Source organism: Ahaetulla prasina, chromosome 2 (assembly GCF_028640845.1).
Source record: "Ahaetulla prasina isolate Xishuangbanna chromosome 2, ASM2864084v1, whole genome shotgun sequence".
Classification (NCBI taxonomy): Eukaryota; Metazoa; Chordata; class Lepidosauria; order Squamata; family Colubridae; genus Ahaetulla; species Ahaetulla prasina.
In genome coordinates, this window is record NC_080540.1 from 269,653,184 (window position 1) to 269,725,272 (window position 72,089).

Genomic DNA, 72,089 nt, shown 5'->3' on the forward strand with positions numbered 1-72,089 from the left:
TGGGAAAAACACTGATTTAAAACATGTTTAGTATAGTATTAAATCACCACCAATCCAGAAGCCATAATAGTTATAGTCACACTTAACCACTTCACAAAATATTGTTTTGTTTTACAGAATGAGAATTATCAAGCCCCTTGGCATGTTTATCTAGCTCAATACATCTAACATTCATAGCTATTCCTTTCAAAAGCTGTTATCTAAGCTTGTCCATCTTGAAAACTTCAGCACTAAGTAGCAAAAAACCTTAAATTGTCAAAATGTCTTATTTTACCAACCAAAAAAAAAAAAGGGGGGGGAGTACAAGATACAAGCTTCTTTATGTGCTTCATAGAAAGTGTTTATATTGGAACTAAGATTTCTGCACAAATTCTAATACACAATATACAAAATGTACACTGGTAGAAAAATGTGTATCGTGCTGAAAATCCAAACAACTTGGCAACTCCATAAACCTCAAAGCCAAAACCTCTCATGACACACTTTAAAACAAAAACCAAAACCCAGCATCTCTATGTCAAGAGGAGTTATTTTTAAAAAAATCAATCAACTGAGCTATTATTGAGAAGCCTGAGAGCTTGTACAGCTAGGAGCCGACCAATACTGAAAAGAGTAAAATGAACACTTTCACGTATTTTCAAATTAATATTTTTACTAGCATATACTCAAACTGAAAACTGAATATGCTTCAAGCCAAAAACTGAATCTGTCCAACTGCAAATACTTTGAAAATGATACCTGTAAATTCTTATGACAGTCTAATCTACAATTACTTTGAAGAAGTACACTTTACTATGCATTAGGAGCTTTATTCACTGGCAAAATAATTGGGAGTACTTCAACACTGATTGAAGATTCAGGTTTAGTTAGGATTGTATAATCTTTAACGTGGGTATATAGTATCCATAGAAAAGTTGAAGGGTATTTTAAACTAAGCACAAATAATATCAAGTATTTTATATTTCTGTTAAAACAGGCTTGTAAATTTACTACAAAAAAACAGTAAAAGGGTTTGGGGAAAAAAAACTATAATTATATATACCTATCCCTGATAAACTTGAAAAAGCATCTAGGTGTGCAATTACCGTAACCATTTAGGGATGAAGAAAATGCCTAACACTTCACAAATTATGTGTTACTGTACACGAGGGATTACAAATAACCACTTGAGGCAGCTTAACAATGCAATTGTTAAGGTGGCATCTGTTAGGACTTTCAACATCTCCAAAATAATTGGTTTATAGTTACTGTCCCCACTTTAACTTCTGGTGTCTTATGATTATTGTTTAGCAAAAGTAGACATTTACTTCCATATCAATTCAGTTCCTTTTATGTAGTAGTTAAACAACAAAATAAGTAACAGACTATAAAAAACTGGGAATGATTCCAGTATTTAAATACATGTGTATCCTAAAGTGGTATGTAATTTTACAGCTTTTTCTGTGAAGAAACGAACACAATGAAAATGGCAATCATTCCCACTTAGGTTGACCACAATTCTGTTCAAATTAGTTTTCCTTTTTTCTTAGGTGGGCCTTTGTATCCTTTAGCCTTTCTTCGTAAGGTCCGCCTGTCTACTACGGGCACCTCAATTTCTGCTTCTTCTGAACTGCTGTCAGCAGCTCTCTCAGACACTGGCTCAGCTGACTCTTCAGACTGTTCATCCATTTGGTTCTTTTGTCCCTCAGAATGTTGGTGGTAAGAGATGTCCTCCAATTCAACCATCATCAGAGCCCCCTGACCCAGAGCAATGGGGGCTTCTGGGGAGTCAGATCCGCCCTCTTCGCTTTGCTCTTCCAAGGAAGAGGTTGTGTTGGGAGAGACATTTTCAGAAATGGCCTCTTCTGGAGCTTCACCTGCTACTGAGTTTGAAAGACCATTATTAGAAGATTCTTTTTCTGCTGCTGAAACAGGATCGGCATTTCCTCTTTTCCTTGGTGTAACCTGCTCCTCTTCTGCTGGCAGCTCAGATTCTGCCAAATTCTCAACCTAAGGAAGAAAGAAAACACCATTGTAAGTCAAATATATATAGAACACTACAAAACTCCTAAGAAATGCAATATCATAGATGTTGCTTTTAATCCAAAGAATACTTCTTTACTTCATTCATTTTCAAATGGAATTGTTAAATGTAAACTGAAATACAAACACTGTTTCATTTGTTAAAGCAAAACATTTTCCAAATGAATTTCCATTCAACATACTGCAACATTTAAAATGAGTACTTAAGAAGAAAAGCCGATGAAATAACTACAAGAAAAGTGAAGAGAGATAAGGAAAACGGTGATAAAGATAACTGGGAGATCATACTGCAACCTAAATAAGAACTTAAAATTCAAAGTATTGGAAGAAGAAAATAAAATCCATTGCTTGGTATTAAAAGCTATTAAATTAGGGGCCAAATGTAAAATAGTCTGAAAACATTGTTTTAACATTCCCTCACCTTATCTGAAATATTGTCATCACTGTCCTCAGTGGATTTTCCTGAAGAATCAAGGATTAATGGGACAAGTAAAGTTAAAGTTGCTTCTTCTGAACTGTCAGATTGTAACTTTGACTCGCCATCCAGAACTTCATTTGTTGTTGATCCTTCAGTCACTATTGATACCTTGATAGCATTTTCCATTATCTCTCCATTAATGGGTTCTATATCGGTTTCCTAAAAAAAACAAAAACAAAAAACAAAAAGAACCCCCCCCCAAAAAAAACCACATGAGCACATCAAAGTGATGCATCCATATAGAATCAACCAGAAGAATTTAGACACAACCGGACATTCAAACTGTAGTATTGAAGACTTCTCTGAATATTTATTTCTTGAATGAACTCTCTTATTTTTCCTTAACCGGGAAGAACCAGTAGCAATCCACCACTGACTAAAGAAAGAGTAAAGGTAAAGGTAAAGGTTCCCCTCGCACATATGTGCTAGTCATCTAGACAGCGCTGTCCAAAGACGTCTCCGTGGTCATGTGGCCGGCATTTTTAAGAGGGACTTTACTGCTGATTGGTGTATCTGTTTAACCACTGTCCAAAAAGGATGTCAACAAAGAAAGATCACACTTGGCAAAACTGAGTATTATTATTTGTATCTTCCTTCCAACTTTCTTTGCAGGTCAGTCCCCTTTCCCCCCTCTCCATCCTGTATATCTTTATATTCCTAGTTGCTAAACTTTATGGCAAGGAATGTCACTTTTTAAAAATGGTGTGTGATCTTATGGAAGACAACTGTCACAGAGGCAGGATTAAAAATGCTAGTAATAAATAATGCATATTTTAAAGATATCATCTTACCTCTCTATCATCTTGCTTCTCTGATGGAATACACTCCTGGAGTGTTTCTTGGACTGATTGTTTTGAATTCTCCATTAACTTTTCTTGCTCGCTGTCCATTACTTTTTCTTCCATCTCAGCTATCAATTCTTCTGAATGTTCAGATATCTGAGTAATCGGATCCAATCTATGCAACAGGAAAAAGAACAAATATATATATATATATAAGTTGCCAATAGCAACTTGCACACAACTTGATTTTTAGGACTGTATTAAATTATATACATTATTTACTGGCAAAGAACAATTGTTGGCACCTTCAAATCTGCTGGGTTATTCAAGCATGGAGGAAAAATAGTGGGAACAAATTATTTGGAGACCAGGAAATCCAAGCACGCTATTTTGTAACACAACACTGACAATACCTGCCTAGTGTCTTACATCCTCAACTTGGGATGGATTATGACTTACAGTCATCACAGATGAAATATCTAGTCTAATATTTAAACTCTTTTTGTTTCTTCCAAATCCTGAGCTTTTGTAACCTCTTTCCTGGTGAAGAGTTATAGAGAATTTGAAAACTTGCAAGACTGGTTTTAACTACTTTGATTGAACTTGATAAAAGGTATTGCCCTGCTACTGATGCTAAATTTTATGCAGATTTACATTCATTTCCAGAATTTCACAGTTTTAACAGTAATATATATAATAATACTGTATATATTATTCAGTGTGAAATGACATACTGTCTTTCTGTACAAATATGTGCAAGACACATTCAGAGATTGTTCATTTGTAATTTTATTGAATCACATCCTGTACCTGTTTCCCGATGTTTGAGAAGTATTTACATCTTCAGTTTCAGAAACTCCAGGTTCTTGAATTCTTTTCCCCAACTTTGGACGTTTCAGATGATTGCTTCGTGATCGAGTAGGAATTGGTAAAGCAGTAAGTTCTGGAGAAGGAAAAAAACACCACAAAACTTAACTTTGTATACAAATAATACCAAGATACATGACAAATTCAAAATATTTAATTGCTTTAACAATGTGTTACTAATGCGTAGGAGGTATTTTTACCGCACTTAAAGATATTGATTGATTGATTGATTGATTGATTGATTGATTGATAGGATTTTTATACCGCCCTTCTCCCGAAGGACTCAGGGCGGTTTACAGCCAAAGATAAAAACATAAACAAACATTAAAAGCTTATTAAAAAATCAATTCTAAAAATTTGGCCAAATCAAATTAAAAACTAACATAAAACCATCATAAAACCCCAATTTAAAAGTTTCGTTAGACTAGCCCTGCCCGATGAAATAACAGAGTCTTGAGTTCGCGTTTGAATGTTCGGAGGTCGGGGAGTTGGCCCAACCCCGGAGGCAACTCATTCCAAAGGGCAGGGCCCCCCACAGACAAGGCCCTCCCCCTAGGATTCGCCAGTCGACATTGTTTAACTGACGGCACCCTGATGAGGCCCTCCTATGGGAGTGCACAGGTCGATGGGAGGCTGTTGGTGACAGTAGGCGGTCCCGTAAGTAACCCGGTCCTGTGCCATGGAGATATGATGTGCCAATTTTCAAGTATTTCAATCTGATGTCTGGAGGCTGTTTGGATCTGGATGGAGTGGAACAGATTTTAATTCAAAACTAAGTTGACGTGGCTGTTTGGCCCTCTGTGTCAGGAATGTTACCATCCTTGGTCTTGAATGGGACTGCACTTCCCATTCAAGACCGGTGCACAACTTTGGAGTCTTTCTGGACTTGTTAAAAAAACAAGTGGAAGCTGTGGCTGGGAGGACCTTTGCACAAGTAAAAATTGTGCGCCAGTTTTGCCCTTTCTTGATGGAGAGATTCTGGAAACTGTCACTCACATTTAGTCTCCTAACAATTGGATTATTGCAATACGCTGTACATGGGGCTGCCCTTGAAGATTACCCAGGACCTACAGATAGTTCAAAATACAGCAGCACAAGCAGAAACAGGAATTTTTTGATATGCCCATATGTCACCACTGCTACCCAAGCTTTATTGGCTGTCAGTTGGCTTCTGAGCACAATTCAAAGTGCTATTGTAGTTACTACCTATAAGGCCCTATATAACATAGGGCCTAGATATCTGAGGGACCTCTTGTCTCAAATTGTTTCTTCCTGCACAGATGGCACAGGTCCCCTCTATTAAATGTTATCATCATGTAGGATTGAAGAAGTGTGCCTCCTCTGTCATGGCCCCCGCCCTCTGGAACAGTATTCCCCTAAGGATAGTGCTTTCTCACCTAGGGTTCTGGAAAATTCTAAAAAGTTGCAGGCCTAGGTCGATGTGTCAATATATTATTCTATTTATCAGGCCCTCTTGTTTGATTTGGATTATTTATTAGGTTGTTTCAGCCTGGGCTGTGTATGGTTTGATGTTTTATCTGTTTTTATGGATTTTTTGTTTGTTTTATATACTGTTCAGAGTCCACTGAAGTCGGGGGACTAATCAATTTGAAAAAATAAATAATGAACACCTTTCTTTCTGGGAAATGGAGGTAAGAGTGAAAGTTCTGGACTGGAGCCCCTGAAACTTAATGGCAACAGCCCAGGGACCATAGCCTGAACTCTCTGTTTAACAGTAGGATATATTTAGGAAAAAAGTATATCCAGGTAATCACAGATTCCCAGAACACTGTCAGGATTTTATGTTGTGGATTTTTGCCGAGGAAGCACAACACTGATTTTTGCCAAGGAAGCACAACACTGAGGAATAAAACAAGTTTATTGCAACACAGTTTGGGGAAGCTAGGCAGGTCCTTATTCCTGTAACTGGGAGTATTTCTATTGTTAGGCAAAGTGGCCCTTGAAGAGGGCAGAACTGGGGAAGTTCTTTGTTAAAGGAATGTTTAACTGCTGATAAAGGATGGAATGTTGGGATTTCTGTAGTTTACAATTCTCTGCCAGGGCTGGGCTCTGCCCTTGGGCTGGGCTGGGCTGGGCTGGGCTGGAGCGGGTGGGAAGACTTCTATTATGTCTAGATGGGATTGCAGTGGCTGCAGTTATCTGGGACAGGGAGGTCAATTTGGGTTTAATGAGATTAAGAAAAGAAATGAGCTGGGTTTGACTTGATCATGTTCGAAAGATTGGGAGGGCAGTCTCTATTTTGTTGATTAGGTTTATTTTCCCCCCCATTATATTTTATGATTCATGTCCTGTGAATTTGACCGGCTTTATCATTTCTAGTAACATTTGTCTCTGAAGTCCACTGCATTTATGCAAAATGAAATCAGTTCTTATATTTCTGTTCCATCTTTGAACTGCAGATCTGTGCTACCTACTAACAGGATTTTACAGGAGACTAATTTTTAAGAAGCTATTTGGGATTTTATCAACAGTGTGGTCCCTACTTCATCCACCCGTATACGCATGTGGCTACCAAATATACAATTTTACATTTTATTTTTTCTTATTTTTAACACAGTTGATTTTTAAATTACATTTTGTTCCAACCCATTCAAAGGAGAGGGAGTACTGTTTTCTCTGACTACATGCTTCAAATGCGTAAGGGCCAAAAGGCAGACTTGCAGACTTGTTTTCACATCATCATCATCAATGTTCCCCAGAAGACAAGATGCAGGCTGTAAAAGTCTAACTACACAGGGCTGGAAGGAAGGGAAAAAGCCAGATAATAGAATCTCCCAAGGAGATGTGAGGGCAACCAAATAACCATCTATCAATAGTACTACACCAGGAAGGAAGTGTCACGAGAACTCTGGAGAGCAGAGACAACGTGGTCTCCTTTCATCTCATGCTCAACCACAGTCCAGCTGTCTCCAGCCTTAAAGCCATCACATGAACCTTACTATTGGTATAATTTTTTCCATCAATATTCTGAAGCTTTCTGCAGTTGTAGTATCAAAATAAATTGTGTTTCTGTGTGTGAGAGAGGGGTGGGGAGGGAGGGAGAGAGGGGAGGGAGGGAAGAAGGAGCGAGTGGGGAGGGAGCCCAAATTGTGGAGTTTGGAAGTAGGGAGAAGATAAATGAATATTTTAAAAAACACACACACACACAATTGAGGGCTCCTCTATTAATAAGCTTCCTTTTGAAGTACTTCTTCTAATCATATGCATTCATGAACAAAGTAAATAATAGAAGAAGAATCTTTTCCAAAAAAGATGCATAATGCATTTTTTTTTTACCTTCAGAGGTACCTTCGTATACATCGAAGCCATCTTTATTTGTATGGACATCAACCTAAAAACAGGAAGACTTCAGTTTATAAATCCATAACATAAAACCAAAACTCTTTAAAGTAAACCACCGCTAATAGATTTCTTCCATTCATTCAGCTACATGTCCATACTGATTTTTTTACTTAACAAAACATAAATATAAAAAGTTAAAATAAATACATAATTTAAAGAGAGAAGAAAAAGGGGGAAGAAACTGGAAATTTAACATATAGGCGAAACTCAAAAAATTAGAATATCGTGCAAAAGTTCATTTATTTCAGTAATGCAACTTAAAAGATGAAACTAATATATGAGATAGACTCATTACATGCAAAGTGAGACAGTTCATGCCTTGATTTGTCATAATTTTGAAGATTATGGTTTACAGCTCATGAAAATCCCAAATTCACAATCTCAGAAAATTAGAATATTACATGAAATCAATAAAACAAGGATTTTACATAGAACAATATCGGACCTCTGAAAAGTATAAGCATGCATCATATGTGAGGCATATGCCTCACTCCACTCCTTGTGGAAGTCCCCAATACTTTTGAATGGCCTTTTCCTGACAATCCTCTCCAGGCTGCGGTCATCCCTGCTGCTTGTGCACCTTTTTCTTCCACACTTTTCCCTTCCACATGACTTTTTATTAATGTGCTTTGATACAGCACTTTGGGAACATCCAACTTCTTTTGCAATTACCTTTTGAGGCTTTCCCTCCTTATGGAGGATGTCAATGATGGTTTTCTGCACAACTGTCAGGTCAGCAGTCTTTCCCATGATTGTGATTCCTACTGAACCAGACTGGGAGACCATTTAAAAGTTCAGGAACCCTTTGCAGGTGTTATGGCTTAATTAGCTGATTAGAGTGGGACACTTTGAGCCTAGAATATTGAACCTTTTCACAATATTCTAATTTTCTAAGATTGTGAATTTGGGGTTTTCATGAGCTGTAAACCATAATCATCAAAATTATGACAAATCAAGGCGTGAACTATCTCGCTTTGCATGTAATGAGTCTATCTCACATATTAGTTTCACCTAAAGTTGCATTACTGAAATAAATGAACTTTTGCACGATATTCTAATTTTTTGAGTTTCACCTGTATATGAGAGAACTGAAGAACTACAAAACGTTTAAACTATGTTTCACCAAAACCCTCATCTGTACAGTCTGAGATAATCTATTAGGAAAACATTGTTAATATAGCTAAATAAGGTTCAATCTCTTTTCCTCTATGGTTTTTATAGATTTGAATGGTGGGGAGAATTAAAGGTTTTGATCCCATTTTTACTGCCTAAAATTAAAAAAATCACACCGATAAAATTGCAATTTCCTGATGATTTTTGACAGTGGAATTTGGAGAAATGTCACACACTGCTGAAACTGAATTAAAGTCAGGATGCATCTGCAGTTGTCTTCTGCCTTTTTCTGCCTGCTTACCACAATGCTACACAATCTGAGGCCTTCTTTGCAGCCCATAAACAGAAGCAGCACTAAACATGACTGCTTCAAGTCCAATTCCAAATGTATACTTTATTTACACATGAATATTATAAACTCTGGGGAGCGGAAAAAGCAATGCAAGTAAAATTGGATATTGTAAGAAGTTTCCCATTTTTCTACTTCAGTAAAAACATTAAGGATTTTGAAAAGGGAAATTTAATAAAATCATATGTGTACATATAAAACACAGAGCAGGTATTAAATAATTCAAAAGAAGCTATTTTATACCTACACTTAAGTGTGTTTCACAGGGGTCAATTGCCAGTTCGTGCGATGGGCTGTTATCCGTGGAAGAGTGCAGAAACCGTTCCTCATTCTGGGAAGTGTTAGCTTCTATTTGCAAGGCTTCTTGTTCATAGGGGGAAAAATTAAAAATGTAACCATTATAAAATACTATCCCCCAATATGAACTGAAAACTTATTTATTTATACAAGCGGGACTGGCCTGATTTTTAAATTCTAAATTCTAAATTTTAAATTTTTAATGGTAATTTTATTGGGTATTTTATATGGTCAATTGGACGGTTTTAATTTCGGCCTTATTGAATAAGCTTTTTAATTGTTATTTTAATATGTATATTAACTGTTTTAAATGAAGGCTGTACACCGCCCTGAGTCCTTCGGGAGAAGGGCGGTATAAAAGTTTAATTAATAATAATAATAATAATAATAATAATAATAATAATAATAATAATAATAATAATAATAATAATAATAATAATATCTGTTGATAATAACATTCTTTTTTGCCTTTTTCTGCGGGCAGACCTAAGCTAACTAAAAGAGCAGGCTCTGTTCTCTTCTCCACTAGAACCATTACAGAACTCCCATTTGGACAACCATAGAAAGGTTTACACTAGTCCTTACAGCACAGAATTCTGAGCCCATCTGGAAGGCTGGAATGGGGCAACTCACTGTGGCCCTCTTCCCATGAGACAACTCACTACAGGACACCTCACCGTGAGTTCCCGTGGCAACAGTGAATTAGCCACAGCAGGTTGTCCTAGACCTGGAAGCTGGGACTTTGCTTTTTACAGCAACACAATAATCTTCGACCACCAAATCTGTTCTGGTTCCCTTACCCCAAGCAATCTTCTTTCAGTTCCACAGCTTGGTTTGTAAGGAAGTTTGTCTTTGTTGTTCTTAAACAACAGAAATCTTTCTAGAACCTCAGGAAAACACCCACAGGCTAGTAAAAATTCTCAGACTCTATTTTTTGTCCAACTGCATTATGTGTCAATATCTCCTACCTTTGAGTTTTAAACTTTCTCTCTGCAAAACAGTAGCTATAGGTGTTCGCTGGTGCCAGTGGCCTATGCCTTCAACTTCCCACAGAAGGTCACGATCCCCTGGATATCTTTCAAAGTACTTCTGGCAAGCTGAGCAAGATAAATAGAACTCATTCAGTAAACCATCCATCATACAGATGTGTTTTTATTTTATTTTACAAGCTTCCCACTCTCTCCCACAAAATATGGCAACACTTTTATTTTAGCATTTGCTTTAAAAGGGTGCATTAAAAACCTAACTGTGTCACAGACAGAAGCACAAGAGCACTCTGCAGATTGTAGAGAACAGGTACATGTAGTACATCTATCCAAGTTGAATACAACTGCTTTAAAAGCCACAGATAGCTCTTGGACTGCTAAACGTTTGTCTTGCATAATATGCCGATGAAAGCAGTGCTGAATATAGGCAATTCAATACCTAGGATGTTACAGCTCAGGGAATCCTTTAATAATGTTCTTAAAAGATTACAGGCCTTACCTAAATTTCTCAGATATTTGTGTCTTGTGTGTATAAGGATGGAATTGAAGCTAAAATAGCAAGAATGCAAAAAAAATATATGTTCTGATAACTGAGATTTTTTTTTTTAATTTACATTTATATCCCGCCCTTCTCTGAAGACTCAGGGCGGCTTACAGTGTATAAGGCAATAGTCTCATTCTATTTGTATATTTACAAAGTCAACTTATTGCCCCCCCAACAATCTGGGTCCTCATTTTACCTACCTTATAAAGGATGGAAGGCTGAGTCAACCTTGGGTCGGGCTTGAACCTGCAGTAACTGCAGGCTGCTGTGTTCTAATAACAGGCTTCTTACAGCCTGAGCTATCACTGCCCACGGAAAGGATATGCAATATCCTTTCAGAATATCAAACTCTATTCCTTTTTTTTGAATTTTATTTTTATTACGATTTTCTTTTTTCATAACAATTGTACATATTCAACAGAACCGTGACATTACTGTATATTTTGGATCTACCTTCCATAATTTCTATATACATTATAGACATCTAATCATCAATGGCCTTATATATATATTTTGTTTTCTATTTCTATTGGTTGTCCATGTGTACCTATTTTCCCAGACCGCATAGTATTCTGAATCTTCTTTTTCTTGTAAATCTATAATAAGCCTATCCATTTCTGCATAATCATATACTTTTTGGATAATCAGACTCTCTGGTGGAATGTTACTGAGTTTCCAATATTGCGCAAACGCAATCCGTGCAAAATCAAATATCTTGTTCTTTTATCAAGTTTTGTCTTAAACATTCCCAAGAGAAACGTTTCTGGGTTCAGTTCAATTTGGCATTTTGTTATATCCTGTAATCATCCCTGTATCTTGACCCAGTACTTTTTTGCTTCGGGGCACAACCACCAGACATGAAAGAAGGTACCTTGATGTTGATTACATTTCCAGCACTTTGGACTTAGATTTGGGTACATTTTGGCCAACCTAGCTCTATTCCTAAATTGCAAACAGTGAACATTCTGAAGTATCTTGCAGGTCTTACCAGTACGCATGAAAGATGTCAGAGGAAAACGTAAACCAAGAGCATCTTCTGTGAAAGAATCCACAAAATCTTCCAGCATCAGAAGGCCAAAGTCTTTGTTCTGATGTTTCTTCCTCACAAACATTGTGTCCAGAACAGGAAGCTGATAGCTCTGAGTAAGAAAAGCACTACAAATGCTCCCTGCAAACACAATAGCCAATTCTAATTAGCATTTCAGGAAAAGTTATTTTTACATACCTGAGACATTTTATTTCCCTAAAATAAGTTTTCAAATATACATACCAAGGGCTCTGGGCAACAATAATAAAATACAAAAAATCTATAAAAGCCTTAAACTTTAAAAGACTGATAAAAATACGTTTTTTAACTTTAATGACAATAATTGGCTCCATAATATTCGCCATGCAATCATCACCCAGCTCTAAAGCAGAGGTTTCCAACCTTGGCAACTTTAAGACTTGTGGACTTCAACTCCCAGCAAAGCTGGCTGTGGAACTCTGGAAGTTGAGAAGTCCAGAAGTCTTAAAGTTGCCACGGTTGGAGACCCCTGCTCTAAAGTCCATCACATTCTTTTAGATCATTGTAAGGGGATCTTTTGTCCTTTCCATTGGACCTGTCCTGATTATTGTGCATGTAATGCAAGCAAAATCCAGATAACAGTCTGTAGGCCTAATGAGCCTATTAATTTTTAACTGGCTCTTCACATTCTTCAAATTAGAATAAGCTAAAAGGTCAGGTTATGGATTATGAAATCATACAGTCTGGGTTTTTTTTATACCCAGGAACAAAATCTTAGTCTTCCCTAAACTTTGCAAAGAATCTGGGGGGTGGAGGGGAGGTGTTATCTTCTTATTGCTACCATAGCTACTCCAGACCAGGCATTATCAAACTGATGACATGAACACAGATGACAACCCTATATGCAATCAGGGTTGGCAAACTAGGAGCAAGCAGTATGAAAGTAACCTACTATGGAATTTGATCCTCACTGCTCCAGCCTGCAAGTAACAAAGGAGCAGGTTAGGCAAACCTGCTCTCTACTAATAGGAATGTACGATTCCAAAAATAGGCAAACCACCCTCTAACCCAGAGGTCTCCAAACTTGGCAACTTTAAGCCTGGAGGACTTCAACTCCCAGAATTCCCCAGCCAGCTCTCCAGGCTTAAAGTTGCCAAGGTTGGAGACCCCTGGTCTAACCTTTCTAAAAACTCTGCACAAAATTATTCAAGAAAGTCCAAATATCAGCAACCAAAACAAAAGAATCCCTTGCCATCTGGTTTTTACTCTCCCCCAAGGTTTGGCAAGTCATGGCAGAAGGGAGGGCCATCTGGCCAAATATCAAATTTCTAAGAGCTTTTCAAGGCCATATAATTTGTTGCACTTGGCAATTTCCTTGGAAATTAAGAGAGGGTGGGGAGGGGGAGGGGGAGGGAGAGAGAGAACAAGCAATCATTACTAATTCACCAGGTTCTTTAGACATTCATTACATGGCTTTTTTAAAACTATTGCAATTTTAAACTGAACAAAGGAGGATTGTTTTCTGCTTACAAGAAGAAAGAACAAAGGGAAGTTTGCTCTGAGGCCCTCAGTTAAAATAGATGTATTCTCCATGTGAGAATAGCAATAAAGGAACAAAGTCACTGGTGATCTGTCCTATCTTTTAGCAGTCTGTAAAGACAAGGAAATGAGCCGATAACTTTAAATAGGATTTAATTTAAGATGTCAAGAATTAGCAAGTTTGGTGACATCAATCTCACTCAACTGCATTTAAATCTGGATAAGTAGATTTGAGAGCTGAAGAGGTAACCCTGGCTTATTCTGTAAGAATTTAATTTCCTTCTTTAATTTCCTTTTTTCATTGATTTCCAACTTTGAGTGTCCATATTTGGCATTGAGAATTGAAATAAACTTATATTCTCACAATGTTCATAATGCTACCAGCGTATCTCAGTCTGAACCAACATGATTAATCACAGATACAGTGCTGACAAGCTTGCCATCCATGCTGAGACTGCTCTGAAGATGTAGAATCATGAATGGAAGCCCAAAATCTTCCATAATCTTCTGTCAGATTGTATGACAAATGCTATATCAATGCACAGCTGCAGTAAAAGCTTGGGTTGGAGCCAATAAAATGAAAGTCATCTAGATAGGTGTAAACATTTTTTTTCTGAACTAGAAAACTTTTAAGGATTACCTCTTTCTATAAATTTGTTATAAAGCTGTTTCCTAGGCTCCTAGAACTATATGATTTCTATAAAGACAATTTTACAAGTTTATGCTACCTTCAGGGATAGTAGTCAGGTTGATAAGCAGTTTCACCAACAGCAATCCCACCATCATCACTAATAACCACAACCAGCTCCAAAGGAATGTCCTTTTCTGTATCCTACTGAATAGGTAAAAGTGTTCCTTGCCATTTCCAAAATAAAAATGCAAGGGAATTGTGGACATAGACTGGTTCTTTACAAGTGAAGTTAAAAGATTGGCTTGTTTATTTGTTTTTTTGCCTCATATTAAATTAATTTTTCCATTTGGAAGAACAGACTTACCTGGCAGTTTTATAGAATAAAAACCAATAGCCATTCCTTTCTTCCACAGAATTTTTGCATAATCGTGGCTACCATGGCAAAGGAACGGGACCTCATTTTTCTCAATTTCTTGTTTACGATAAATTATTCTGTTGAGCACATAAAGAACCACTCTTTCCCCAATTGTTTTTGCCTACAAAAACACATATGAATTAGAAAACATAGCCCGAAGTCTCATATAGTTAAAATCCATATTTATACTTCCAAAAGAATGAAAGCAGAATGTGGTTTTATTTTTGATTATGGTTTTAGTTGTTAGTTAATTTGCTTATATTTCTAAAGCACCTCAAACAGTTTGGGAAAAAGTAGATATACATATTTATTAATAAAATAAAAATGAGGAATGGACAAACCTATTAGGGCAATCCTATACTATGAAGTTGATTTAAAGTGGCTCAAAAATGAGGATACAGAAAGAAAATATATAAATCCGATAATGTTGGGATCGGACGGCTAATTCTTCAGAGCTCAGAACTCATTGAAATAAAATAATTTGAATGAAGTTAGCTTGGATTATACAGTAAAACAATAAGAAACCCACAGGTGAACTGCAAATCCCAGCAGCCCTAGTAATGACCAATTATGACCAATTATGAGAGATGCTAGAAATATAAAACAATTGCAGTCATAAATCCTTATTTGAGGCATTGTCCATATTATAAACTACTCATCACCACAATTCAAAATGTTTGACACAGCTTAACTGTATACAGAGGCAATTCTATTCCAAGTAAATCAGACTGCACACTTGAATAAGCCAGACATTTCTTTTATTTATGTTAAGCTTTAGATTTCATTATCAAATACTTTACTAGAGGTACAACTTTATTTACCCGTAGAAGTCCTTCTCTAGAAGGAGATGATGTTCTCAAAATATCATCGATAGTCCACCACTGATCAGCCAGAAACAAGGCAACAGCTCAAAGAGGAAAAGAATGTAAAGTAAGAATGTGTTCAGTCTTTCAATTCTAATTATGCCTAGTAAATATCATTGGTTGCAGAGATATATATTTCACATTGGTTTTATTCTTAATTATAATACTAAATGCATGTTCAGTAAATGCATTTCTTAGAAAGCTGGGATCGGTTCCATTTAAGAAGCAGTCACTTCCCAGCTAGGTTATCCCATCATATGTTCATTTTCAAAAGATCTGTGGGTTCTACATGCAATCAATGATTGAATCAAGTCTTTCAAACGTTATAAAACTGGAAGGGAGAAGCTATTCACACCAAAAGGCTTTTCCCCCAGTTTCAATTGCATCCCCGTTTTATCATGATTTCTACAGTATTTCTAAACCTCTCTTATCATACAACATGATACAACACAAAAGCAACATACAACATGGGAACCGAAAAAAGAATAACTCAGATCAAAATACTACACTGTTACAATTCAAAATGTAAGAGAAACCTGCAAGCGAATCCTCCGGTGCAAATAAAGCAAGGACTTTGTGTCTTTCTTCTCCGCCATAAAGGGGGATGAAGCCTACAGTTGACAAACAAATTGGAACCTAAGAGAGAGAGAGAGAGAGAGAGAGAGAGAGACGGAGAGGGGGAGAGACGGAGAGGGGGAGAGAGAGAGAAAGTTCATCATTGTTATTTCTATTCATTTGGCTCTGGAAATTGCTGACAGTACATTCTTAAACCAAGAGACATTACAGAGAGAGACTCATGCCCATAACATTGATAACATCACATTATCTATGCAATTCTTTCTATGTGGAGCTGTCCTTGAAGGAAGTGGTAGCTGGTACATAATACAATAGCTTGTTTTTGGACTGGCATTAGTCAATTTAGCAGAATATTATCTACTTTGGCTGTCAGTAGGCTTCTATGTGAACTCAAGAAGCTGGTCACATGTATGATCCACTTTGACTTAAGAGCACAAGTGTCAAACTCAACTGCATTACGTGACATCACGTGATGCATCGTGATATTTTTTGCCTTTGAGGAGCCATGTGTATGTGTGTGTGTGTGGCCTGTGTGTGATGGGCCACCAGTTTGACACCCCTAACTTAGAGCTTTGTTCCATTCAGGAGCAACAATATGCCCACCCTAACTGGGAAAGAATGCTCTGGTTACCCATTCTCAAATGACTTGAGGGGGAGGGGAGAGCTGGGACCCAAGAATGATACTCTGAGCATTCTTTTGTGGGGAAAAGCTTCCCTGCAGAGATCAGATGCACCCCTAATGATTCTGATGAGTTTTTTTGATGACAAAATGGTGACATCAGTCCACTGAATGACAAAAATATGCCTAACACTAGCAATAATTTATTAACAGTATTTACTAGCTTTAACTGGTTTTGTTTATATAAATATATCATAGTTATTTATTATAAGCTTCCTCGAGTTGTAAAGATGGTTGGCATACATATGATTAAATATTAAATTAATTAAATTAATTGAATAAATAAATAAAAGAAATCATTAAGACATACAATAGAAACAATAATAAGTTCATTTGCCCCAACCTTCCAGCATTTAAAGGCTAAGATAAAATGGCAAAAGAACACACAAAATAGTAAGCCTTTTGTTTTGCTGAATCAATTATTAAGGACTCAAGGCTGCAATCTAAAAATAAAAGTCCAGCTGTTAAACTTCTGAAACAGCAATAACAGAAGACTGTGGAATCCTCGATGCTCTCTGAGCTTGGTTATTTGTTTGCAGACATTTCATCACTCAACTGGGTAACTTCATCAGTGCTAGAAGGTGTGTAGATTGCTCCCTATTTATATTCAGTTACTTGCCCTTCTAGTGTTGGTAGGGCTAGTTTCACCACAAGTAGTTCAAGAAACTATTTAGTAGTTTCTTAATTAGAGCATTGTTTATCTTTTTATTATTATTATTTTGCCTGGAGTTGATGGCTGCTGGAGAGGATGTGTTCTAGTTATTTTTACTTCCTTCTTAGTTTTCTTACTGTCACTTTTGAATGGCATGTAAAAATGATGTGAGACCCCTCACCAACACCCGGCAGAGCAAGCTACTGCATATAAACAGAGAGCAAAGCACATATTAAATAGCGCTAATGATGTTTATCTGGTCAAGTAATGACATGTCTGCAAGCAAACAACCAAGCTCAGAGTGCACCAAGGATTTCACAGTTCAGTGCTGTGCTACATATATTCTCTTGTACTGGAGATTATTTGTTGAGTTTTTTCCTTCCTAATCTAGATGGTGATTAGCGAGCCTGCAGTGAGTGCTCATTACCTATTTGACAACACAGTTTCAGGAATCTGGAAGGAGATTTTGAAAACCGACTTAAATAGTACAAATAAAGAATATCTGTAAACATTAAAATGAAATAGCAATGATTCCAATCTTACCTTGATATTATCAACAAGAGAGAGATATTCCGGATTTTCTGGATCTCCACATCTAAGTTCAGATAGATAATCCTCTCCAGAACTCTCAAGATCTTCATGACTGTAATTATCCAGGAGATCCACAGGGAAGGCCATCCCTTTGGGAGAGTTCACAAACATATACAGAATTATTACTGTAATCATTTCATCTTAGAAATCCAAATAGAATTTTTAAAAGTTATATGTACATAGGAGAAGCCCTCCCCAAACTGATAAGTGTCCAGATGTTTAGGAAGTGCAACACATTTAACAATTACAGGCTAGGTTTTGAAACTTAGTTCCAACACATCCTCAAGATGTGAAATTGGAGAAAACTACTTATAAATAAAAAAAACTGCATACCACCCCACTCATTTTTTTGTACCTACTCAGAACATGCTATCTAAAGTATACATACAGCAGCTCATGAAGATATTCATGTAGTCCTCAGTTTACAAAAGCAATTGGGACTGGAATGGCCATTGCTAAGCAACATGATCACAAAACACATCACGTTACCATACCACTTAGGAACAGGAGTTTCAGCATTGCTGGTTATGATAATTAAGCGAGGACTGTGCAGGTCATTAAGTGAGAACCTCACATAACCAACATCCAACTTCCTGCCAGCTTCCCCACTGACTCTGATTGTGGAAAACCAGCAGGGAATGTCAGAAATTGCAACCATACAACCATGGAAATGCTATGATAGCCGGAACTCCAAAGACTAGTCATAAGTCTGCTCATTCAGTATTACTGCCTTTTCAAACAGTCACTGAATGAATGGACATAAGCCAGGACTATCTATTGCAAAGAAGCGGGTGGAGTTGCATCTTGATAGAGACTAAATCATGATTAGTAGCTCTGTGCTTGTTCCTACTACTCCGAACCACATATTCCATCTTTCCATATTAACTCCATTTTCATTTAACCTGCAACCCTAAAAAATTAAGAGCCATGGTGGCGCAGTGCTTAGAATACAGTATTGCTGCAGGCTAGCTTGCCAGGAGTTCAATTCCTTCGATCCTGACCAGCTCAAGATTGACTCAGCCTTCCATCCCTCCGAGGTCAGTAAAACGAAGAACCAGATTGTTGGGGGCATTTCAAACTATGGCCCAGTTAATCTAGAGACAGAAAATGCAATGGGACTTTTTGCCATAACAAAAATAACAAACAAAAAGTGACAATGATGTTCCAGATGGTACGCACTTCATTTCTTAAAAAGTTACTAAACCAGGATTAAACAGGAAATTGTAAACTGGATGAACTTTCACACATACACACACACACAAACACACACGTACATACAGTGGTTCCCAACCAGTGTGCCGCGGCACTAAGGGGTGCCGTGAGATCTTTTGAGGGTGCCGGGAACTTTTGAGCTACGGAGATTTTAAATATCTATTTCCTTATAAGGGTGCCGGGAACTTTTGAAAGGCTTTCCAAGAGTGCCTCAAACAAGAAAAGGTTGTGCCTCAAACAAGAAAAGGTTGGGAACCACTGCGTACATACAAATACTTTGCTCTTCTCCCAAACAGCTTACAGCTGAAGTACAATTCACAAGTATCCTTTCATCTAGCCATTATATATTTTAAAAGTATTCTCTATTAATTAAAGTTCCCTAAAATAGTTAACAAATTAAGGAACAGAAACCAATTTAAAGATAAAAACATGTTTACACAGTGATTAAAACACAAAAAATAAAAATTAGCATTTTAACAAAAATGATCAGAACATCACAGCTGACGTTTCTATCGTGATTTTTGACTGCCTCAAAAAGGGCAATTATCAGCCACTACATAAAGTTTCTAGTCATTCTTATTTTAAGAATAGAACACAAAACAGAACCTAGAATGAAAGAGGGAGGGAGGGGAACAGAGAGAGAGAATATGAATGAGGATGAATTTTCAATTACTGAAATGTTCAAGAAGAAAAATTAAGTAAAAGTTACCTATCTGCATTCCAGGTGCTCAGTGTAAAGATCTTCCTCTTTGCTGTTTCTTTCATAGACCACCCCCTCAAAAAAGGCAAAAATACTGAAGATTTCAGAAAACAAAATTATCCGTTGGACTTATTGTGATGGTTCTTTGTCTACAGACAGGATCCTACAATCGGTATCTCCCTCCTAATAGCCCTGGGGGCAAAGCTAGAAAAATGTGCTGTTTTCATACAGTGTAGCCAGGAAATTCTATAGTGGGACATATAAAAGCTATTCCTAAAGGTGGACTCTTACAATCATAAGGCCCCTAATCCCCACTGGGAACTAATTTCTGTAATACTCTCCCTGGCTGAATGGAATCGCAGCCAATTTATGAAAGTTAAATTTATAAGCTTTATAAAGGAGAATATAGAGGACTATCGTAGTTGCTGTCTGCCAGAGGCATTTGATGTGGTTGTCCTAGTCAAAAACGCCAGAGGTTTTTGTGGGGTGGGCTTATTTGGAGTCTCATACAGTATGTTAATCTGATGCAAACCCTGATCCACCTGGAGATTATGATTGGTAAAGATTTGAAGCCTAGGTAGGGATTATCAGAGGGCAGAAGGGTGGATCCCTGATGAAAAACAACTTCACTTTAGTTATGAAAGTTGGGTCTAATACAGAATGATGGTGTCCAGCTGAACACTTTCTTTGTTGAGAGCGCCCATGATTTCTGACATCCACTTGACAGGGTTCTGGCTACTAGAAACAGTACTTCGTAAGTCAGATGCTCTAAAACAGGGATGTCAAACTCAAGGCCCGGGGACCGGATCCAACCTTCAGGGTACTTAGATCTGGCCCATGGAACCACCCTGGAAACAGCAAAGGACCGGCCCACAGTGCTTCTGCCAGCAAAAATGGGCTCCCAAGCTCAGTTTTCAATGGCAAAGGGTTGCAGGAGGCCATGGCAACCGAAAACGGAGCTTCGGAGCCTGTTTTTGCTGGCAGAGCACTCGGGCCACCACAGGCGCTCCCAACAGGAGTGATGTTGAGGTGGCCATTCCCACCCTGGCCACGCCCCACTCCCGAGGTCAAACGCAACCCTGATGTGCCCCTCAATAAATTGAGTTTGACACCTCTGCTCTAAGGTTAACCTGTCTAAAAAATAAATTTTACCTCAGTTTTTACCATTATAGAAAAGCCTCAGCCAGGGACTCCAACCAAGCACTCTCAATAGACAAGTCTCAGCCCTCCTAGATTTCAGTAGTGGGAATCAAAGCAGTTATCTCCTGTCAGGATCTTTCTGAGCTGTGATCTCCCTATTCGATGACTCACTATCTCCTGGTATCTGTTATGGGATCTTCAGCTAATACTTCAAACCCTAACTTAAGACTTGTTTGAAATTCCTTGGCCCATTTGCAGAAACTCACACTGTTGACGGTTTCTTCCTTTTGGTCCACGTGAATTATTATCTCAAGTGTGGCATCTTGGGGAAGCTATAATGGTCTGTATAGTTTGGCTACAGCAGTCTTGCTGACAAGATAGCCCCCCCCTCAATCTCCAGACATATGCAGGCAGTCCTCGACTTACAACAGTTCACTTAGTGACTGTTCAAAGTTACAACAGCACTGAAAAAAGTGAATTATGACCATTTTTCACACTTATGACCATTGCAGCATCCCCATGGTCACGTGATTTACATTCGGATGTTTGACAATTGACTCACATTTATGAAGGTTGCAGTATCCTGGGGTCATGTAACCATCTTTTGCAACCTTCTGACATGCAAAGTCAATGGGGAAACCAGATTCACTTAACAACTGTGTTTCTAATTTAACAATTGCAGTGATTCATGTAACAATGCTATTAGACTCAGGTTCAGGCTGTATTTCAGGAATCACTGGAAAGGCAAGTAACAGGTCTAGATCCGTTGTGCCAGTTCTCAGAGTTCTCATGCACGAGATTAATCACATAGCCTTGTTATTGGTAAGGAACTTGCTGGTCCTCCAAACATCAATATAATTTATTCAAACACACTGGGGTTGATGTTTCAGTAAAGGACATAGTATGACACTTTCTAGACCAGGGGTCTCCAACCTTGGGAACTTTAAGCCTGGAGGACTTCAACTCCCAGAATTCCCCAGCCAGCAGAGCTGGCTGGGGAATTCTGGGAGTTGAAGTCCTCCAGGCTTAAAGTTCCCAAGGTTGGGGACGCCTGGAAATGATTTTCCTTGTCAGTTGGTAAGTCTTTCTGGACTGGCATTCAGACGAGTATGAGATATTTGAGGTCTTTGCCTCTTCCCAGGACAATCTGTGCTCCTGGGTCACATAATCTACTTTATGTTGGAAATGAGAGGGACAGCCTGATATTCTGCTGCCTTTGCCTTAATGTTTTGTTGTTGCTGCTGCTGTTAGAGAGAGGCTTTCTTTAAACTTAGATCTCATCTAGGCCCTTTCCCTACAGTTTTGCCAGATTTGGATTTAGGATCTATATTCAGTTCTTGAGGTATGACTGCCCCCTGGTGTCCACACCAGCCACCATGCCTCTGGCTGACAATTGAGCACTCTCCAAATTAGTATTTGCCACAAAGGCATTGATCTGGACTATGCTCTCGTTACTCTGGAGGAAGCGACTCAGTTAAAAGTTTGGCCCAGCAATGGTGCCCTTCATTGCAGAGAGGAAGGGATGGGGTGGTGGACTGAGATAATCCAATAATCCAGAGAAGGAAATAAGAGTTTGGTTTTCAGAGAGGATAGCTGCACTGTCTCAGGGGCTTCTCAGAACTTCCAAAAATCAGGAAAGAGAAGACTTCAGCTATAAAGAACCCCTCTATAGCTCACAAGTCCCTTAGGTGATCTATGGGGATAGAGGGACTCTTTCTCTTTGATTGTGAGGAATGAGGAATGAAAACCTAGGGCAGTGATGGCTTTTTGCCATCGTGTCTCCAAAGCGGGGGTCACACGGGGGGATCACGCGTGCGCAATTCCACATCCACAATTCTATGCGCCCCGCCCCCTCACACATGTGCACACGCTCCCCCCGCTTTTGTCACATGATGGCACAGGGGGCCTATTAGGCCTGTTTTTTGCCCTCCCCAGGCTCCAGAGCCTTTCTAGGAGCCTGGGGAGGGTGAAAACGGTCTTCCCCCCCACACCCAGAGGCCCTCCGGAGGCTGGAAACAACCCATTTCCTGACTTCCGGTAGAACTGGAAGGCCCGTTTTTCGCTCTCCCCAGGTTCCAGAGCCTTTCTAGGAGCCTGGAGAGGCCGAAAACGGCCTCCATCCCCCGGAGGCTGGAAACAGCCTGTTTCCTGACTTCCGATGGGTAGAGACGGCCTGAAAACCAGCTGCTTAGCACACACATGTGCGTCGGAGCTGAGCTTGCATGACCACTGTTATGGCACATGCCCACTGATATGGCTCCGCGTACCACCTGTGGCACGCATGCCATAGCTTCGCCATCACAGACCTAGGGTCTCAAAGGCTTTCCTAAGAAACTGACATCTCCAAAGCAAAGAGCCTGCTCAATGTGTAAGTCTTCCTCTTCATCCAAGGACAGTGCACGTTCCTCCTTAATCAGACTTTTCCTAACAGGAAGATATTACAAGTTGGAGGCAACAGAGGTTGGCGACTGGGTGTGTCTTCCTCATTTGGGGACCTGGCTCTACCCCTTTTGCAATTTAGATTGTGATTAAAATCTAGAAGAGAAAGGGTAATGAGAACAGGGGAAACAGGAAGCAGCATCATTTACACATCAATTAGACATTTCACTGTATTAGCTTCCCCACCCCCCAATACCCTCAACACAGTATTGTCACTCTTTTCTCCTTCATATTTTTTCACTAAGTAAGGCTTTTTTAAAAAAAATCTTGGACTTTAAACTCACCATGGAATGGGTGATGACGATGCAGAATTGATCTGAGGAAGTCAGAATGCAATTTAGTTTAACTTGGTTTTCCCTGGGGAGATTTGAGGAGGAGTGGGTTCAGAGAAGAAAATTACTCAAGAGGAACCAAATGAAGAAATTGGAGACTGCCACTGAAGTAATGCAGAAGCATTCACAGACTTATTGGTTGGGTTTGATAGAAAGAAGAAAACCAATTTGGTTCAGTGGTTAAAGCATCAGGCTAAATACCAGGAGACTGTGAGTTCTAGTCCCATTTTAGGTAGAAAGCCAGCTGGGTAACTTGAGCTAGTCACATTCTCTCAGCCCAAGGAAGGAGGCAATGGCAAACCACTTCTAAACCAAGAAAATTTCATGGACTTAATCAGATAGTTTCCAAGAATTGGAAACCATTGAACTGAAAGAAAGAAAAACTGATGGGAAGGCAGAAGGGTGTGTTAGCCTGCCACTCAAAAACAGTCTTCTAGCTTATCCCTAATCCCTATTGGAGACACAACCTGACATATTCCAGGGAAAATTCATTTGGTGGCCCTGGCAGGGATTGTCCTGCTGGGAAGAATAAAAAGGAAGGAAAAAGGGAAGAAAAGAAAGAGGAAAAAATGAAAGCAGCAAAAAACTGCTGACAGTAATATCGAGTCAAGCCAATGGACCACACACACACGAGCAAAAAAGCATCAGTAATGGATCCCACTTTGCTCCACAGATAATCATCAATCTGGTCTAAAGAGTGCTTGTTATGTATTCAGGCTAAATTACTTTTTGTAATCTGTTTAAAGAATGGTAGTACATGCTTATGAGAAGTCATTTTGGAAAAAATGCTTTTCTTGCATGATATAAAGCAGTTACATTAGTTCAGTTATACAGAAGCACAGGCTTTGACAAACAGGGCTGGATACAAGCTATAAAAGAGGATGGAGATGATTGGAACCACTTTGAAAATATAGATGAATAGCAATGAAGAAACACATGTTGGAAATGGTAAAATATTCTAAGACTTTCTATGTGACCTGAGAAGGCCTGATCGAGACTCAGGAATGTCAATAAGATTTTATAAAGGAGCCAATCAGAAAACAGCATTTTAGCAATCTGGAGTCTTTTGAGTATGGCAGCCTAGAATTTGGGGCTAAATTCAGCTGGTCCCAATCATTAGTTTCCACTGAGATGAACCACTTCTTGTGTCTGCACCTTTACTATATTCATTTGAATCTTTAGTTGAGTAGGATATTCAGTTTAAATTTGTAACATTTGGAATTTTTTTATAGTCAATTTTACTGAACTAATAAGCATTTCATCTTGAGTTGTTACTTGCTTAAATAAAGAGGAAATTAAATTTTCCTGGATTATTGCATTTTCTTTTCTGCACAAGGCATCTGATATAGTAAACATAAATTGGAAGATTTTGCCTAGTCTGTTTAGAAGTTGACAGAGGAAGTAAGACAATCAGTAAGCAGCTGATAGAAATGTTTTTGGCTGGACACTAATAAAGCCTGAACAGACCTGAGGCTAGAGGAAGTGTTAAAATGTATACCCTAAACCAAAGACGTTTCAATGGATCCTTTAATATTCAGGAGCATAAGTTACCTTTTATAGACAATACTTCTAAACTAGTTAGAGTTAATAATCCAAAGTTTGGTTCATATCCCTGAATCTTCTTTATGGTAATATGTTTGATATGTTCATCCTGGGTTTCTGGGGACAAATTCTCAACCTAATGAACTAAATGGTTAGGATGCTATTTCCAATAAGTTATTAAAGCATGCTATAATAGATCGATGCAAGTCTATCAGGCCACCTCAACTGGAAGAACTCTTTTAGAATGGTGGTCAGAATCTGGGTGCTTCCCCTGAACCCATACATATCTAACATTTAATCCATATCGGCCTAAAGGTAAAGGTAAAGGTAAAGGTTCCCCTTGTACATATGTGCTAGTCATTCCGACTCTAGGGGGCGGTGCTTATCTCCGTTTCAAAGCTGAAGAGCCAGGACTGTCTAAAGACGTCTCTGTGGCCATGTGGCCAGCATGACTAAACGCCAAAGGCGCATGGTGTTGTGATCCAGGCCCAAGTAGGTAGTAATAAACTTAGTCCATGGAAAAACAAACTTTATTCGAACAGCTGGGAATTACTTCATTCCCAGCGTCGTTCAACTCAAAGGAAAACAAATGCCTCCCAACACAAATTCCTCAGTTATCTCACAAACCTTCGTCCAATTAGGCAAACTGCCAAAGGCCCTTCCTGGCAAATGTCCAGAAGCCACAAAAACAAAGACGTATATGAAGCGGAAGACGAAGCAGAAGATGCAGCTACAACATTGTTTTCCGGTAAAGCTGAAACACCGGTGATGGTCTGTTTTAAGCCTTATGGGAGGAGCCAATCATCTCTTGGCCCTACTCCCGAGTTGTCCTCTCTGCTTGAGCTGCTCTTGCCTTCTGGCAGCTCGTCTCATGCATGCATTAGGAACAGGCTCCTCCTGTTTCTCTGCCTCACTATCAGTCTCTGAAGGCTCTGGAGTCCGCACCTCACCTCCCAATGGCCCTGGCCTCACCTCAGCCTCATCGCTGTCCGACTCTGTTGCCAGCTCCATAGGCTGCTGATGGACCACAACACATGGAACGCTATTACCTTCCCACCAAAAGTGGTCCCTATTTTTCTACTTGCATTTTTCATGTGCTTTCGAACTACTAGATGGCAGAAGCTGGGACAAGTAATGGGAGCTCACCCCATTATGTGGCATTAGGGATTCAAAACACTGAAATGTCGACTTTTCGATCAAGAAGCTCAGCATCTTAGCCATTGAGCCACCACATCTCTACAATACAGTCCCTATATTGGCCTAGATAGACCTAATCAACCATTCTTTCTCTTTCCTTTAAAAACAATGCAACACTCAAGACAGGAGCAGCTGTTTGTGTGGTGCATTCCTTGGGTATTCAAAGCTTTGCAGTGGAAGAATCCAGCAACAAGATTTCTTCTTTGGTTCCTCTTCCAAAGGAGGAAAGCATCTTTCTTCTTTTCCTTTTAAGCTTCCACACATCACCCAATAAACTGTCAAGTCAAATCTTCATCATATCACACTTTGGGTTATGCCCAGTTTATGAGATAACCACCTGATTACTCAGTTAATATTCTGGCTGACTGAATAATGCAGTGTAGTGTTAAGCATCCTGCCACTGTTATTGTGGCTACGTAAACAAGACAGAAAACAAAAATGCAAGTAGAAAGATAGAAGTTTTTTTAAAAAATCTTTTTAAATTAGTAAACACATTATACTTGTCACTGAAGCGAGGCTGCATTCTCAGTTAATCATAATGTGGGGGAGAGAGAGCACAAAAACAGAGGGTTATATAATAGTTCCTTTGTACTAAGATTCAGAAGACAGGGCTACTTCCCTCTGTGACAGCAACTGAATTTTCTATCCTCTTTACAACTATCCAAATTGCCTATGCTGCAAAAAGCACATCCAATGGTCACTGAATATGCTATTGTTGTCTGTTCCAATACAGAACCGAAATGTATTATAAGATAAATGAGCATCATTAGCTTAAATTCTTTGATTAGTTTAGATGTCAGTACGGCTGATAATAAAAACTATATTTTCTGGTTATGCACATGTGCTACAGTGATGCCATATGATTGCAATAGCCTTTTGGTTATATTAGACAGGAAACTGTCTAATATAACATATTCTAACAAAAATGGATAGCAATACAACTTTTATCAAAAAAAAAATGCCTCATCGCGCAACACAAGCTATGAAACGGACAACACAGCCATACATCAAAACATCACAGAAGCAACCAACAGTCTATTACAACCACATGGCATCACTGTAGCACACAAACCAACTCAATTTCTCCAAAGCAAGGGTCTCCAACCTTGGCAACTTTAAGACTTGTGGACTTCAACTCCCAGAATTCCTCAGCCAGCTTTGCTGGTTGTATCTTAAAGTATCTTAAATAAACCAAAAGACCAAATAGCCCCAAGGGAGAAAAAAAACCAAAGTCATCTACATTATGAAATGTGAAGACTGTAACAGCCACAGTGTAGGACAGACATGCAGAAGATTAACTGAGTGCATCCACGAACACCAACTAGCAGTCAGATGACGTAAGAAAAAAATGCCTTGATCTCACAACAGATGGACAGACTAAACCATAATTTTAATTGGGAGAGTGTAAGCATCCTAGGCCAAGCTAAATCCAAAATTCCTAGGGAATTCCTGGAAGCTTAGCATTCAGAAAAATCACCATCTATAGGCACACAGAGATAAAGTCCATTTACAAGCCATTCATAAGAGACAATAAAAAAAAACTACAAAGGAAACAAAAAGACCAGAAAACATCTTCTCCAGAAGCCAACATCAGATAAGCAGGGATTAACATCAGACAAATAATCAAGCAAAAAACAATGCCCTAATCAAGGAACCACCATGAAGAAAACCACACTCCCACCAATACTTATTCCATAACCATCTGTCCATAACCTGGTCTTCCAAGCATGGAATAGTTATAATAAAAGTATTTACCATGAAAGGGATATTCTTATATGATTCTCTAACTCCAGAGTTAATATACGAATTTAACATAGCTTGGGCACCAAAAGACTGAACACTTACCAAAAAAAATCATATACCTGAGGACAAATTTCATCAAATCTTATCACTAGCTTAGCTGAGTAGGCCTAATGAGAATGTGGATTCAACAGTATCTGTAGAATTACACGTTACTCAGGGAACATATCTTTTCCTAAAACAGCTTTTTAGATTAAAAACAAAAACAGACTCCCGGTATGTATTACCTATTGTTATACAATTGAATGTCCTCTGTGCACGTTTCAAAATTCCGAGTTAGCATGGTCAACTACTGTGTTGGTTGGTGTCGGCAACCCACGGCTCCAGAGCTGCATGTGGCTCTTTTGCCCCTCTGCTGCAGCTCCCTGTCGGGTGATCCCATCACTGGCTGGCCCCGCCCCTTACCCTCCCCTCCCAGTCATTCCTCACCTGGCACAAGAAGGTAAGGACGTCGGGATGGAGACTCGCTCCATATTCCAGAGCGGGAGCAAATCACCCCTCTGGGGCGGGTCTCGCAGGCGCTTCTTCCGGAGGCTCACTCTCGCCTCCTGGATGTCAGGATTGCTGTGATACCCTGCCTCCCAGCTGATTGTTGGCACACTGCTATTCTGCCATCTTCGGTGGGCTCCGAAGCAGCAGTGGCAGCAACAGCGTCAGAGCAACTGGCATGTACAGATTCAAGACGTGCACGTTTCTCCTGGCCTCCTTCTGCGATGGGGGTCATGCCTTGGATGGAAGGGGGAGACTATGCAATTGTCAGCACGCTCCTTGGTTGCCCTGCACCTGATCTGCTTCAGAGATGCTGCGGCTCCTGTCGCTCCATTTGCGCATTGGCTCATTCTGGAGACCGAGTACTGGACGAGTGTAATGATCTGTCTGTATCTGTGCCTGGCCCACCGGACCTTGCCAGGCACACAAGAATTGTTCATGTGCCTGATTTGTCCCAGATAAGTGGCTTTGCACCTGCATGGGCAAGTTACATTATTCTGTCTGTCTTGTGCAAACACACACACACACACACATACACACACACACATACAGAGATTCAATGGGGAAGAGCTGTCTTTTATACCCAAACACATATTCTTGCAGCAACCTGCTCTTGTACATAGATCCAGAATGGCTGGAAAGGGGGCTGCTTTACAAACATGCACTCGCTTGTTGGGTTTTTTGTTTTTTTTAGGGTTCTTAGAACAGTTCTTTCACATCTGCTCGCTCTCTCTCTTTCCAGGGGGCGGGAGGGAGAGAGAGGGGGGAAGGGAGGGAGGGAGAGAGAGAGAGAGACCGAAACCAGTTTTCCACAGAAAAGAAAACCAGGAGCCACAAAACTAGGGTAGGCGTGGGTGAGTGGGTCATGTGACTGGGTGGGAGTGACATTGAGTTGGCCACGCCCAACCAGGTTTTGTGGTTCCCAGTGTTTTCTTTTCTGCAGGAAATAGGTCCAAATGGCTCTTTGAGTGTTTAAGTGTGCAGACCCCTGGTTTAGGCTATGGACTGTAATCTAATGTATTTAGAAAATACCAGGTTGAGAGTGTTGCTATACATTCTCCAATTGGTAAACAAGAGTTTTTTCTCCCCGCAATTTTCTCTAAGATGTTCAGAAGAACAGAAATGATTTAAGATATTTTCTAGTCCTCAACGTAGCCAGCTAAATGCTACAATGGGAGTAAAATCTTGGTCACCTAGTATAAAAATAGGTTGTAAGCATCAACCAAGCAGCTCAGATTAACATACCTGCCATATTTTGTGTAATCTTCCAGAAGAAGCTTATGCTTTCATAGATTAGCAAGAGACACAAGTCATAGCTTTCGATCTGAATGCAAAAAGTAGCTGCCAGGCAGCCAATGCTTTTTCTCACTGTGTCAGTAGTTATAACATATTTTAAATTATTGCCAAAATAGCATTTTAAAATTTTACTTTCTTGACCATTTGTGCTTACTGGGAAATTAAACAATCCTGTCACATTCATAGTACACAGAAAGGTTTTTACAATTAAGGTTTATAAACATACAGTGCAATTTGTGGTTTGTAAACAGGTATAGAAAACATAGCAGTATACAATGCCAAATCAAATGGCAATGCTAAGGAATACTCAAACTACTAAGCAACTGCACATTTCAAATGCTAGTAAGATAGCACTTTTTGCAATTCTTCAACAACACATGGAATAAGAACAGTGAGATGTATATGTTGGCTTCATGGATACCTGTTAAAAATGTGAGTGCATGAGACAGACCATTGAAGAATTTGTGGATATAGAGCAGGGGTCTCCAACCTTGGCAACTTTAAGACCCATGCTGGCTGAGGAATTCTGGGAGTTGAAGTTCTTAAAGTTGCCAAGGTTGGAGACCCCTGATACAGAGAAACTAAATGGTTAAACATTAGAAAAAGTGTATACCAAAATAATGTCCCATTATTTAACTCCTATGCAAAATATATACTAAGTACTGCTGGAAATGGAAATTAACATTACAATTGCTCAAAGAAACACTAGGATAGAATAGAATAGGATAGAATAGAATAGAATAGAATAGAATAGAATAGAATAGAATAGAATAGAATAGAATAGAATAGAATAGAATAGAATAGAATAGAATAGAATAGAATTCTATTCTATTCTATTCAAATGGAAATTAACATTACAATTGCTCAAAGAAACACTAGGATATTAAATATGCTGGTATTACTTTAATTCCAGAAGATATTAGATTAGAAACAAACATTATACTAATAACAAAGTTATCTATTAGATATATAAATCTATTAAGGTACAGATTTTTTTTTAGTTTTTCTAGTTTTTAAATAATCAATAATGCTAATGATTTTAGGTGTCCTATTGATTGATTTAACTTTAGCTTTGTTTATGCTATCCAAAGCAGCTTGTTGGGTGAAATGCACAGCTATTTATAGCACAGCTATAAATTGGACAAATAAACAAAATATACTTTCAGTTCCATGATTTTTTCTGCTATAGTATATGATTATAACAGCTGGATGATCAGAAATGATGAATGGAGAAAAATCAATGTCTTTGGACAGTGGTGCTAGAGAAAACTTTTTAGCGTACTGTGGCCCTCCTAAAGAACAAATAATGCAATACTAACTGAAGTAAAACCAAGCTGCTCACCCAAATGCAGTAATTCTGTAAATAAAACTAAGATACTGTGGGCACATAATGCAAACTTGCAAGAGTCAGTGGAGAATATTTGAGCTTACAAGAACTCAGACAGCAGTTACTGATAGATAAGCCTGGCAAAATATCCCTCAGGTTATATGAAGAGTCAAAAGCAACTGAATAATTATATTTTCTTTAGCACTTGAAAATAAAGAATTCAGTAAAAAGATTCTTTTTCTACTGTAACAGTACAATCAAGCCATATTAATTAACAATGTAAATTGGTTACTTCCAAGTAGAAAGAGATTTCAGATACCAAGTAAAAAGATATTTCAATCCAGCTAAATTGATTTTTTTTAAAGAACCAAGGTCAAACTCCCAATTAAAATCCATAGGAAAAAAGTATGGGGAATAACATTAAGGCTCTTCCACAGATGAATCATTTCCTTCTGTTCCAATCTAAACTCTCTACCTTATTCATGCAATGTCCCAAAACTCTCCAAGGTAAATGACAGTTCTACTTAATGTTTACTGCTGATAGTTATTATCATAGGTATTTAAGTACAAGTTGCCCTCCCACAAAGCAAAGAAGAAAAAGAAGAAGAAAAGAAGGAGGAGGAGGAGGAGGAGGAGGAAGAGGAGGGATGGAATTTGAACCCTTTCTATCTAAGCATCCACATGGAAGTTTTGGTATGACTTGTTGCAGTTATTGCAGTACTGTTATTCCTGCCACACATTCCTAATTAAAGTGACTTTACCTTCAAAGTTTTAAATCATTTAGTGGTTCTTGCCTATGATGCTTAACCACATCTTGGGCTGAATTTACCCATTTGTATTTTTAATTTTTTTAAAAAGTGTATTGTTATATAAATCCCTTTGAAAACCATTTTCTACAAGAAACTAATAAATAAAAGTTCTTCAAGAAATGTCTGAAACAGCTAAACCTAATGCATTATTTTTGTTGAACATTTTAAAAAACAAACGAACAACAACAACAAAAGGAATACTGGAAGACTTCAAAGCACATTCCAAAAACTGCAGAGTAAACTTGTTTTTTCCCCAGATAGACATACCAATTTGCCTGAACATTAACTACTATTTTTTTCTCCATATTTCTAGCATGTATCTCATTTGATTTTTATAAATGCCATATGCATTTCTACCTCAAAACCCATTGTCTGGGTTTGACTGTAAGTTAAGAATTTGTCAGCCCACTAGGTGAATGAAACCAAAAAATGGAAAGATTAAAACTACTTTCATTGAGATTGTCTATAAGAAGAATTTTGCAAGTCTGTGTGGCTGTATTTATTGTTCAGTAAATTAGGAAGGTGTCTGCCCAAGTCACTTCTGAATATTATCTATATATCGTGGGCTTAAAATAAGTTATCTCCCATTGCCCTGGCAACAGATCTTGGATATCTCCATCGATTATCCTTCTTACTCTCTACAGAAATATATAGAAGAAAAACTAACCTCTCCTCATCCATACCTCTGAAAAATATCTCTAGAGGATCTTAAAATTAAATAACTTAACAATTAAATAGTTTGCTTAGGTAGCTTTCATGAGAATAGAAATCCACTATTAGAGGCCATCCACCTGTCTACCATCTTCTAAGGCAGACAGCTCCATTGTTGAACAGTTCTTACCGTTAGGAAATTGTTTCTGATATCTGATATCTTGTAATTTAATCCAACTATTTCTTGTTGTGTCTTCTGGGCAACAATGAACAAATTAATTCTTTCTCCTACCTATCAGTCCTTCAGAGATCTGAAAACTATCTATCTATCTCTAAAAAAGTATTTGCTGCCCATCTTGTAGCCAATGACTCTAGGCGGCTAACAACATAAAAACATTGAAAAACATTAAAATCATCCATTACGAAAACACAACAAATAAAACATCAAGGAGACAAGACGGCAAAGAAGCGAGCAGGACACGGGGGAGGGGGGAGGGTGAATTTTAATTAGTCAACCACCTTTAGTATGAAGCTCTCTCCCACCCAGTCTCCAGCCATTTGGCAGAGCCAGGTCTTAAGGCTTTTTTGTCACATCAGGAGGGTGGGAGCCCATCTCACCTCAGGGCGTAAGTTTCTCCAGAATTTCAAAAACATCACAATGACTGAAAATTCCTTAAATTGTAGTTCACTTGAAAAATATTTGGCCAAAGACTATAGTTCTGATTCACAGCTTTAAATATGAATAGTAGTAACGACAGAACTATAAAGTCATGATCAAAAAGGTAAAGAATCTGGTCCAAGGACATTTTTAATCTCAGGTATGAAAAGTATGAAAAGCATGAAAACCGGGGTTCAAAGTAAATGTAAATAAAGATATAAAATTTCCAGATTTTCATTTTTTTTAAATTAGGTGAAACTTAATTTTTAGCATAATTTGGAGAAATTTAATGTATTATGTACAATTAAATGTAAAAGTGTTTTTACAATGGTTTCCCACTGACTATCAGACAATAGTCTCTTTTCATATCTATGTAAATTCTAACTTGGAAAGGTAAGATAGAACTTATAAGGATTTCAGAACTCTTGCTTGCAACAATGATGCGTTTCACCTCTATTTAGCTCTATTTGTGGCTCTCAAAATAAACTTACAACATCAAGAGAAGTTCCTTTTCAACTTCCAAACCTTTAGACTTGTTCTGTGGTAATCAAGATCACGAGTTCATTGTTTCTATCTAATCTCCTCTGGAATAATGCATTGCTGCTTATTCCAGAGCACTTTCAGAATTTTGAGCCTCCCTCATATTTCTACAAGACAAGAACAGAACACTTGATTACAAATGCGATCAAGCTCACTCACAGACAACACACACAGATTGCTTCTTTATTCACTCATGAAAATGTCAGAGGAATTGTAATGATCTTGGTAGATAATTTACATAAATTATTTTGATAAAGTTTCTCCATGAAACAAACGCAATCTAGATAAAATTAAAATCTATTTTACCCAACTTTTCAACAAAGAATTTAAAAAGGATTCAGATTCTCATCCCAATCTTTCTGACCATACTTAAAATGATTATCCTTTAATTCTATATTTTCAACAGAAACGATTTAAGACTGAAAGAGCTCAATAAGATGGGCTCAATAAGTGGGTGAAAATTCGGGTTTTCAGTTGCTTTTGACACTGCACAGAAGGTTTAGTAGAACTTTCGGATATTTTGATTTTTAAAAGTAAAATAAATTTAAAAAGTGTTCCTTACTGTGCAATAAATGTTCTCTCCTCCTTCGATATCAGTTATAGATTTTTAGAAGAGAAACATCCCCAATAGGACTTCCTGAAGAGTACAGTAATTTTAAGGGGATAGTCTAACACTACTCCCATTCTTGAAAGATAGTATTAGTAGCTGCCATTGTATAAGTAACAAAACCAGAAGTATTAATTTTGATGAAGTACAAGGCCTCTTTCTATTGCAATAATTCACAAAACCATCAAGGCCCCTGTGTAAGTCAGATTGAGTATATTAAAAGTCTCATGAGCCAATTATGAATTCCCAAAAAGATAAAAGAAGTTACAGTCCTTCTTATTAGGCCTTAAAAATTGTTTTTTGCAATTTTTGCAAAACATTATAACATTATGCATATAAAAAAAACTTGTCCCTCATTCCTGATAGGAATTTACATAAAACTGTGCAAGAATGTAATACGTACATCCATATAGTCTATTATGTAACGTGCTTAGATTTGGACAACAATACATCTCTGTGGATCAAAACCTCCTTCATTTATTAAAACAAACGTAATTAAAGAATCAAACAACAATTTTCTTATAAAACAAGCCTTCTCAGACTGGAATCCCCTTCCCCAAGTATTGGATTTCAACTCCCAGAATTCCCAGCCAATATGGCATTGTCAATTACAGGGGCGGAAGGCATCACCCGCCTGCAAAAGGTTGCTATGAAAGACCCGCCGAGCACCGGCAAACCCTTCCACCATCCTCCAACGTAAAGCATTGCACACCCCGAACAGATGTCTGCAAATGGAGTAGTGCACATATTTCTCTCTCCCCACCCGGAGCCTTAAAAGGCGTCCTCCTATCGGACCACAAGCGCCGCCCGCCCTTTAACTACATTCATTGGCCTACCCGATAGGATCGCGCTATACAGAGGAAACAGAGGAGGAGGGTTGATCCAAAGGCGACCTGGGGAGGAAGGGAGGGCGGGAGTGTCGGAATTTCGCGCGACTGCCTCTCCTCGCCTCGCCTCCCCCAAATTACGTGGGAGAGCCGTTACCTTTCATTCAATCAGAAAGACGCACCGTAACCGGAGACGCGCCCCGCCGCCGCCGCCGTTCCCGGAAAGCCGCCTTAATTCATTCTCCACAGCTGAGGCCGACGCAAAGACCTCCCCAAGCGCGCGCCGCGTCCTACCGCTGCCCGCAGCCGGACAGGAGAGGTGGGCGTGCAAGGAGGGGGGGAAAAAAAAAACCCCAACCAGGCGGGGAAGGGGCGTGAAAGCGCCAAGCGCGCACTTTTGGCCCTTTCCTGGAAAGGTCGGAGGCGCGCCGGGTGGAGTCCTACTGGAAGGAGTGGGCGGGTGGGCGATGATACGGGAGACCAGCACTCCCAACGTTACAGGCGCGCACCTCCGGCGCTCGCAGCCTACCTGCCCGAAGCAGACTGGCCCAGAGCCTTGGGAGAGGCGGGCGTAAGAGCGCGTAAAAAAAAAAAAGAGGAGGGAGAGGCAAGAGCGAGCGAGCGCTTTGCCTCAGCGCCTGGTTCCCCCCGCCCACCACCTGGCTTGTCTGAAGACTGGCGCAGCCGCCTCCCTGCAAGTGAGGGGACCGAAACTCCTGCGTTACTCCACAGTGGCGAGTCGGGGATTTCTACCAAGGGGCTGTTCCGCGCCTCCCGAGATCCAACGCCCCGCCAGCCTCGGAGTCGGCCTGGCTCCCCAGAAGAGGAGGGGGAAAGAGGAGGAGAGGCAAGAGCGAGCGAGCGCTTTGCCTCAGCGCCTGGTTCCCCCCGCCCACCACCTGGCTTGTCTGAAGACTGGCGCAGCCGCCTCCCTGCAAGTGAGGGGACCGAAACTCCTGCGTTACTCCACAGTGGCGAGTCGGGGATTTCTACCAAGGGGCTGTTCCGCGCCTCCCGAGATCCAACGCCCCGCCAGCCTCGGAGTCGGCCTGGCTCCCCAGAAGAGGAGGGGGAAAGAGGAGGAGGAGACTGGTACGCCTCGGCTAGGCGCATCCGCAGGTTATCATCAGCCCAAAGCGAGCTGGCTTCTCCAACGGCCCCTAGTGCACTAACCACTCACTTTGGCCAAGCAGCCGCTTTCCGCTCGATCTGCCAAGGAAAGTGGAGCTCTTGACTGGAGAGGGGCTGCCCCGGTTTAAAGTCCACCTAGGCTCTCCGCCTCCTCTTCCTGATACCCTCGCGGCTTCTGCCAGGCAGGCGCTGATCTGATCACCGCCCTCCCTCCCCTTCGGCTCTCCCTCTCCGCGCTCTCTTCTCCGTGCCTGGCGCGTTCATTCTGCAACGTCTGGAGCCTTCAGAGGTGCCCGCTTCGGCTTCGCCTGCCACTTCCCTCTTCGCCGCATCCCTCAGCCGGCCAGGAGCCAGCCAGCCGCCGCTACGAACAAAAGGAAATTATGGGCGCAGATCACCAGATCTGGTGGCCCCAATCAAGGACAGCTTTTTGGAAGCTTGCAAAGACAATGACGGCCAGACGATTGATTATAAATGCAAATTTTAAAGGAAACGATGACGCGATCAACCTGCCCAGCGTCAAATATATTTGTATTTCAATCGGGAAGCCTTTTCTTTTTTTCTTTTCACCCTGATGTGCTGCTTGCAGTGTTCTTTCAGCAATGGCTGCAACTGTTCCAGAGAACAATACTGGGTGACTGATTGGTGATAGGATAGTGCAGGCAACATGGAAAGCCAAGTGATGGAGATAGAAAAGGTCACGGACATTTTGGAAGGGTAGCATTGCATTTGATTTCATTCTGGTAGAGAAAACAGCAGTACGACTAACGAAGCAGCGTCATAAAAATGTGGCAAGATTAGCATGTTTGACCAAAAAGAGATTTGGCCCACTGAGAATGGATCTTTTTGCTCTCAATCAGTTGAAAAGGGTCGGTGTAGCTTCTGAAAAATTTTCATACTCCTGCAAAGGAAAAACAAACAGCAGGTGTTAGCATTAGTAGCTAGGTGTTTAACTATAACATTCATATACATAGAATTACTCAAGAGGTATTCTTCATATTTTTTGTTCATATAAAATCAATTTCTCAAGATTCCTGGAATGTAGATTTAATCTTTTTTGTGTATGTGTAAAATATAAAAAATATCAAGATGAAAAAAAGCAAATCAAGAAAAATTTGGGAATATGCATATTTATTCTTGTATTCATACAAATGTGATCTTAAGAATATAAGCATGTTATATATTCCATGTTTATTTCCAGAACATGTTTATAGGTAATGGTTTATTTATATCCCTTAAAAAGATTTTAAATAGAGATCCTTTGCTATTACATTATTTTTTGCCAAAACATTTGGGAAAGAAGAATTTTCCATTCTGATTCAGAGAAAAAGGTGCTTGCATTTTCTATAATTTTTCAGTTATAGACCTAATAACCAGCAATAGGAATTTCTTGTATTGCAACAGTGAAAGTCTTACGTTTAAGGGTAGGGTTTTTGTTTGCTTATTTGATTTTTTAATTAAGTATAGAATAGAACATAAATTCTGTGAAAAGATACAGACATTAATTTTGGTCATAAGGTGCTAAAAGTAACTATTGATATGAAACAATATCAGTCTATTCAATAGTATTTATAACGACTAAAATCACTACTGTATTCTGTGCCTGTTTATTATGAAAGTTTGGTAAAAACAGAGAAACTATAGTAGTTTCCTGGTTCTCCAAACATTTTGTATATTTATTTTCTCTATACATAACACTATGACCGTACTACTGTGATCAGTGGCCATATACTCTAATAAGCAGAGGATCTCAGCCTCACTTATCATCAGTAAGGTTGCTTACAATATGCGTGTGTAGATGCCTATTTTCTATTTTAAAGGCATATTTTATTTTCATATACAAAATTCATAAATTAAAGCTATTTGAACTTATCAGCTTTATGTGCATGCTTGTGGATTTACCTGCTTCTGAGAAAAGTGCAAATTTTTGTCAAAATGTATATTCCAAAAATACCCAGAAGCATTCTTAGAAATAAAATAGTGAGTAATTGCAGTAGTGAGTAATTGGAATATGCCCACCTATCCATGTTAAAAAACAAAGAAGATGAGGTAATAATAGTAGTTTAAGCCAGTAATCAGACACAATATAAAACACAATACATCAAATTAATACAGTAGCTCACAATAATCTAATATCACAACTAAAGCCTGAGTTTCCATGGAGTTGCCTAGTATATTAGAGGGAGTAACATTGAATAATCTCATCAGATTGCCTTCTAACGAGAATGTTTTGTGATTGGCCACCAAAATCATGATAGCCATTTTGTGAAAATGCCATAAACGTAGAATGCAGAATTATTCATAGGTTGTAATGGTATGTGGGACAGACAGCTGGGACGCTGTGTAAAGAGATGTTGTCCTGGAACAGGCAGATAAGAGACAACATAATCCTTGGCTACACAGTGGACAAGACTCTGTAGACTCAAAGACTCAAAAGAAACCCTAGTTTCTCAGGCTGTAAAGGAGGTGGAGTGGGGTGGGGAGAGCATTGTATTTTCATTCTTGCAAGATTCTGTCAGTGTAGCTTTATATTAATAACAGAATTAGTTTATTTGATTCCTATCTGGTTTACTCATAAGTGATATCAATCTTCTGTCAATAAAGCTTTATAATACAGTATAATTAGTTCATCTAGTTGTGATTCCTACCTAGTTTACCTCATGAGGCCAACACTAATCTTCTGTATGAAAGACGATTCCCCCTCCCTCATCAACTTACAGCCCAAGAAACTAGAGTGGTACTGAGCCTCTTGCCTTGCTCACTATCTTGCTACAAGCTGTGCTGTCTCTTATCAGACTGTTCTCTTGGCAGTGTCTCTTCGCCCAGTCTCAAGGTCTCTCCCACATACCATTACAAAGGAAAAAAATGAAGTTCTCAGTCTCTTTCAAATCCAACTTCAACTGCTAAAAAACCTGGTGCGATAACCATGTAAATTGTTGTAGCAGAGCAGCTAAGCCAATAAAATTGAAACCTGGAGGTTTCAAAATTTCCCCCAAATTGTACGAATCTTCACAAGGGGTCTTGGCCCACCACCTGTTTTGGGATAGCAACTTGGTACTTCCTGCTGCCATCACCAGTTTCCTAGGAGGTGCCGCACCTGATATTCTTCCCCTAATATTACTGTGCAGAACAAAGTCACCACAACTGATGCTGCTTTAATCAGAAAATCATATCATTTACTACTCAAGACATGAAAAACGAGGAAGAGAATGTTTTCATAAAGCAAAATATAGTAAAGACAGATCCCACTATGGGAGAAATTGATGTTGCTTAAATATACATAAATAAATAAATAATACAAATTTAGATACAATCTAGTCAATCATATTAATCAGACTTTGTGGGCAACTCTTTAATATGAAGTTACTCAATTTTATGCTTCAACCACAGATGAAGAAGAAGAGGAAAGAAGGTTGATTAGTTGATAAAGTCCAATCTGAAATTGGCAGAATTTACAAGCTAGATGTCTGCCTCTGATTGGAGACTAGGATGCCAAAGTTGCAAATAGTAAGAAGGAAAATGTAGATGGATTATAGAGCTAGAAAAGAGAAACGGAACAAGGGAATGACTTGCTAGTATCTTCAATCCAGTGCTTTCTTTATTGCTAATACAGTTTTCAGATAAAAGGACATGTATACATAAGATAAAATACAATAAATCAAATTGACTATATTATTGATATATTATTGATACAAAGAAGTGGAAGAGCTCAATTATAACAACAAAGATGTGGCCAGGGGCCAATTGTGAAGCAGATTACAAACTGTTTATATACAAGGTCCAAGTCAAGCTAAATTGGAGAAAAATGGTAAGCACTTTCCACAATATGATCTGACCCATATATCTCCATTTTCAAGGAGAACATCAGGGCTTATTTTGAACCTTGCTGATAGGATAGTAAGCTGGCAGGAATACTAATACCCTAGATCAGGGCTGTCAAACTTGCAGCTCACGGGCTGGATGCCCAGTTTAGCAAAGAGGAAAAAAAGTTGTGATACGTCACGTGAAGCCTCCATGACAACACGGGTTTGACACCCCTCCCCTAGATGATAGGCTCAAGATCCAGATGGAACTTGACAGACATGAACACTGGGCCCTATCTAACAAAATAAAATTCAATGTAGAGAAAAGTAAAGTGTTACAGTTAGGCAAGGAAATCCAAAAGGACACATACAGACTGGGTGAAACCAGGCTTAATAGCAGTAACTATTGGAGTCTTAGTGGTCAACCAGTTAAATATGAGCCAGCAGTTTGTGATGGCAGCCAAAAAAGCCAATACAATCCTAAATTGTATTAACAGGTATACAATCAAGATCAAGTGAGGTACTAATACCACTCTATAAAGACTTAGTAAGACCACACCTAGAATACTGCATCCCGTTTTGGTCACCACCCCTTATAAAAAAGATGTTGAGACTCTAGAAGTGCAGAGAAAAGCAACCAAAATGATTAGGGGACTGGAGGCTAAAACACAATGAACAGTTGCAAGTACTCAGTATGGCTAGTCTAGTGAAGAGAAGGACCAGGGAAGACATGATAGCAGTATTCCAATATTTGAGGGCTTGCCAAAGAGAGGAGGGGGTCAACCTTCCTATAAAAGACTACTTCAGCTTCAATCACAATATTACAAGAGCAAAAAATAGATTCAAGCTAAATGTCAACCGCTTCAAATTTGATTGCAGAAAATATGACTTCTGTAACAGAGTTGTTAATGCTTGGAACTCATTACCTGACTCCATAGTCTCTATCAAAATCCCAAAATCTTCAACCAAAAACTGTCTACTATTGACCTCACCCCCTTGCTAAGAGGATTATAAGGGGCGTGCATAAGAGCACAATAGTGCCTACCGTTCCTGTCCTATTGTTCCCTTCATTATATCAAATTAATATAGTTGATGCATATTTTTTACTTATATATTTTCTTCAAGACATGTTGTTTTATCTATGACAATTGTTTGTGTATGCTGTTGTGACAAAAGAAATTTTTTAAAAAAAGCTATTTTCCAAGGCACCTGAAAGATAGACAAGGAATAATGGATGGAAGCTGATCAAGGAGAAATTCAACCTAAAAGTAAGGAGAAATTTTCTGACAGACGATCCACCAATGGAACAGCTTGCCTTTGGAAGTTCATCACTGGAGGCTTTCAAGAAGGATTGGATTGTGATTTGTCAGGAATGGTGTAGGATCTCCTGCTTGGGGGGGGGGGGGTTGGACTAGATGACCTACAAGGTCCCTTCCAACTCTGTTAACCTGTTATCTGTTAGATAGCAATGCAATGCTCAGATCAGGAAAAAGTGAAATTGTTGCATGAAATTAAACACATTTTTAAGGATGAATGTAAAAAGAGACTTGTCAAAGATTAAAAAGACAGAAAGAAAGCAAACTGGAAGTCAGAACAAATGCTGGAAGTTGCAAGAGAAGTCAAAACCAAGAAAGATGCAAAGATCTCAGAAATAACCTGAGAATAGTTAGAAAAAACAAGCAATATTACAATATCTGTGAAGATGGAAAAATAGTTTTCCAAAATGTCTTTGAACTCAGAAGGAGAGTCTGACCTTGAATTCTTATCCTAAAATTGCCAATGAACATATAGTAACAGATTAAAAAACACTCAACTAAAATGGAAGAAGTGTACTAAAATTCTGTACAGTAGAGATCTCAATGCTCAAGATATCTAGAAGATGTTCTCTATTTATAAGAACATTTAATAGAAGAATGTAAACTTAAATAAGTAGTCTGATCATTAGTATGTCTAAAGACTAAAGGAACTCATGGAAGAATCAGTAAGGATTCTAATCAAACTATGCCAACAAAGCAGGAGAACAACCCAATGGCATTGGAAGAGGTCTGTCTACATATCCAAAGAAAGGAGAGCATTTATATATCCTTTGGTTTCACACTGTAGCAAAACAATGTATAGATCATTTAACATGGATTACAGCCATACATGGAAAAGGAGACGCTTGATGTCAACTTTATTTTAGAAAAGGCAAAAAAACCAATTACTGATGCACGCTGGATAATTGAGAATGCCAAAGAAATCAGTATGTTCTTCATTGATTTTAAAAAGGCTTTTGATTGTGCACACACCTCTCACTGTCCTCATGAAAAATCTATATAAAGGACAGGAAACTATTGTCTGAATAGAACAATAGTTTGGCAAGAGAATGATACAAGGTTGCATATTCTCCCTTTATTTATTCAGCCTATAGGTGGTGAACCTATGGCAGGCGTGCCAGAGGTGGCACGCAGAGCCCTCTCTGTGGGCACGTGAGCCATCGCCCCAGCTCAGCTCCGGCTAGCTGGTCTTTGGGTCTCTGCTGTGCATGCGCGGGGGCCGGGCACATGTGGAGGTGCATGCAAGTGCAGGGGTGCATGCAGGGGCCATGTGCGCATGCATGGGAGCACATGCAGGGGCTGCATACGCAGGCAAGGGGCGCATGTGGGAGCCGCATGTGCATGTGCTTTGCATTTTGGGGGTTTGTGCATGAGTGCACACATGAACACTTTGGGCACTCGGTCTGGAAAAGGTTAGCCCTCACTGGCCTATATGTTGAATATACTGTATATTGAGGGAAGTTGCAATGGAAGAAGGTGAACATTGTTTAAAGTGACAAGTAGAAATAGCAGAAACTTGAGCTATGCTAAAGCCTTTATCTGGCAGCTGAAAATTCAAAGGATCCACAAGCTCTATTGATTAAAGCCAAAGAGCGTAAGGAAGAAATGGGACTAAGATTAAATACGAAGATCAAACTAACAAGAACCACAGTCTTAGAACTGACGCAGAGCTACTTCAGTAGAGATATTGAAGTGGTGAATAATTTCTGCCTTTTAGGATCAACTATCATAAGTAAAAGAATAAGCAGATAAGAATCACACCACAGACTAACATCTGATAGGGTAGCAATAAAGATCTTGGAAAATAGCATGTTTATACCTATAATAATCAGAACTGGGCAGTCAATGGTTTTTTTTTCCTTGTGACACACCATGGAGACAACAGTTGGATTTTGAAGAAATAGGACAGAAAGATTATTGATGTTTTGGTGTTGGAGAAATCTCTTGAAAATACCATGGAAGGATAGAAAAATAAATGGTTCATAAAATAAATTAAGGGATGCGGTGGCTCAGTGGCTAAGATGCTGAGCTTGTCGATCGAAAGGATGGCAGTTCAGTGGTTCAAATCCCTAGTGCCGCATACTGGGGTGAGCTCCAGTAGATGTAGTGCAGAGCCATATTAACAGCATCATCTGTTGATCTATTTGCTTGGTATGCAAATTGCAAGGGGTCTAACAGCGGATCCATGATGGTTTTCAAGTAGGAAAGCACTAGCCTTTCAAAGGTTTTCATGACTACAGATGTTAAAGCAACTGGTCTGTAGTCATTCAGTTCCTTGATGGTGGGCTTCTTCGGCACTGGGATGATGGTAGAGCGTTTGAAGCAAGAAGGAACATAACACATCTCTAGTGATTTATTGAAAATATGGGTGAAGATGGGGGCCAATTGGTCAGCACAGACTTTTAAGCAAGAAGGAGTTATCTTGTCTGGGCCTGGAGCTTTTCCTGGCTTTTGTCTGTGAAATAGGTCCTGCACTTCCTTTTCTGTGATCACTAGGGGTTGTGAACCCAATGAAATGGGGTCAGTTGTAGGAGGATTGGCTGTTGTTGGTGTGTCTGAGATGGGGGTTGTGGAGATAGGTGGCTGTAGTTTCCTTTCAAATCTGCAGTAAAACTCATTCAGGTCATCTGCCAGTTGTTGATTACCTTCAGCCTGGGAAGGAGGTGTGCCATAGCCGGCAATATTTTTAAGAGTTTTCCACATGTTTGCTGGTTCATTTGCTGAAAACTGATTCTTTAGCTTTTCATAGTAGCTTCTTTTTGCTGCTCTGATCTCCCTTGTTAGTGCATTTCTGGCCTGATTGTACAGCATTTTATCACCTTTTCTGTAGGCTTCCTCTTTGGAATGTCGTAGCTGCTTAAGTTTAGGTGTGAACCAAGGTTTGTTGTTACTGTATATTTGCAAGTTCCTTGTAGGTACACATAGGTCTTCACAGAAGCTGACATATGATGTTACAGTATCTGTGAGTTCATCCAGGTCTGCAGAGGTATCTTCAAAGTGACAAGTAGAAATAGCAGAAACTTGAGCTATGCTAAAGCCTTTATCTGGCAGCTGAAAATTCAAAGGATCCACAAGCTCTATTGATTAAAGCCAAAGAGCATAAGGAAGAAATGGGACTAAGATTAAATACGAAGATCAAACTAGCAAGAACCACAGTCTTAGAATTGACGCAGAGATATTTCAGTAGGGATACTGAAGTGGTGAATAATTTCTGCCTTTTAGGATCAACTATCATAAGTAAAAGAATAAGCAGATAAGAATCACACCACAGACTAACATCTGATAGGGCAGCAATAAAGATCTTGGAAAATATAATAATCAGAACTGGGCAGTCAATGTTTTTTTTTTCCTTGTGACACACCATGGAGACAACAGTTGGATTTTGAAGAAATAGGACAGAAAGATTATTGATGTTTTGGTGTTTTCAATCTCTTGAAAATACCATGGAAGGATAGAAAAATAAATGGTTCATAAAATAAATTAAGGGATGCAGTGGCTCAGTGGCTAAGATGCTGAGCTTGTTGATCGAAAGGATGGCAGTTCAGTGGTTCAAATCCCTAGTGCCGCATACTGGGGTGAGCTCCAGTAGATGTAGTGCAGAGCCATATTAACAGCATCATCTGTTGATCTATTTGCTTGGTATGCAAATTGCAAGGGGTCTAACAGCGGATCCATGATGGTTTTCAAGTAGGAAAGCACTAGCCTTTCAAAGGTTTTCATGACTACAGATGTTAAAGCAACTGGTCTGTAGTCATTCAGTTCCTTGATGGTGGGCTTCTTCGGCACTGGGATGATGGTAGAGCGTTTGAAGCAAGAAGGAACATAGCACATCTCTAGTGATTTATTGAAAATATGGGTGAAGATGGGGGCCAATTGGTCAGCACAGACTTTTAAGCAAGAAGGAGTTATCTTGTCTGGGCCTGGAGCTTTTCCTGGCTTTTGTCTGTGAAATAGGTCCTGCACTTCCTTTTCTGTGATCACTAGGGGTGTGAACCCAATGAAATGGGGTCAGTTGTAGGAGGCTTGGCTGTTGTTGGTGTGTCTGAGATGGGGGTTGTGGAGATAGGTGGCTGTAGTTTCCTTTCAAACCTGCAGTAAAACTCATTCAGGTCATCTGCCAGTTGTTGATTACCTTCAGCCTGGGAAGGAGGTTTGCCATAGCCGGTGATATTTTTAAGAGTTTTCCACATGTTTGCTGGTTCATTTGCTGAAAACTGATTCTTTAGCTTTTCAGAGTAGCTTCTTTTTGCTGCTCTGATCTCCCTTGTTAGTGCATTTCTGGCCTGATTGTACAGCATTTTATCACCTTTTCTGTAGGCTTCCTCTTTGGAATGTCGTAGCTGCTTAAGTTTAGGTGTGAACCAAGGTTTGTTGTTACTGTATATTTGCAAGTTCCTTGTAGGTACACATAGGTCTTCACAGAAGCTGACATATGATGTTACAGTATCTGTGAGTTCATCCAGGTCTGCAGAGGTATCTTCAAAAATATTCCAATCAGTGCAGTCAAAGCATGCCTGTAGCTTTAATTTTGACTCCTCCGTCCAGGTCTTCACTGATTTAATTGTTGGTTTTGTGGTTTTAAGTCTTTGCCTGTAAGCAGGTACAAGGTGAATCATGCAATGATCAGAGTGTCCTACAGCTGCACGTGGTAAAGACCGATAAGCATCTTTTAGTGTTGTGTAGCAATGGTCTAGAGTATTCTTGCCTCTGGTGGGACAATTGACATGCTGAAAGTATTTTGGTAGCTCTTTCCTTAAGTTTGCCTTGTTTAGATCTCCCAAAACAATGGCCAGTGAATCAGGGTGTTTGGCTTCAGCCTCCATGATTTGGTCAGCTAGAGTTCATAATGTCTTGTTTACACAGGCTTGTGGTGGGACATAAACAGCAATTAGAAGAAATGAGGAAAATTCATGAGGCGAATAGTATGGTTTGCAGTTGATAATTAAAGTCTCTAAATTGTCACCGAATTTGTAAATTACTTTTAAATCTTGACACCAATTGTTGTTAATATATAGGCATAAGCCTCCTCCTTTCTTTTTACCAGATGTTTCTGTAATCCTGTCTGATCGTTCAATCTGAAACCCTGGAATGTTCAGGCTGCTATCTTCAATTGATTCATTTAACCAGGTTTCAGAGAAGCATAGGACTGCTGAATTGCGAAAATCAGAATAGTATTTGTTTAAGAGGAGTATTTCATCCATCTTATTTGCAAGTGAACTTATATTTGTTAGGAAAATTGAAGGCAGAGGAGTTTTAATGCGATTTCTTAATCTGTTTAAGATCCCAGCTCGTTTACCTCTCTTCCTTCGCTTCCGTCGTTTGGTTTTTTTAGTAATCCATGGCTCCGTGGGAATTGCCTCCTCCTGTGTTAGAATCTCCTCCGTGTTTGTAAAGACAGGCGGGGGTGAGATCAAAGAAAGCTGCTCCTTAAAGAAATGTTGCTTAATTTTTAGCAGATGGTCTCGTGAGTAGGAAATCCGTAGTGAGTCACAGAGAACAATTAGAAATAAAGAAACCATTAGAGAGCATTTCACCGAGGCAGCCTTCGTCGGCGCCATCTGCGGGGGGGGGGGGGGGATAAAAAATGCAAGTAGAAAAATAGGGACCACCTTTGGTGGGAAGGTAACAGCGTTCCGTGCACCTTTGGCGTTAAGTCATGCCAGCCACATGACCACGGAGACGTCTTCGGACAGCGCTGGCTCTTCGGCTTTGAAACGGAGATGAGCATCGCCCCCTAGAGTCGGCAACGACTAGTACATATGTGCGAGAGGAACCTTTACCTTTACCTTTAAAATAAATCAATTCAGCGTTCTCACTTGAAGCACCAGTCTCAAATTACCATGTCTAGAACCATTATATTAAAACCTAATTCTCTTTAGAAGTTTTGCTGCTGGGAAAGGTAAAAGGAAAGAGAAGAGGACAACCGGCATCAAAGTGAATGGATTTTAATTACAGTAGTGATTACTGTATGGTTGTACCATTAGAAGACCTAAAGTGCCAGATTGGGGTCAGATCATCCTGTAAAAGGTTTATTTATATCGGGGTGCTTAGATCTGGTCCCCGTGACAGGCCTGGAAACAGCAAAGGACTTGCCTCTGCAAGCCTCTGCAAGTGAAAATGGAGCTCTGGAGGGCCGCACGTGGCCCCCCTACATCCCACTTTGTCAGTTCACTGAGACAGGAGTCTCTTGTCTATGGGGATTCTTCAGTTGATGCTGGAAACATGGAGGCTGATTGGAAAGATGGTTTATTGGCAAACAGGACCACATGGGTTTTAGGTTCTGGGCAGCTGACCAATTGGTTTGATGGGTTTTTATACAGTTTGTTCTACAGCATTTTGTAATTTAGAGGTTTGTTTTGTGTATTTTGAGTAGTTTGTCTCGTGAAAGCCGGCAATGACTTTGGGTTTTTAATCTTGTTTAACAAATGTAATTAATCCTAGATGCTGGCCTCCTTGGGGTTTTAATCCTGTCTTGAATGGATTACCAAATCTGCATTTTTAAAGGTGACCTCCTCTGCTTCTTTGGGGCTATTAAGAAAGACTGAGCCTGTTTCCTGGCTTTTAAGAGCATGTTTCTCTATTTCTCATTTAGGGAAATATAATATTTTGCCTTTTAAATAGTTCTCAAAATATTTCATTTTTTGGGGGGTGGGGTGTTAACTTTCTACAAGAGGCAACTGGACTTTCTTGTTTTCCAGAAAGTCCAGTTGCCTCTTGAAAAAGCACCTTTGGAACAGAAGTCTCTTGCATTGCTTTGGAGTGGGCAAGGCACATGATTGCTCACTGATAGTAGCATTTTTTTAAAAAAGGAGGTAGGGTGTGGATCCTTCCCTTAGTTTTAGGTTTCTCTCATGATAAGGCTTAGTAACATGGCACCAGGCTTGAAGTTTATTTAGATATCTGTGGCATGTACTCATTTTACTGTGATCCTGACAAGCTTGGGAGACTTTAACCTGGGTCCCCTATATACTTTGTTAATTTGTCTCTTTAGCTCGGCATTTTGTAGTCCAAATATGCCTACCCACTTTTGGGAGAGCTTAGATGACCTCTCTGCTAAAGGGTTTCCCTTTATGATCAATTGTTGGCTGCTGATAGTTATCATTGCATTTTAATTATTTTAATTCCTCAAGGTGCTCTGGCACCTTGCCTGATTTGTAAGTCCGGGTTGCAGATATTGCTGATGAAAAGGAAAGTATTCAGACAGAAACGTTTAGGTTTTCATGATGGCTGTGGCTATTGATGATCTTCAGTGTGTATGGCCGTAATAGCTCAGGCTGTTAGAGCCTGTTATTAGAACACAGCAGCCTGCAATTACTGCAGGTTCAAGCCCGGCCCAAGGTTGACTCAGCCTTCCATCCTTTATAAGGTAGGTAAAATGAGGACCCAGATTGTTGGGGGGGCAATAAGTTGACTTTGTAAATATACAAATAGAATGAGATTATTGCCTTATACACTGTAAGCCGCCCTGAGTCTTCGGAGAAGGGCGGGATATAAATGTAAATTTAAAAAAAAAATTCTAATCTAATGATTGGTATTTAGGGCAGCTTTTTGCAAGCAAAGAAGCTTTTTATATTTTTGTATAGGTAATCCTTGACTTACAGCAATTCATTTAGTGACCATTCAAAGTTACAATGGCACTGAAGAAAGTGACTTATGGCCATTTTTCACACGACTGTTGCAGCATCCCCATGGTCACAAGAAGCCAGGCAAGGCAAAGTGCCCCTCGACATGAGTGATAGCGAATTGGCCATGCCCACCCAGTCACATGACCATCCAGCCACTCCTACCCAACTGGTCATTAGGGCAGAGAACCAGTTGTTAAATTATTTGAATCCCACCACGGGAGTCAGCATATTGTCCCCAACAATCTGGGATCTCATTTTATCAACCTCAGAAGGATGGAAGGCTGAGTCAGCCTTGAACCAATGAGAATCAAACTGCTGAACTGCTGGCGGTCGGCAGTCAGCAGAATTAGCCTGAATGCTGCATTATAACCACTGCACTACTACAGGTCTTAGTTCAACCAGCCTGCCTTCCATTGAGGACCTGTATATTGCATGGGTCAGAAAGAAGGTTGAGAAAATAACTAAAGACCCCTCACATCCTGGACATAAATTGTTTCAACTCATCCCCTTGCATGACACCACAGGGCATTACGTGCCAAAAACAACTAGACACAGAGTTTTTTTCCTTGTGCCAGCACTCTGCTGAACACCCAATTTCCACAGTTCTGTCTTACATCAATTACCCATTTAGTGTGGCTATATTACTTTTATCCTTATCATTTGTTCCACTACCTTCTCTGTTGGTATCATTATTATGATTATTATCCTTTGTTATTATGATTATTATCACTTATTGTTTTCCATGTACACTGAAAGTTTCTGTACCGGAGACAAATTCCTTATGTGTCTAATCACACTTGGCCAATAAAGCTGTTCTGTTCTGTTCTGTTCTGTTCTGTTCTGTTCTGTTCTGTTCTGTTCTGTTCTGTTCTGTTCTGTTCTGTTCTGTTCTGTTCCACTCCACTCCATTCCATTCCATTCCATTCCATTCCATTCCAATAACCTAATGGAGTAGGGCTGAGAAAATCATCAGCCCAATCCTTCTGTATAACTCACAGCCACCCCCATGGGTTTGCCACAAATTCAACACATACAAAAGTTGACCATATAATAATAAGAGTTTGGTTTTTTTATGTCACAGCCAGATTTATTTCCAACCCATAAGATGAGACAAGTACAAAATTCACTCTATGTTTTAAATGATTTTGGCCACCAGAGGGAGCTATTAATTAACTCCTTGGAAGAAGGCAGAACAATAAATGTTATTTCTGTCCTATTTCTTTAACAACAAAGATCAGAGAATAGTAGTCATAACAATCTATTGGTAACATATAGTCATTAAAGCTAGTCTTTGGGCACTCCTCACATGAATCTGAGGTATATAAATCTATTTTTCATTTATTTCTTCAACTTACATAGCCATCCAATTTAAAACAATTGGCTAACCATTTGGGGGAGACATATCCTCATAATGATACTTATTTGCATAGATAGATCGATAGATTGATAGATTGATCGATCGATCGATAGATGGATTGAGTGAGTGAATTTGATTACCATAATTGACTAGTATTATGTGCAGTTTTTAAAGTACATTTTCTGAAATCAATAAAAATGTGTAAAATAATTACCTATAATGCTGTACATGCAGATAATGATACTGAGGAATCTAAATACGAATAAAAAACTAAATGCTTACAGACTTAATACCAAACTGCTGAGCAAGTCTGCACAAATACACATATATATGTATGTATAAATATTACAAGGATGAGTGATCAGTAAAATATAAAGGCCCAAAACATAAAACAATAGATAACACATTTGGAAAGGAAAAAGAAAAGAATTTTGTGCAAAATAATCTTTGGTCTATAGAAGAATGAAACAGTTTTGACCAGAGTCTTCCTATGGGGGCGGAAGGCTAACTTTAAATCAAGGAAGGCAATATATAGACAGCGAATGGATAAACATGTTCAGATTCCTTTACCAGCCATGGTGGAATGACACATTTGTCCATCATTCACCCACCCTGTTATTAATATGTGTAAATAAGAATATTGCCTAGTCCACAGTAGAGGCAGCCATTTGCTTTAGCCATTCCAGTCTTAAAATAATATTCTCCCTCTTATAACACAGGATCTTGCTGTATGGACAGTTTGCAACATCTTATTGATAATATTGATGATGATGGAGCAGTGGCTATCCAGCTCATATTGGGGTCACCCTCTCATCATTGCAATTGGTCAGTTTTGCTTGGGCTGCAGGAAAGGGTGCACACATAATAGCTAATCCACTTTTCAATGTGCCTACTAGGGAGGCTCTTTGTGAATGTGATTATCATCAAGCAACTTGAAAGCTGGCTGAAGCTTTTTTTTTTTTTACATTTATATCCTGCCCTTCTCCGAAGACTCAGGGCGGCTTACACTATGTTAGCAATAGTCTTCATTCTATTTGTATATTTATATACAAAGTCAACTTATTGCCCCCAACAATCTGGGTCCTCATTTTACCTACCTTATAAAGGATGGAAGGCTGAGTCAACCTTGGGCCTGGTGGGACTAGAACCTGCTGTATTTGCAGGCTGCTGCTGTTAATAACAGACTGCATTAGCAGCCTGAGCCACAGAGGCCCCCTGGTTTCAGGTATAGGCAGAGGTGGGCTTCACATAATTTAAAAACTGGTTCGCCTAGTGCAGAACCAAAAATGTGAACACACGCAGGCACACTTATTTCGCTCATGCGCCTTCCGCACTTACACACACCTTCAAACACACGGCGATTTCATATGTGCGGCTTCCAGCACACCTTCTTGGGCAGCCGCAGTGAGTAGAGCAGGTGAGGTGTGGAAATCAGCTGGGCTGCGTGGGCGGGGCGAGCGAGCCAGAGAGTGAGATATATAGGACAGGATAGCTGGTGGGGGGCAGGCCCAGCTGGTAGTTGGAACTACCGGTTCGCCTGAACTGGCCTGAACCAGCAGCAGCTCACCTCTGGGTATAAGCACACATTCACATTTACCCCCACTTTATTGTGCATTAAGGAAAGCAATTTGTGGTAGATTGTCCCAGGGGCCAATGATCTTGTGGGAGAGGAAATGTATCAAAGGGACTCAACTGCCTTTAAATTATCTGATTTAAAGCAATATGGACAGTATTATTTGCAAGCCAACAGTCTCTGCAAATAGTCTCTGATAGTTTCTGGCCACCCTATGCCATCAGTTAAAGTTGGTTTGAGCCAAATTCACTAATTAAACAAAGTCATCTGTTAGGACTCAGGAAGGCGGCCTTTTCTATCATCATGCCTGCCATCTGGAACAGTATCCCCTCAGAGTTGCTGTAGCTGCTATATTGACTGTTTAAAAACTATTTAAAAAACTGGCTGCTATCTTGACTGCTTAGAAAGGTTTCTGAAAGGATGGCTTTTTCTCTAGGCCTTGGCATAGGTTGGTGATGAATTTTTTATAGCAGGGGTCTCCAACCTTGGTCACTTTATGACTTGTCGACTTCAACTCCCAGAGTTCCTCAGCCAGCTTTGCTGGCTGAGGGACTCTGGGAGTTGAAGTCCACAAGTCTTAAAGTGACCAAGGTTGGAGACCCCTGTTTTATAGGATTCTGAATGTTTGAATAGTTTCACCCTACCCCTGTTTGGAACATTCATTAGAGGGTTTTTTGTCACAATTTTTTATTCTTTTTTATATATGCTATCCAGTGTCTTCATGGATTTAGGTAGCCCTGTCAATATGACCAACAAACAAATTGGACAAATAAATAACTCACCCTTATTACTGAGGCCAGGTATGGCATAGCAAATTATTCTGGCATACTTTTCTACCAACTCAAAAATTGGAGGAATGCAGATAAATGTGGCCATCTGGCATTGTACATACAGTAAGCTTGAGTCTCAGAGGAAGTGATGCAATCACAGAAGACATTTTGGTTGATTTATACACTGGAAATCTTCTGACTCAGAACGAAACAGGCCTTGAAATGCATAAACAACTCAACTTATTTTAAGCCCTCTTTCTTTCAAAGAAACTTCAAGCACACATATTGATTTGATAGAGCTGGGCTAAACAAACTGCAGGGATCTTTCAAAAAATATACGTAGCTATGAAACGGCCACCCAATTTTTGCATGATGAAATGAATGTCAACATTAAAGATAAACATATCATTTATGAGACTATGGTAATTATCAATGTAATACAGTATTACATTGATAATTACCATAGTCTCATAAATGATATGCATATATGACATATATGACCATAAATGATATGCATATATGACCTGGGGCACTGAAAGCAATAAATTGTCAGAGAAATTAAGTTGATTGAATTAGAAATAGAATAACAGAGTTGGAAGGGATCTTGGAGGTCTTCTAGTCCAACTCCCTGCTTAGGTAGGTAGGAAACCCTAGACTATTTCAGACAAATAGTTGTCCAATCTCTTCCTAAAAACTTCCAGTGTTGGAGCATTTTCAACTTCTGCAGGCAAGTTGTTCCACTGATTAATTCCACTGTTTGATGCAGACAATATACTGTACTTTTCGGAGTATAAGACACATTCCCCCCCCCACTTTTGCAAAAAATTGTGGTGCATCTTATACACCGAATGTTGCCGAAGCGCCCCCCCACCCCGCCATCCCCTACTCTTCAGCCATTTTTGGTCTCTGCCCACTCCATTTTAGACCTATTCCAGGCTGCGGGGATCACCACAGCACATCACTGCTGATCACTGCCTCCATGTGTCGCGTTTTCGGCCTCTGTGTGTCACATTTTTGGCCTCCACACACCCCATTTTTGGCCTCCATGTGTCACATTTTCAGCCACTTCCAGGCAATGGGGATCGGCGGAGGCAAAAGTGGTAATCCACACCGCCTGAAACTGTGACACGCAGAAGCCAAAAACGCGACACGCGGAGATGGCGATTGGCAACGATGTGCTATGGCGATTCTGGCAGCCTGGAACGGGTCTAAAAGAAAGCGTGTGGAAGCCAAAAACGTGACATGCGGAGGCAAAAAATGCAACGTGCAGAGGCAGCTATGGGGCTGAGGCGATCCCCACAGCCTGGAACAGCTCATTGGTGGTATTCTGGGAGGCCAATCCAATCACCAATCAGCTGCTCATGCTGAATCAGGCTGCGATAACATTGAAGTTGACCAGGCTGTTTGCTGCAAGGATGGTACCAGATGGATGCTGGTAGGCAGCGGCAGATTTTTTTTTTCTTGTTTTCCTCCCCAAAAACTGCATCTTATACTTTGGAGCATCTTATACTCCAAAAAATACGGTAAATGAAGAAGAAATATGAACCTGTTTAAGCCAAACAAAATCACTTTGGTTCCCCTGATCAAAGACTAGCATCATGGTGACTTCCAGAAGTTTTTGATTCCTCTCTGTATTAACCTGCGCTGCCTTTTGCGTGGGACTGTGCAACATCCCAACCAAACATGAAATTTGCAGTCCAACTATTCTGTACAAGGAAATTCTTTTAAAGTTCCCTTATTTAAGAAAGTTTTCTTGAGGTCAGTGATAGATGATTTACTGAATAAGTCACAGTGCCAAATTTTCTCAAGACTCTAAGCCATGAACAGCCATGACACAATGGTGATTCCAGTCCTCCCCTCCATTCCACTGCTACTTTCTTCAGAATGACTGTTGCTTCATCTTTTTCCAGTGTGATACAACCCAATATGTTCAGATCACAAAGACCATTCTTATTTACTTATTTATTAAATATTTATGCTACCCAACTCTGTCACTGGGCAGCTTACAGCAATATAAAAATACAACATAAAACAATAAAAACATAATAACATTAAAAAAAATCAGCATTAAGAATTAAAGCATTAAAATTAACCAAGAACTAGATAAAAGGGACCCATATGTAAATAAAGTAGAGGTGGGGTCTTCTCGTAATCGACCAATTACCTCCAAAGTGAGACATCCCAGGCCAATTGACAGAGCCAGGTTTTCAGGCCCTTTCAGAAAGCCAATCTCAAGGGCTGATCTCATTTTGAGCATCCAGCAATATGATTTGTACACTGCAGCATATGAGTCAATGTGTTGGGTGAATCTAGCCAAGTGTTGTTTATTTAGCAACTTCTGGTTAAACAAATTGTAGTTTAATAGAAGATGTAAATTAGGGCCTAATACAGGGGTGTCAAAACTCGATTTCATTAAGGGCCTCATGAGGATTGTGTTTGACCTGGGGGGGGGCATGGCCAGCTTGATATCGTTTGTATGGTGGCCTGAGCGCTCTGCCAGCAAAAATAGGCTCCTGAGTTCCATTTTCAGCTGTGACAGCTTTCTGCAACCCTCTGCTAATGAAAATGGAGATTGGAAGGGCCGCAGGCTCCATTTTCGCTGGCAGAGGCATCCCAGGCTGCTCCTTTCCTGTTTCCAGGGTGATTCCACGGGCCTGATCTAAGCACCAAATCTGGCCCCGGGCCTTGAGTTTGACTCTCCTGGCCAGGGGTGAAATGTAAAATTTGTTACTACCGGTTCTGTGGGCATGGCTTGGTAATGTGACTGAGTGGGCGTGGCCAACTTTTTTTTTTTTACTTTTAAAAGCAATTTTTTTACAGCCTCTTCAGCCAAAGAGGCTGTAGAAAAAATGCTTCTAAAGAGTTCTGACAATCCCAGCTGAGCCGCGCAATCATCAGAGGCTTTTTTTTTTACTTTTAAACGCATTTTTTTGCCCAAACAAAAAATGCTTTTAAAAGTAAAAAAAAAAACCTCTGATGATCGCGCGGCTCAGCTGGGCATGGGTGGGGGGGCGGGGGGGATGCAGGGATTTTTGCTACTGGTTCTCCGAACCACCCGCTGCCATCGCTACCGGATCCGGTGATCCGGTCCGAATCGGGAGCATTTCACCCCTGCCCCTGGCCTAATACATAATTCTGCTTTACCTTTGGCCTGAAAGCAGATATGTGCACTGTCATTTACAAGATTTTTGTGAACTGATTTCTTTTTAATAGCCCATAATCTGTCAAACTGGACAAGATGCCTTTCCTAGTTGAAAAGTTATGATCCTTTTTAATGCCCCAAGCAACGTTTTAATAATCTTTTACTGTTTTTAGGTGTATATTAAAAGCAGAAACACAATAGATGTTTAAACTCTCTCCAGAAAAAAATGTTACTTATCTCATTTTAGCTTTTCTATAATATTCCCCTGTCTTCTCCTTTCACTCTTACAATTATACTATAAATTACTAACACCGCATAGATTGTAAGGGCTGCCAAATCTTGAGAATAACATGCATGACCTAATGTTACGTTCTGGAATTGTTTACTCCTGCTCAGTTCATAGTTGTGAATTTCAGAAGCAGGAAACATGACGTCTGATTATGGAGGAGTATCATATCCCCATGCAGTGCCTAATGAGGCCCAAGCTATGCTGGACACCCTACCCTATATCAGGAGTTAGCACTTTCAATGCAGATCAGTTAATTATATATCTATTCATTAATGTCTCCATACTTTTGGACTCTGTTATCTAAATATGCAGTGATGGAATTCAAATTTTTTTACTACCGGTTCTGTGGGTGTGGCTTAGTGGGCATGATTAGATAACAGAGTCCAAATGTATATATCATTGCCAGCATACCAGTAGTAGACAATCTGTAAGCAAAAATGATTTGCCATTACAAGCATAGATTCATGGGGGAAGAAAAAACAATTTAACAATGTATTTTATTTTATTATTTTTTATTTTATTTTATTTCCATGAAGAGGAAAGGAATGTTTATTCACAAATAAACCTGGTGGGGTCAGGACAAGTTATTTGATTACTGGCTGTTAAAGAAACATAGAGTGTTGGGACTGTTGAATATTTATTTTGTTGCTAAGGCTGCGGTTTCTGGAACCCCCAGAATACAGTATGTGAGCCATATCAAAAATACCCTACACAAACTACGTCATAGTTTAAAAAAACAACAACGTAGGAAACCCTAAGTTTGTCCTTGACTTAGTGAAAATAGGTAGAACACAAAAATAACAGAATAACAGAATTAGAAGGGACCTTGGAGATCTAGTCCAACCCCCTGCTCAGGCAGGAAAACCTATGCTATTTCAGAGAAGTACCTTTTTGATATTACTGCCAAAATTGCATGTTGTAAAACAGACATAATATCCTTTAGTCCACAGTGTTTTTATTCATTTTATTTCCGTCAATAAACATGGAAACAGGATATGCCTTAATACTTGGATTATGAAATAGTCTTTCCACTGAAAAATGACTTTAAATGTCCAAGGTTCTCTTTCATAATGTAATCATCAGACTTCATATAATTCTATTCATAGATAATGTTTGTTATAACCGCATCTCTTTAGCTAGACTGTTCCTAATATTGGAAAATTCCTATGGATAATTTCCAGTTTTAGTCAGTCTCTCTATCCATACAGTATCACAGCAAACTCACACAACGTGGAGCTCAGCTAGCAAAAATATAGTTTGATATTTATTAAACATCAGCAAATATCAAATGCAGAATAAAAGTAAACCAAAAGAATGGGGAGTGGGGTGGGTGGGGCTGAAGGACTTGAACAAGAGGGAAAAATACATGATCTATTTATATATATCAAAAAGGCACAGCTCTTCCCAAAATGTGTAATCAACATGAGCGTGGCCTTTTCAACTGGTTATTCCAGTTTTAATTCTAGCAAAATTAATATGGAAATTTGGACACCAAGAAATATTTTCTTTATACAGCACTATTATAGGATCAATTTGGTGGAATAGAATGATCCATCCAACACTTAAAATAGTTTAATTCAAAGAAAGTAAAGCAGGTGTGTGGAAAAGCAGAAGATGCGTTATCTTATCTCCCTAATTACCACTACTTGCAGCTTTCAAAATGTGTTCTTTTACTTAATTAAAACAGGAGTAGAAACATTTTTTTGTACCCTGATCTGCAATTGTTGGAAACCCACAGTGTAGTTTTCCCTATTTTTAAGATAAGGAACACATGAATTGCTCTAAAGATAATTTAAAAACAAGAATGGGTTTATAAAATGCATTCAACAATAAACCATTATTTAAAAACCTCAATGACTGAGTTTACATAACATGCTAAGACACAAACAAACTGTATTATGGCTTAATACACAATGTGATTTAGTGCTCTTGTGTCTTTTAATCTATCTGCTATACCCCCTGTTAAGTTCGGGAAGTAACGAGGCTGGAGACCAGGGTAGTGACAACAGCTCTTTAATATATGGTGAACCCAGCAACAGGCTGGGGAAAAACAACCCTTTATATACTGTTTAACCGGCGGCTTCAACCAATCAGCAACGTGCTTGTTTCCCGCCTAAATATTTAAAGATACATAACACTCCTCCCCTCCCAGAAAACACTTTACCACTATTTACATATTATTTACATGTTATTTTTCGATGTAGTCACGCAAATAACCTGGGCGTCTCCTAATTCTTTCGGACCTGCGCGGTTCAGTCCTGGGTGGTGTTTTGAGCTGGTCGGAGGGGCTTCTTTCTCCTCCCAGCTCTCTCTCTAGGCCATCGGGCCCTGGATTACTGGCAGTTTCTTTTTCTTGGCCCTCCGGCCTTGGATTACTTTTTGAGTTTTCCCTGCTGTTTCCATCGGGAACCTGAGGGCGTCGCTGCACCTCCGGGACCTCAGCTAAGTCTTGCGCCTCCCCCGGGTTATGCTCAGCTGTGGGTTCAAATAAGGTGTGGTCATGATCTGTCTCATTTAGCTCGGTTTGTTCAGCTATTCGCTTCCTTATCTGATCTATGTGGCGCCCATACTCGGTTGTCTTGTAATTCACCAAGTATGACTTTGGACCGGTTGTTTCTATGATTTGCCCTGCGAGCCAACTTGGGCCGTCCCCATAGTTGCGGGCCCACACTCGGTCGCCTATGCCCATTTCTCTCGTTTTTTCTATTTCCCCCTTGTAACCCTCTGGTGTGTAATGGGGATTCAAACGGTCAAGTGGGCACCGGAGTTTCCGTCCCATCAATAATTCGGCTGGGCTTCTGCCTGTAGCAGTGCTTGGGGTTCTGTGCTGAACGGCCAGAAAGAAATCTATCTTTGTTTGCCAGTCACCTGGCTTGAGCCTGGACAATGCCTCCTTAGCGCCCGGACGGAACGCCTGCAAGGCCATTCGACGAGGGTGGAAAGGCGCAGAGAGGGCATGTCGGATGCCCTCCTCTGCCAAGTATTCTCAAACTGGGCTGCCGTGAATTGCGGGCCGTTGTCGGACACCAGAGTGTCAGGCAACCCGTGGGTTGCGAATAGGTGGCGCAGGGCTGCGATTACTGCCTCGGCCGTGGTGGATTTCATGAGTATGATCTCCAACCATTTAGAGAATGCATCGACAACCACGAGGAAGGTTTGGCCGTGGAAAGGGCCAGCAAAATCAATGTGGATTCTTGACCAGGGCCCTTGGGGTTTTTCCCATTCCCTGACTGGGGCCGTCGGGGGTAGAGGTCTGGACTCTTGGCAAGCCTGGCATTTCCCTACCCTCTCAGCAATCTCTGAGTCCATGAGTGGCCACCACACATAGCTTCTTGCTAGCCCCTTCATCCTTACGATCCCTGGGTGACCTCGTGGAGGAGGTCCAACACCTTTCCCCTTAATTTATCCGGGATTACCACACGATCACCCCATAACAGACACCCCCCTTGAGCCGAGAGCTCATCACGTTTTTTGTCAAATTCCTTAAACCGCTCACCCCCCGCAGCGCGCCACCCTCTTTGTACCCAACCGAGTACAGTCCTTAACATAATGTCCCGGTATGATGCCCGAGCCACTTCCTTAGATGTGACTGGGCCAGAGTCCAAAGAGTCAATCAGCAGGATGGGCGTCCCTGGAGTGGGATCTTCGATCGCCCCTGGTAGTGGGCATCTGCTTAACGCGTCTGCATGCCCCACTTCTTTTCCTGGTCGATGCTGCAGCTTGTACGAATAAGCGGCTAAGAAAATAGTCCATCGAGTCAATCGTGGCGAAAGTGCCACAGGCGTTGGGCGGTCGCCAGCCAGTATTCCTAACAGCGGTCTGTGGTCAGTCACAATTTCAAAATCCCGCCCAAAAACATATTCGTGAAATTTTTTCACCCCTGACACAATTGCTAGCGCTTCTTTATCTAACTGGCTATAGTTCCTCTCTGGGGAGGACATCGTTCTGGAGTAGAAGGCTATAGGGGCTTCTGTGCCGTTTGGCAGTCTGTGGCTGAGTACAGCTCCCACCCCGTAAGGGGAGGCATCGCAAACCAGCACTAGTGGTAATGAGCTATGGTACTGGATGAGCAGGCTGTCGCTCGAGAGCAGGTTTTTTACTGCTTCGAAAGCCCTACTTTCCGACTTCCCCCAAGACCAAGCAGTATTTTTTCCTAGAAGCTTATGCAGCGGTTCAGCAACGGTCGCTTTGTTTTTTAAAAAAACCGCGTAAAAATTCACTAGCCCTAGGAATGCCTGAAGCTCTGTTTTGTTTTTGGGCGCTGGAGCCTTTTTGATTGCCTTGACCTTGCTCTCAGTGGGGTGAATTCCTTTCTTGTCTATTCGGTAGCCCAAGAATTCGACGGATTCTACCCCTATCTGGCATTTGTTCACTTTAACCTTTAGTCCGCTGACCGGAAAATGCCCAGAACCTTTCTCAACGCCCCCAATTCCTCTACGTTTCCGCTGATATCAGTACATCATCAAGTAGGGAACTACCCTGGGAGCCCTTGCAGAAGTCGTTCCATCAAATTTTGGAACAGCCCTGGTGCCACACTCACCCCAAATTGTAATCGGGTGCACTTGAAGGCCCCTGTGAGTTACAATCGTTTGGGCTTCGCTGTGTTGGCGCTCACGGGCAGTTGTTGGTAGGCTTGAGCCAAGTCTAACTTTGCAAAGACTTGCCCTTGCCCCAAAGAGTGCAGCAAGTGTTGCACCACGGAACTGGGTAAGCGCTTTTCTGTAAGGCTTTGTTTAGCGTCGCCTTGTAGTCAGCGCAGATTCTAATTGACCCATCTGGTTTTACTGGGGTGACGATTGGCGTCTCCCACTTTGCGTGATCGACTGGCACCAAAATCCCCTGATTTATGAGCTTATCTAGCTCCTTGTCAATTTTGGTTTAAGGGCAAAGGACTCTCCTTGCCTTTAACCTAATGGGAGCTACCTGGGGGTCTAAGTTGAAGGAAATAGGGGTCCCCTTGTACTTGCCCAGGCAGTCCTTGAAGACATCTTCGAACTCGTTCATGAGTATGTCTTTCAGGTTACAGTCACTTCTGTAGATGCCAGTCACTCCCATGCCCAGTGCACGAAACCAGTCTAGTCCCAACAAACTAGGCAGGGTCCCTTCGACGATCGTGATGGGCAGGGTCTTCTTGTGTGGTCCGTACTCGACTCGGACGGAGGTGGTCCCTCGAACAGGGATGCGATTCCCTTGGTAGTCGTGGACTCGTAGCCGTTGTGTTTGCAGGTGGCGCTTTGCGACTGACGGCAGTGACTTCGCCAAAGTGTCCCAGGACATGATGGTGATCGCTGACCCGGTGTCCACTTCGAGTCGGCACCGTATCCTTCTATTTTGGGTTTGGTGAAGATCTTCTTCTCCACCCGGGGTGAGGCGCGGCCTATGACCACCGTCGTTTGGTTTGAATCCGCGCCTTTTTTGTTTGAGCCAATCGCGGGTCGCCTTGCCGATCCCGCGCTCTGATTGGCCGATTTGAATTTTCGGCGGGAAGGTTGGGGAGCTCGACAGACTTGAGCTAGGTCCCTCTTCTTCTCGCACCGCCGACATGTTGCGTCCTTGAACTTACAGCGTTGGCGCTGGTGTTGACCTCCGCAACTTCCGCATTCGTCGGTCCTCTTTGCCGCGTTCTCGGTTCGGCAGACCCTTCCTCATCCTCACCGCCGGATTCGGTCTGGATCTCTTCTTGATGCACCGGGGTTGACTTTGTGCTCGCCTTTGGTGTGAGAGGCTTTTGCAGCGTCTCTGCCGCTTGGGTGGACATTTCATGCGCTCGGGCTTCGTCCAGGGCGTTTGCCAGCGACAGATTGCTTTTCGATAGCAGCCGCCCGCAAACGCATGTCTCGGACCCCCTGATGAGTTGCTCCAGCAGCACCTCGCCCAGGTCTCGGTACCCACAGTCTTTGGAGGCTTTCCGCAGGGCGGCCATGTAGTCGCCGATGGATTCGCCTCAGCTGCCGGGCGCCTCCAAATTCAAAACGCCGCACGATTTGGACGGCGTTGGCGAAATGGTTTTTAGCAGGGTTTGCAGAGTTTGCCACGATACCGATTGTAACGGCGTTGGCTCTGCCAGGGCTTCCGCGATGTCGATGACCTCGGGACCGCAGTGGCTCAAAAAGTATGCCCTTTTGCGGTTGTCCGGAACTCCTTGCAGTTCGTTGGCTTCTAGAAAGCTTTCGAAACGGGTCATATACGTTCCCCATTTCTCCTTAGCCGGGTCAAACGGTGCGGGCGGAGTGTAACTGGCCATCTCCGTTTTTTCTGCCCTGTGTTTGCTGGGTTCGGTTCTTCCGTGCTTCAGCTCGGTTCTGGTGCTCCTTAGCCTCGAGATCCCACCTTCGTCGCCAGTGTTAAGTTCGGGAAGTAACGAGGCTGGAGACCAGGGTAGTGACAACAGCTCTTTAATATATGGTGAACCCAGCAACAGGCTGGGGAAAAACAACCCTTTATATACTGTTTAACCGGCGGCTTCAACCAATCAGCAACGTGCTTGTTTCCCGCCTAAATATTTAAAGATACATAACACCCCCCTTTTTTAAAGTATGTATTTGTATTAAACTACCAAGTTTTTTTCATGATGACCTCACAATTTCATTTCAGAAAAAGCCAATTCTTCCTCCTGTTCCAACATGATGGGATTTAAATAGGAACATGAACTGGGCATGCCCAATGATGTATCAAAGAGGCTGCTGTCTTCTGATTTCTGTTCTTTGATTCCAGGATTGTATTTTTACTTGTTGTCTTTGCATACTTTTTCACAAAGCCGAGACTCACCACATTTTCTTTTCAATACTAATATTAACTACCTTTATCTTCTTTTATACTATTTCAACATCAAAATAAAATATGGGCAGAGAAGGTAGATGTCCATCTATTTTCTTACTTTCTCTCACTGTGCTAGCATATTCGGCTAGAATATTGTAACTATTTTTAATGGGTGTACAGATACACCCATAATGATTCGATCAGCAAAACAGTATTTCACTTTCTTGGAAAACAGCATTATATATCAGTTTATGTGACTTAGAATGAAATTTTGTATTACTGTACTAATAGCTGACACTTGGTGATTAGTAAAATTTGCTATTCCTCAAAATCATACTCAAATATCTCTTAGTTTCTCAACATAGACCAATCTACCTACAAGATTGGAGTTATGAGGATATATTGAGACACACAACATCTTGAGATCAGAAAGGATCAACTGAATATTAATGTAATAAAAGCTAGATAGAAAAATACAATGGGTTAGGGAAAGGGCAAGAACTAAACCCACCCACCAAAAAATGTTCAGTGACAGCATAATAGTTAAACTTTCCATTTTTGCCCATTGTATAATTTATGACAAGTTTTTTCTCAGAATATAAATTGTATTTTTTGATCATAATATGCAACAGTAATGGATTCAATTGATATCTCCTATTAAAATGCCCATGATATAAATGCACTATTTATTAGTGCATAAATCAAGAAATCAAAACATATGTCTAGGCAACATTATACTCATTTCAGATTTATTTTGGAATTTGCAGTTATTTTCCATGGAGCCATCATTTGGAAAAGCTGAGTAACAGGAAGATGTTCTCACTTGTGAAAACAAATTTATCTCTATTTTGGGGCACTAAGGAGAGAGTCCTTCTTCTGTAGAAAGCTGAATATTATTCTTATTACTCTTTTGCAGAGCTGCCCTGACTGGCTGCAAGTGAATAAAGGAATGGCTGTCACCAGCACCTGAGAAGTCTATTGAGAAGGCAACTGGCTAATTTCTATTTTTTAAAAAAACAAATTTTGCATTAAAAACAAGATCTGTTTTGGGAGGCTGCTCTATGCACCACAAATTTCTTTAGCAGTTCTAATACTGTATAGGACAGTGAACAGCCTTAGATGCTTCAATGCAGGTTCCCAAAGCTCCAAATGCCACCAAATGAGGTGGGCTGCAAACCCCCTATTCTCTAGCCCAGGGATCTCCAACCTTGGCAACTTTTAAGACTTGTGGACTTCAACTTCCAGAATTCCTCAGCCAGCAAAGCTAGGGATTCTGGGAGTTGAAATCCACAAGTCTTAAAGTTGCCAAGGTTGGAGACCCCTGCTCTAGCCAGTTTTATTGAGGAAGGCTGTCTTTACATAATGTAGATGTAAGGAATTAATTTATTACACTGTATTAGCCTTATTCTGAAAAAATATATGATAGCTCATACAGCAGGGATTTTTAGCCCATTGGATTCCCACTAATCTGTAATGTAACTTGGTTTTATGCTAATGCAGTGTGTATATCTACTAAAATGTGGTTATTCAACAAACCGTGAGTAAAAAAAGCCCATGGCTAAGGGCAATGAGTAAATCCAGTTGGCAAGCACAAAAGATTGTCCATGCCTGTCCTTCAAATATAAATGAGTACAAGCTATGAACTCACATGGCTTCTTTCTTTTTGCATTGTTTTGCATTACTTATTTGTTTATTCAATTTGTATAGCCACCCATCTCAGCAAATGATTAGGTAACAATCTTTAAAAATATTACAAACTTAATTTCCACTCTCAGTACAAACATTAAAATGCACAGCAGCGTAGGACAGTGTCAGCAAACCTATGGCACGTGTGCTGGAAGTGGCATGTGAAACCATCCCGCGAAGAATGCACGATCTCGCTGGCTCCTCTTCTGTATTCCTGTGATCACACGCGTGCCGGTCAGCTTGCTGTTGTGCGCGTGAGAGCAGCAGAACCCGGAATAGCCGTGTTCCAGCACACATGCGCAGGCCGGCACCCGACCTTCCGAGTTGATGTTGCGCGCATGCACAATGGCCAGCTGTTCGTTGGCACGCTTCCATGCTGGTATCTAGGTGTTTGGGTGCCGGCTTCCACATGCGCGATGGACCATCGCTCTTCCAAGTATCGCCCCTCCTGCGCACACCAAGTCCAGTGGGGCCGTGCATACCTCACAGGATGGTTTCGCATGCCACTTCTGGCACGCAGGCCAGCATGCGGGAACGTCAAAGGTTCACCATCACGGGTCTAGGAGAATGTTACAATCCAATGTTAATATAAGCAGGAGATAGGACCTTTTAGCTTACACACTGTCAACTCTGCATTTCCCACCTTTGTCCTCACTTGCTAGTATTTTTTCCCCAAGCAGTCTAATCTATACACCTTTAAAACTTCATTTCTATAACCTTTAACTGGGCTGAAAAGGGTACCATAGGGCAACAATTTACTGATTGTGTCCAAATATTGGGATTTATGACTCCCGAGGGTATGAAATTTGGGGGAGTAGTGGCTGTTTTAGATTGCTGCTGAGATTGCTCTCTTGCTGCAGCCTCAGGATTTTCAATGTTCCAATTTCTCAGCCATTCTTGCAATCCCTCACTCACTCTCCCAACCAGTAGCAGCCATTTCTCTGCCTGCTGGGAAGGGAAGTGGGAGGGAAGAGAAGGGAAGGGAAAAGAAGGGAAGGGAAGGGAAGGAAGCAGGACAGAATATGTTCCACATGCTTCTTGGCCACAACACCCATTTGTGTACCTTCCACAAACTTTTGGCATGTCTTACATACTCCCATGCACCTTTCCATGCCATCCCCTGTTGCAGAAAATTTAAGTTTTCAATTGAGGAGACAAGACCATGAAGGATTAGAAAAACAAGAATTATTTATTTATTTGCGCAAAAAGGAACAGACCCCACTCATGTGGAAAACAAGGTCTGAACGCTGGGCAACGCCCAGGACTGTACTTTTGTAGGTTTGAGGTACATGGAGCATAAGAAGAAAATAGAGAAGTTACTCTAATTGGATATCATAACAGTTGTCCATATATGGGATATATCTTACATCTTCCATTACACCTGTCACTTTTGGTACCCTTTCCTTACAAAATCATGTTACTGGAACAAAATAGTAAATAAGTCACACAGAATAACATGTAGAAAGATTTCAGTACTTTCCTGAACATTTACAGCACGCTACTTCTGCTTTTATGGTAACAGTAAGATTTCAAAAAACCCATATGGAGCAGTTTTGCTAGTATCAAGTTTTTGGATTATATAGAAATGTTATAATGGGGGGTCTGCCTCACCCCCACATGCTTTCCCTGAAATGTGAGCATCTCTTGCGCACCCTCAGAGACTCTCCCAAACTGACACACCACACAACTTCCCTGATTCTTACAGCACCTCTTGCACACACCACATATCTTTCCCAATCCATGCCACTCCCTTGCATGCCATCCCTGCCTTGCATGGGGCCTCTTGTGCATCTCCAAGCACCCCGGCACCTTTTACGAACCAAACCACACCTGCTCACCTTTTTCAATCTGCATTTGCACTCTTGTACACCCCCTTGAACCCACATAGTCTTCTCAAAACATATCACCCCCTGCTTACCCTATATCAGGGGTCTCCAACCTTGGTCACTTTAAGACTTGTGGTCTTCAACTCCCAGAAGTTGAAGTCTGGGAGTTGAAGTCCACAAGTCTTAAAGTGAACAAGGTTGGAGACCCCTGCCCTATATGACTCACACAGCATCTCTCACACATTACCCAAATATCCTTCCCAACCCATGCCACCACCCTGCATGCCCTACGCAACCTGTCAGTATCTCTTGTGCACACCTGTGTCCCCTTCCCAACTCACACCCCCATGCACCCCCCACTTGCCCAGCACCCAGCAGCAGCCACTTACCTGCCTGCTGGCTTTGGACTTGCAACTTTCTGACAGATTCCCCACTGATTTTCTCCCTGCAAGCTTCCCTCAGGCAAAATAAATGGGGAAACCAGCAGGAATTCTTGGGAGAGAGGGCAGGGAGAAGAGGATGTGGGGAGGGGGAAATGAGGGAAGGAGGGATCTGGCACTGAATCTGCATGATTAGAAAAGCTTCCCTCATTGCAAATAATTTTTATCAATAACAAAGTTGGCATTCCAAAGTGAAAATTCCAAAATTGTCCTCTGAAGTTGACACATTGTGCTAAGCCACAAACAAAGTATAGTTACTTTGAATTAGCACAGTGTATGTATAGCTAAAGGTGGCTCAGGGGCTAGGACGTTGAGCTTGTCGATCGAAAGGTTGGCAGCTCGGCGGTTCGAATCCCTAGTGCTGCCGTGTAACGGGGTGAGCTCCCGTTACTTGTCCCAGCTTCTGCCAACCTAGCAGTTTCAAAAGCACATACCCAGGGGCCGGTGAATGGCGCAGGCTGGTAAGGCCTGTTATTAAGAACAGCCTGTTATTAAGAACACAAAGCCTGCAATTACTGCAGGTTCGAGCCCGGCCCAAGGTTGACTCAGCCTTCCATCCTTTATAAGGTAGGTAAAATGAGGACCCAGATTGTTGGGGGGGCAATAAGTTGACTTTGTAAAAATATACAAATAGAATGAGACTATTGCCTTATACACTGTAAGCCGCCCTGAGTCTTCGGAGAAGGGCGGGGTATAAATGTAAACAAAAAAAAAACAAACATAAAAATGCAAGTAGAAAAAATAGGGACCACCTTTGATGGGAAGGTAACAGCGTTCCGTGCACCTTTGGCATTGAGTCATGCCGGCCACATGACCACGGAGATGTCTTCGGACAGCGCTGGCTCTTCGGCTTTGAAACGGAAATGAGCACTGCCCTGTAGAGTCGGCAACGACTAGCACGTATGTGCGAGGGGAACCTTTACCTTTACCTTATGTATAGCTAACCTGGTTGTGTATAAACTCAAAGTATGGTTACCAGAAATGAGGGCTTGGCACAATGTATCAAGCCAGTTTTATTAGGGAAAATCTAAAGTTATATAACACTAATCATCTGATAAATCATCATTATATTTCTTGAACTTTGTAAACAAGCCAATCATGGCCAATTAGAGTCATAATTACCTAAATAAATTAATCTATTACTGTAAAGTAATTAGTTTAAACTTCATTCATTTGGAACTCATTCCAAAGGAGAGATAATGTGACTGGTAACTTACAACATAAACCATGAATCTTAATTTAAAGATGGATGCATGACAACCTGGTAACCCAGCCAATCTATTAATTAATTTGTTTGTATTTCATATTTCTAAACCACTCATCTCCCTCAAAGAAGGGCTCTGGGTGGTAAATAAAAACATAAATAAAAACATAAAAATTAACATTAAAATGTTTTTAAAAATTAATTTATAAAATTTAAAATTACAGAATAATAACAATTTAACATTAAAAGGGGAGAAATCCTATATAGGATATAGCTGTATATCAGAGACTCTACTAGAAAAATATGTAATTTAAGCAATGCTGGTTTTTTTTGTTTTGTTTTGTTTACATTTATACCCCGCCCTTCTCCGAAGACTCAGGGCGGCTTACAGTGTATAAGGCAATAGTCTTCATCCTATTTGTATATTTATATACAAAGTCAACTTATTGCCCCCCCAACAATCTGGGTCCTCATTTTACCTACCTTATAAAGGATGGAAGGCTGAGTCAACCTTGGGCCGGGCTTGAACCTGCAGTAATTGCAGGCTTTGTGTTCTTAATAACAGGCTTTACCAGCCTGCGCTATTCACCGGCCCTGGTTATAGGGATTATTTATTTATCTACCAGGGAATTGATTTGTTGGGAACTTTAGACAAGACTACTCACATATTTACTGTTTCAATCAGTTGAAGACAAATAAATAACTTTGGAATGTGATGCTTAAATATAATTTTATTTATGAGGAGTCTTTAGTGCTGTCTGAGCTTGGTTGTTTTCTTCCGATCTTTCATTACCCAAACTAGATAACATCATCAGTGCTAGTAAGTGGGGTTTGTTCTCAATTTATATTTTGTTAGTGTTGGTGGGAGTGGTCTTGGTGGGGTTTTTTTGGTTGGGCTGTTTCCTATTGGCTTGTTTGGCAGTTCTTTGACTGGGGTATTGTTCACTTCTAGATTGTTGGTCTGATGTTTGTCTTGCTATTAATTTATGCTTATCTGGGTGTTGGTGGCTGATAGAGTGTTTTGTTATTATTGCTCCCTTTTTTGGTTTCTTGATTGTCTCTTTTGCACAGTATGTAAATATTGTCTATCTACTTGTCTATTTGATTTGGCCAATTTCTCAAGAGTGCCAGGCTTCCAGGAATTCTGTAGCATTTTTAGACTTGGCTTGGTCTAGGATGGTCATGGTTTCCCAGTTGAAATCATGGTTAAGTCTGTCCATCTGTTGTGAAATTAAAGAGTATTCATTATATCTTCTGACTGCTAGTTGGTGTTCATGGATACATTCTGCCAGTCTTCTGCCTGCTTGTCCCATGTAGTGGCTATTGCAGACCTTGCATTGTATACTGTAGCTGACCCCTGTGTTTTCTTCTGGGTCTGCTTGGTCTTTTGGTATACCTGGGGTGTTTTGGAGCTCTTCAGTTGTCTTTTGAGTTGCACTGATGCCATGTGGTTGTAATAATCTGGATGGACTCACATGCTGGCACACAGAGAAGAGGATACTCTTATAGGAATTTGTTTAAAATACATTGTTTCTAATACCACACATCTATTTCTCATTAGTAACTACATTCCATTCCAACAACTTGCTTGTTAAATGACATAGTGGCTAAATCACACACACACACACACACACACACAGAGGGAGAGAGAATGAGAGAGATATTGCAAACATCACTGGTTGCTACTCTCTTGTTCAGATAGAGTAGTCTCATATATCTATGATAGCCTTATTCTTGCTCTGGCATCTGTTGTTTTCTGCACCAGAAATGAGGTTGTAAATGCATACATTGGTTGGAAAAAAATTGTCACTAACTGCGGTAGTCACTAAATGCAGAGCGGGTAATACATCTGTGGATTGTATATATTAAAATATATGTTTTACCATTTAAAATAAATCATTTAATACAGAGGTGGGTTCTAAATTTTTTTGCTACCGGGTCTGTGGGCGTAGCTTGATGGTCATGTGACAATGGGTGTGGCTTGATGGTCATGTGACTGGACGTGGCCAACTCAATGTCACTGATGTCAAGCGGTGCGTCTGGCCCCTCCCTTCCCAGCCATTCCTTCTCACACCCAGCCTCAACATATCTATAGTTCTCTAAAAATGTTTTTTCAACTTTATTATCTACATACTATAGATGTACTTTCATGGACCACTGAAAGAAGGAAATAGCTCACATGCTTTGCCCAAAAGTGTGATAGGCAACACGCTTTTAAGTGGCTGCCAGAAAGAAGGGAGGGCAATGTATTTTCCAAAGCACCAGAAGGTAAAACAAGAAGCAATGGATGGAAACTGAACAAAGAGAGAAATAACCTAAAACTAAGGAGAAACTTCCTGACAGTGAGAACCAATATAGGTGCAGAAATATTTCAGTCATAATTTCACATATAAAATAGCCATTTGTGTAATACAACCTGCATATTGTTCAAAACAGTCATTAGTATTATGGCTGAGGTTTGACAGCAAGCCTAAAAGTCAAGGATCACAAGAGTGCTTCTTTCTCTGTATGTATACAAAACATCACATACCAGGAATAGCATATTAAGATGGATTTATACAACCTGATGTACAAAATAAACACACACTTATTTATGCTCTGGACTGTAGACGTTGAATGCATGTAAATCCCTGAAAAATATGTGGTAGCCCTGGGCATAAGAAAGGCAGTAAATCACTGTAGGTGTAGGGACAGTGTAAAATATTAACACATGATACAAATGGAATCATTATAAATAATAGCACAGAGTTCTCTCTCTCTCTCCCCCCTTCCTCCCTCTTTCTTTTTCTTTCTTGTTTTTTTTCTTTCTTGTCTCTCTCTCTCCCTTCTCTCTCTCTCTCTTCTCTCTCTCTCTTCTCTCTCTCTCTCCCCTTCCTCCCTCTTTCTTTTCTTTGTCTCTTTCTTTGTCTCTTTCTCCCTTCCTCTCTTTGTCTCTCTCTCTTCTCTCTCTCTCTCACACATTTCCTCTTTCTTTTTTCTTTCTCTTTCTTTGTCTCTTTCTTTCTTACTTCTCTCTCTCTCTCTCACACACACACACACAAACACACACACACACACCTGGTCTCATTCTCATTCTTCCCACTCCCAGATCTTTCTTTCCCCCTTTCCCCCCCCCTCGTTTCCCTTTGCTTGAAATTCCTTTCAGGGTGGGAGGGAAAACCAAATAAAAACAGGAAGGAGGCAAGGACAGAAAATGGTGCATGGCTGCAAAACAAGAGGAGGGCATTTTTTAGCCGCTTCTGGGACTGAAAAGTTGAGGGGACCCAAGGAAGCAGCAACCAGCCGGGACTAAGATGAGCCCCACTCCCACTCCCCACCACCCCGCGCCACCTTCTTTTTCTCTCCCCGCCCCTGTTCTTCTCTCTCCTGGAAAGAAGGGGACTACCCTAAAAAAACCCCAACCTCTCCTGCTGAGCAGAGAAAGCAGTAGCTGGGAAGGATGTTGCTACAGAGTTAAAGCAACGAAAAAATTGCCCTTGCCCTCTTCCTACCCTCCCTCTTTTTCTCCCCGCCAGTTTTTTTTAGCTTTGGCTCCGGTGCCAAAAGAGAAAATTCTCTTTTGTTTGTGAAGTCCCCCTCCTTTCCCCTCCAGCTGGAGAAAGAAAGGAGAGGGCTGCCGCTGCTCCTATCAGTCCCAGCGCAGCGACTGGCAACTTCGGGAGGTGCTGGCTAGCAGGGAGAGGGGAGCCAGCCCAGCAACCTTTCTAGCCACGCAGCTGCAAAACTTGCCAAGCTCCCCCTCATCACCTGCTCCACCTGCCACCCCAAATTGCGCCCCACTGCGAGACGTGCATTTTACCAGAGAGTGGCACCTCTGGGTCGTCTCTCGGCTGTTGTGTGCAGGAAAAA

General features: G+C 40.5%; 2 protein-coding genes across 7 annotated transcripts; both read right to left on the reverse strand.

Moving 5' to 3' along the window:
- Nucleotides 1-408: 408 nt before the first annotated feature.
- On the reverse strand, nucleotides 409-36,115 carry FAM169A (family with sequence similarity 169 member A). Of its 6 annotated transcripts, none has more exons than XM_058169179.1 (13): nucleotides 35,502-36,115; nucleotides 17,706-17,842; nucleotides 15,792-15,891; nucleotides 15,214-15,299; nucleotides 14,342-14,513; nucleotides 11,790-11,969; nucleotides 10,240-10,368; nucleotides 9,222-9,337; nucleotides 7,447-7,501; nucleotides 4,093-4,225; nucleotides 3,292-3,457; nucleotides 2,444-2,659; nucleotides 409-1,989 (listed from the first exon to the last, which is right to left on the reverse strand). In XM_058169179.1, the coding sequence occupies exons 2-13, from the start codon at nucleotides 17,838-17,840 to the stop codon at nucleotides 1,504-1,506; spliced, it is 1,974 nt and encodes a 657-aa protein (XP_058025162.1). In that variant the 5' UTR covers nucleotides 17,841-17,842; nucleotides 35,502-36,115; the 3' UTR covers nucleotides 409-1,503. The 6 variants fall into 6 exon arrangements, with proteins under 6 accessions (XP_058025162.1, XP_058025160.1, XP_058025163.1 ...); XM_058169177.1 differs by having other exon boundaries at nucleotides 35,477-36,115; XM_058169180.1 differs by having other exon boundaries at nucleotides 35,849-35,867.
- A 9,125-nt stretch (nucleotides 36,116-45,240) lies between these two features.
- Nucleotides 45,241-47,113, reverse strand: LOC131191248 (uncharacterized). Its single transcript, XM_058169189.1, has 2 exons — nucleotides 46,866-47,113; nucleotides 45,241-46,718 (listed from the first exon to the last, which is right to left on the reverse strand). Exon 2 carries the CDS (start codon nucleotides 46,390-46,392, stop codon nucleotides 45,550-45,552), a length of 843 nt encoding a protein of 280 aa, XP_058025172.1. The 5' UTR covers nucleotides 46,393-46,718; nucleotides 46,866-47,113; the 3' UTR covers nucleotides 45,241-45,549.
- Nucleotides 47,114-72,089: the final 24,976 nt, after the last annotated feature.

What these genes read in the sequence shown, in the direction of transcription:
- FAM169A (XM_058169176.1), bottom strand. An exon ending in AGAAGCAAGATGATAGAGAG is followed by an intron (nt 2,660 to 3,291) that starts GTAAGATGATAT and finishes TGTTTTTTTTAG; the next exon opens with GAAACCGATATAGAACCCAT. An exon ending in ATGACAATATTTCAGATAAG is followed by an intron (nt 1,990 to 2,443) that starts GTGAGGGAATGT and finishes TTTCTTCCTTAG; the next exon opens with GTTGAGAATTTGGCAGAATC.
- LOC131191248 (XM_058169189.1), bottom strand. Translation starts at nt 46,392, where the DNA reads ATGGAGGCTGAAGCCAAACACCCTGATTCACTGGCCATTGTTTTGGGA.